The sequence below is a fragment of the Haliotis rufescens genome, unplaced genomic scaffold (genome assembly GCF_023055435.1).
Source record: "Haliotis rufescens isolate VD_foot unplaced genomic scaffold, xgHalRufe1.0.p SCAF_10, whole genome shotgun sequence".
Classification (NCBI taxonomy): Eukaryota; Metazoa; Mollusca; class Gastropoda; order Lepetellida; family Haliotidae; genus Haliotis; species Haliotis rufescens.
The window spans coordinates 4,990,274-5,062,362 of record NW_025963780.1 but is presented as its reverse complement, the minus strand read 5'-3'; the positions used below and the strand labels follow the sequence as shown (position 1 = coordinate 5,062,362).

The following is a 72,089-nucleotide window of genomic DNA, read 5'->3' as shown; positions in this document are numbered from 1 at the left end:
AATGTACCTTCTGAGTGAGCTTAAAGTATTAACTTGAGCCATCAATACATTGTTGAATGCATTTTAAAGGAACAATGCTTTGATACCAAACATGTATACAAAATATCAAAGAAGATTACTTAATCTTGATCGTACTTATGGCCACCTGTAGGAGGATAAGTTACCCCATGTTTGATGTGAGTGTACACTGTCGACGCATTGTTGATATCACTTTATACCAACAATGTAATGATTACAAACACACATGTATCATAATTATCACCTGGATGTCACAGGTGCAGATTGATCGTTTTCTAAAATCGTCAACTCTGGCCATTGTCGAGGGAAGATGAAAAATGCTTGGTTGTAGATATTCTCATATAGATTTATGTCAAGAAGTAGAAAGTCAATCGAGGACGTTGACGCAAAATCAGCCAAGTGGCACTTTGTAATCACCCGATGGCCATTAGTCGGCGCATGACACAACCACGAAGTGACTGTTCTCACTGGAATACCCAAGAGGGTCCTCACTAATGTCTACTTGTCTTTACAACTTCTCCTCTGAAACCATTCCAATAATGAAGTCTAACAATCGTGTCAAAAAATTACAATCGTTACGGAAGCCTTAGTCTTCCGACCGTTTTGTTTATTGATACTTTATATATGCTAGTCTATCATGCCCGACAGGAGACACGACTGTACAAACTGAACAGCATGTTTGTTTGAAGACACGTGTTCATTCAATCATGTGATCACATTCTTTATAATTTCTGTTCCTTTCACAGTTCGTTTTGCATTGATACGTAATGTAATTGCATACAGCTGAACTTTGTTTAATTTGGTGTCGTGAGAGTTCAACCAAACTTAGAAGTAATATAAGAGCACTGGGACACTTTAATCTTGTGATGATGTTCACATTGAGCTTTGATCGAAACCCCCCTGAAAGTAAAGTCAGCCATCTGTTTCAATGAGAAAGACTTGGTACATGTTAAAACAAGATTGTCAGTGCCAGGTGTGGAGTCACATGGACTCGACCACGAATGAGTGTTTCACAAAAGGCAATAACGGTCATGCGCATGAGGATATTACTCTGGTAGGAGATGTAAGCACACAAGATTTATTGAAAAAAATGACTGCGAAGATTATTTTCGTTGAAGATTAAGAGGATTTCCAATAATGTCTGACATTTTGAAAGCGATGTTCGTTGTTCTGGTCATGTTGACCGGTGTATTTATAAGTATTCATGGAAGCAGTATGTGTGTGGATGAGGTTTTTCACCTGATATTCAGAGACAAATCCGCCACAGATTACGTTGTAAGTGGGAAGACGGTGCCAAGTCGGGCGGAGTGTTCTGTCCTGTGTCATCAAGAGGAAGGGTGTGTGTCTATGGCGTATTCAGACTCAGGAGAGTGTGTCCTCCACGGCGAGTTGCCACAGACTCTGACAGTGGTCAGCAAACAGGACACTGACATCTACTACCGCCAAGGTAAGATATACCTGACACTGACATCTACTACCACCAAGGTAAGATATACCTGATACTGACATTTACTACCGCCAAAGTAAGATATACCTCACACTGACATCTACTACCGCCAAGGTAAGACATACCCCACTCTGACATCTACTACCACCAAGGTAAGATATACCTGACACTGACATCTACTACCACCAAGGTAAGATATACCTCACACTGACATCTACTACCGCCAAGGTAATATATACCTTACACTGACATCTACTACCACCAAGGTAAGATATACCCCACACTGACATCTACTACCACCAAGGTAAGATATACCTCACACTGTCATCTACTACCGCCAAGGTAATATATACCTTACACTGATATCTACTACCGCCAAGGTAAGATATACCTGACACGGTCATCTACTACCACCAAGGTAAGATATACCTTACACTGATATCTACTACCGCCAAGGTAAGATATACCCCACACTGACATCTACTACCGCCAAGGTAAGATATACCCCACACTGACATCTACTACCACCAAGGTAAGATATACCTGACACTGTCATCTACTACCGCCAAGGTAATATATACCTTACACTGACATCTACTACCACCAAGGTAAGATATACCCCACACTGACATCTACTACCACCAAGGTAAGATATACCTCACACTGTCATCTACTACCGCCAAGGTAATATATACCTTACACTGACATCTACTACCACAAAGGTAAGATATACCCCACACTGACATCTACTACCACCAAGGTAAGATATACCCCACACTGACATCTACTACCACCAAGGTAAGATATACTCCACACTGACATCTACTACCACCAAGGTAAGATATACCTCACACTGTCATCTACTACCGCCAAGGTAATATATACCTTACACTGACATCTACTACCACCAAGGTAAGATATACCTGACACTGACATCTACTACCACCAAGGTAAGATATACCTCACACTGTCATCTACTACCGCCAAGGTAACATATACCTGATACTGACATCTACTACCGCCAAGGTAAGATATACCCCACACTGACATCTACTACCGCGAAGGTAAGATATACCCCACACTGTCATCTACTACCGCCAATGTAATATATACCTTACACTGACATCTACTACCACCAAGGTAAGATATACCTCACACTGTCATCTACTACCACCAAGGTAAGATATACCTCACACTGGCATCTATTACCGCCAAGGTAAGATATATCTCACACTGACATCTACTACCACCAAGGTAAGATATACCTGATACTGACATCTACTACCGCCAATGTAAGATATACCTCACACTGACATCTACTACCGCCAAGGTAAGATATATCTCACACTGACATCTTCTTCGGCCTAGGTAAGATATACCTCACACTGACGTCTACTACCACCAAGGTAAGATAGATATATCTCACACTACCATCTACTACCACCAAGGTAAGATATATCTCACACTGACATCTACTACCGCCATGGTAAGATATACCTGCCACTGACATCTACTACCACCAAGGTAAGATATACCTTACACTGACATCTACTACCACCAAGGTAAGATATACCCCACACTGACATCTACTACCGCCAAGGTAAGATATACCTGACACTGACATCTACTACCACCAAGGTAAGATATACCTCACACTGACATCTACTACCACCAAGGTAAGATATACCCCACACTGACATCTACTACCGCCAAGGTAAGATATACCCCACACTGACATCTACTACCACCAAGGTAAGATATACCCCACACTGACATCTACTACCACCAAGGTAAGATATACCCCACACTGACATCTACTACCACCAAGGTAAGATATATTTCACCCTGACATCTACTACGGCCTACGTAAGATATATATCACATTGACATCTACTACCGCAGTGTAATATATCGTAAGTATAATCTTCAAATTGTTTCAGATTATTTTGATATGTAGTGTTGCTTCTGTTGTTTGAACAAATCGGGATGTAGTTGCAGACTAACTACAAGTAGGATATATTTTTTTATCAAAACAGGTGCAGTGCCCTTCTCGACAACAACAATGGCACAGACAACGACACCTACTGCAACTTTAACGCTCCTGACAACGACTGAAGGTAATAACAACCTTTGTGACTGATGTACATGTAAATTCTGAAGCGATGTTTTTACGTTTACAAGTTACAAATACCAAAAGTTCTTGTAAATTCTGACATATTGACTTCTACGCCCTAGAACCTGGAACTTTGGGTAGAAGTGTTATTGGCAAAGAGGCGCTTTCATTATTAGTGAGTTTCTCCCGAATTGGGTCGTATATGTAATGTTTTCTGAACGAAAAATAGTAGGAAACATTTAATGATTAGTGACATTAGTGACGAGAACGAAAATTGAAATGGGTAAATTATTGATCTCCCAATGGTGACCAGACCGAAAATATTGATTGGACCAATTTATATAGCTCAATTTTAAAGAATAACAATCGGTATTTCATACTAACATAGATCCAAAGATTAGTTTTGTGTCCTGTGTTCCAAATGTCAATTCCAATTGGTCGGTCATCGTTTCTTTGAACCACATTCAGCATGCCAAGGAAACAATTCTTTGTTTTGTAAAATCTGAGGCAAGATTATTTTGTCAAGTCTTCTCTGGAAGGAACAATTTAAATTTATGAAATATTAACAATCGAAAATATCGCCTTCCACATTATAACCTAAAACACTAAACTAAATTCCGTCACAAATAATAACAATGATAACAATGAAATGCTTGTGAAACGCATAGATGTTTCGTCTACATCAACCGTCAATGCTGCAACTCCACTGACTGCATCAACTGCGACAACGCCAACAACGATGACAACTGCATCATCTGTGACACCTCCAACACCAATGACAACTGCATCAACTGTACCGACTACAACAACCCCGGCAACCGCCAGTACAACAACGGAAACCATGACGACCGCCATCACAACCGCCACCGCCGCCACTGCTCCTACGAGTGTTTCTTCCACTACTACTGCAACTGCTTCACCTACGACGACTACTACTACTACTACCCAATCTCCTACTTCTGCCACTATCACTTCTCTATCTCCATCTCTATCTAGTACAGCTGCTACTTCTACTACATCTACTACTACCACTACTACTACCACCAGTCCATCTACAACTACATCCACTACCACGACAACACCAACAACGACCACTTCGTTAACGACTACTATTACTGTTTCTTCTACTGTTTCTTCTACTACTACTACTACTACTACTACTACTACTACTACTACTACAACTACTACTACTACTACCACTCCATCTACAACTACAAGTACATCCACTACCACGACAACATCAATAACGACGACTACGGAGGCTACATCACAAGGTATGAAACCTGTCTGTCCTGATGAATCCTCCAAATCTGAAGCAACTGAGATCGCATAAGATATTGATAACTGGAAACGAAACAGGGTGGTGACGATATGAAATATATCTCGGGATTGATCAGTCGTGTATCTGTGATCATAATCAGTCACTCGCCGAGTGAGTGAGTGAGTATCCTTTTACGCCTCTTTGAGTAATATTCCAGCACTATCACGGCAGGGGACACCAAAAATAGGCTTCACACATTATACCCATGTGGGGAATCGAACCCGGGCCTTCGGCGTGACGAGCGAACGCTTTAATCACGAGGCCCGTCACTCGTCGAGACAGACCAGGTAGCTTTTTTAATATAGAAAGTCACACATCCAAATTATCTTTTTCTCTCAAACCGTTGTACATTGCACTGTCCAGTGCAAAAGAATCTTCCCAAGGCGAGAGAATTAACTGACTTTAAAAGTCCAGTTTCCACCCTTGCCGAACTAGGCTTGAATTCCTGGGTTCGATCGTAGCGCCACCAGTGGTTATTATGAGTTATGTCCCTTCTGAGCCTCTCCTATGGACCAATCCGATTCAATCGCTTGCATTTGTTTCAAACAAAATGGCGGCGCCCAGTCAAGACGATCTGATCGATAATCAAGATCTATATTGTGATAAAACGGGTGTTACATCGCGAAATGCATCAAATCACGTGAGCATCTTGATTAAAAACATGAAATGATTTGGAAAATATCTGCTGACGCCAAGTTGGTAGTTCACAAGCTTTTGAATTCCTGCTGTCGACCGAAATCTGCATGCCGATTACGTTACACAGTGTTGATTGGACTATGCATAGACTTGTTAGTCCAGCCAAAGTATAACTCAATAATACCAGCCTAGTTCAGTAAGGGTTGACACTGGACTTTTTAAGTCAGTAAACTACCTTTCCTCGGCAAGACGGCCATACACGTGAGCATCTTGATTAAAAACATGGAATGATTTGGAAAATATCTGCTGACAACGAGTTAGCGGTGCACATGCTTTGCAAATCCTGCAATCGATTGAAATCTGCACGACAGTTTATGAACCGGATTTCGATTTCGGTGCGCGATTTTGATTGGACTATGCATAGACTCGTTAGTCCAGCCAAAATGTAACTCCGTAATGCCAGCCTAGAGTGGAAACTGGACTTTTAAAGTCAGTTCACTCTCTTGCCTCGGGAAGATGGTGCAAAAGGGGAGGGAGGGAGGGAGATAGCGAGGGAGGGAGTTTTAACCATTGGTTAATTAAACAATATTCCAGCAATATCATAGGAGATATAGGGGACACCCCAAAGGGGCTTTACATCTTACATGGGGGAAAAGGCACCCGGGCCTTCGGCGCGAAGAGCGAACACATTACCACCCCTGTTTACAATGACTAATATTCATATTTGGTACTAACGATAACATGTTGTAGTGGATGTAGTTGTAGTTGATGTAGTTGTAGTTCCCCGCACATGATTCATCTGACCTCGTCCTTATTGTAGAGGTGGAACTGTGGGCGACAGCTGTGCTGGACTACTCGTCACAGGACAACTCCGGAGACAAGTAACTACCGTATTCGACGCAATAAGCGCCCAGGGCGCTCTCAAAATTAGAAATAGGGGGCTCTTATTAGAATATAATTTTGATGAGAAAAGTTGAAAGATTGTTAATTTCGTAGTTTATGCTGTCAGCCTGAAAGGACACAAAAGAAAAGTATGTGCGTATCATACACGACAGATATATTTTCCAGAATTTAATTGCCCATATTTAAGGGTGCATGTAACACACGAGTGTGTATTGTACACGAATAAGTCTTGTGTACATTGATCAATCGGAAGGGGTGCTAACTGGGATTGTTCATTAGCCAATATATTAGAAACTATCGCCGTGGGCGCTTATTAGAGTTGTGCGCTTATTACGTCGAATACGGTACTTTTTATCTTCGTCGATTTCAATAACAAACAATACATTTATTTTCGGGTTACGGAGTCGTCCGACTAAAGACACATGGCAACATCAAGACATTATTTGGATTTGCTCTATTGCTGATTATTACCACACAAAAAAACAAATCCAGCTGCAAAAATGATGAAATATTAAAGTAACCCTTCGATTTCTCGTCAGATTATATATGTTTTCGGACATCATACGTTTTCGGAAGGCCATGTTTATCGCGAGTACTCCCGTTTATACGAGGGTTGTGGCGTCACAACGACATTGTAAATACTCAGATGATGGCTTGATTTTAAGAATGTTCTGTCTTTCATAGTGAGTTAGTGAGTATGGTTTTACGCCGCTTGTAACAATATTCCAGCAATATCACGGCGGGGGACACCAGAAATGGGCTTCACACATTGTACCCATGTCGGGGCTGTCTTCTATAAGTGAGTGAGATGTACGGTTCTTGTGATTAGCGAATGTTTCTTAAGCCACTCAATATATATATATAGTAAACGTACCACAAGTAAGCATTGTGATCATGAATTTTAACAATATTAACAAATAAGTTCCCGAAGAAAAATTATCGGTCCAATCAAATTCATGCAAATTAATTACATAAAGACCGAGTTCGACTTATATTGAATAATATTGTTGCGGGTCCAGCCACAGCAATACACTGATGCAGTGACACGACACGTGCACTTTGACCCCTCAAGGGAGTAATAGGTCCGCATTGTTCCATGCGTGGCACGTGTCTATTGGTTGAATGCGTTTATTGGTGATGGAAGAACACAATGTTTGTTTCTTTGTGTGTTTATTTATTTATTTGTTTGTTTGTTTGTTTAACGCATCTTCCCTAGGCAAGAGAGTTAACTGACTTTAAAAGTCCAGTTTCCACCCTTGCCGAACTGTAAGGTTCGAGGGGGTCGCGGGTGGCCCAGTCGTCTAAGGCGCCGCGATTCGCGGTACAGAGTTGCGTCCCTTGGACACGCCAGAAACATATGATTGTGAGTTCGAATCCCGGTTCGCCACGATTATGTTTCTAGGTTTGTCAGCACTGTACCCGTGCTCGTGGGTTTCACCGAAGTGGTGAACGTCCGAGACCTGCATCACTTCGGGCTTTCCTCCCACATCAAGCTGACACGCCGTGATATAACTGGAATACTGTTAAAAGCGGCGTTAAACACAACTCACTCACTCACTTTATGGTTTGAGGTAGCCTGACGCCCCCTGGTACACGGGATCATGAACGGGGTACATCACACCACGTGCCCCTAGATCTATTGACAACTTATATTGTACATATGTGACCAAAAGAAAATCGTTCACAGCAAGACGAAATTCAGAAATTGGATTAATTGCGATAGAAGAACTTCACGACACAGGTGAGCTTCAGTACCGTCTACCCACAAATCTCTTACCATTTCGTCCTGTTCAATATACATGTGGAATTTAGATAACGGTTATGTTTGTCAGCAACGCCGCTAGCCAAGTGATTGGACAACCCGATGTCTACCCCGTCTACGGTCACGACGTCAAAGCATGGGGACAGTCCGATATAAACTATTATAGACACAACCAATATGTGAAGGTGAGTGGCCCAACAACAAAGATGAGTGGATGGGTGGGTGAATGAGTGAGTGGATGGGTGAGTGAGTGAGTAGATGGGTGAGTGAGTGAGTGAGTATTTCACTTAAATCATGGTGTGTCACCTTCAAGTGGCAGGACAAGATCTTTGAGTAAATGCAGTGAAGCATGACAAGATCGTTTATTAGCAGGGTCCTGTGAAACAACAGGGCCAAAACAAACGATTTTGCTTTGTCTAGATATGTGAAATGTCTACGATATCTAAGAATTGTGCTTTGAAGGGTGTTAATGGAAAGCTATGCCATATTGATGAGTGAGTGAGTGAGTTTGGTTTAACGCCGCTTTTTAACACTGTCAGTATTCCAGTTATATCGCGGCGTGTCAGCTTAATATGGGAGGAAAGCCCGAGGTGATGCAGGTCTCAGATGTTTACCACTTTGATGAAACCTACGAGCACGCCTTAGACGACTGGGCCACCCGTGCCCCCCCCCCCCCCCCCCCCCCCCCCCCCCCCCCCCCCCTCCCATATTGATGAAGTTGTAGAGAGTCATCATTCAGGTCGCACTTGTTTCCAGTTGCAGTACGCCATGAAACTCTTCATCTCGGAAGTGCACGTGTACGAGACGTACCGCGCTGGCGCAACGTTTAGGGTGGAGCTCCTGGCGCCTTCTGGGGTATATGTTGATATGTATAGGGCGACCTATTTATCCCGTCTCTCTTCAGTTCGAATCTTCAAAGTCATTCTAACAAATGTAAGAACTCATTCGCACTCTTTCTCCGAGTCTTTATTATCATCATTTTCTCTCGATATTGTAACATGCTAAAGTGAAAATATTTATAGAAGTTAAATTTTATATAAATATATATGTAATGATATAACGTTTGTAACGTCTTAAAGTGATTGAGGGAGTGAACGAGTATGGTTTTAAGCCTCTTTTAGTAATATTGTACCCATGTGAGGAATCGAAGCAAACGCTTTAACCATTAGGTCATAACGATAAATACAACCCCTTAATGAAACGTTAATAGATACACCTGGGGGAAACATAGAAAAACGCAATTGCCGATCGCACCCAAAAAGTGGAGAAAAGGTACAGATAATCGACGTGGCAATTGTGAGAATATCTAGGAAATACTTGTTTGACATTGCCGAGGTCGGATTGTATTCTATCGTCATTGGTCCCTGATTAGTCTTTGATTTATTTTTTGTTTTTATTTGTTATATTTTCACATAATCAATACCTGGTCTTTCAGCCTGCAAGCTTCACGTCTGACGTCATCCGAATATGGGTGGATCCGTATTTCGCCTATGGGGCTACAGAAATAGACGCTGTCAAAGTTGTAGGAATGACCGATCCCAGTTCGCGATAAACAAACTTTCCCGACATGCAATACAAGACTTGTCTGGATGGTAATTGTGAACAAACTAGAGTATAGGCCACAGTCTTTTTTTGTCTTTTTTCTTTTTTCTTTTTTTTTTATATTATTTATTCATGTTAATTGTCCACGATTTTACATGGCCCTGTACATTGCCACGTGGACTGGCACACCAGGGTTTATATTTTTATATTTGGGTTTGAGTTGCTTAAAGCAATAATACTCATCTAATTATTCAGTACACATTTAATTTTTTCTGCAAGATTAACATTGTTATACTGTAGCACTTTGTATTGTATTTCTAGTTCTCTTTTAAATATTCTAAAAAGGCAGTCGGCTTCAGTTACTTTACATCTGTACACAATATACTTTGCTAGCAGTAGTAAATAATTCATCAAAGTACACTCCTCTGTGCCTCCTTCTATACCATACAATACAGTATCTCTGTAATTATCATGAATCTGATTATGTACATTAACCTTCGCCCACTTAAATAATTCTATCCAAAAGGGAAATACATTTGAACAGTAAAACATGTAATGTCTAACAGTATCTATACTACCACAATGTTCACATACATTACTTTCTTTAATGTTAATTCTGTTTAAATACTGATTACAAGGAATGATTGAGTGTAGAATTTTGAATTGCAGATGCTTATACTTGTTTCCAATTCTCATGTCCTAAAAACATCTTCATAAGCAGCTTGGAAAACATTATAGATTGTATTATACCAAAATTTACTTTTACAAGGTGTGTCAGCATGTCTGAATCCTTGAACTTCAGGATGTGGTTTAAGTTCTATAGGACCCGCGTTTTGGAAACTAAACATGTTCTACCATATTGCCTTCCTAACAGCATTGCATGGGCGGATACAGCTTTTTTTAAAAGGGGGGGTGGGGGAGGGGGTGGCGGGTGCACAATTGAGAAGCTAAGAAACCATTTAAAACAGTTAGGACTGAGAAACCGTGTACTCTCTTGTTATAGTTTATGATTATGATCTTATGATCTGTTTAACCAATGCTGCATCACGAAATCCCTGTGCAACACACACACACACACACACACACACACACACACACACACACACACACACACACACACACACACACACACACACACACACACACACACACACACACACACACACACACACACACACACACACTGTTCTGTGCATCGTGAGCCTGATTCCACCCGACTCATCTAAGGTACGTCACTCGTTAAATTTAAACTTAAGCTTCGTAACCACCACCTCACCCCCACCATTCTGTATCTTGACACTGTATCTAGCAAATTTATTTATTGAATAGTTTTCTAAAACAAATATTTCTGCTTATGTCATCATTTTTCATAAACCTGTTTATCACGAGTCAAACTGACGTACTATTCCTGTCAGTACATGTGCACATCGGGTGACTGAACGACTTGGAGAGCCGTGTTAGTAGAGAAATGTGTAATTGATAGATTTAGCAGCATCTCTTATTGATTTAACTATAGATTAATAGCCTTTAATGTTTTCTTCAAGTTTGTTTTGTCGTTTTGATAACTTGAATATAATGTATTGTGTGTATGTAATTTAGTATTTATCATTAATAATCACGGACAAACATTTAAATATTTTCCTTGTACAGTTGCATGTATTTGTAAGTGAAGGTGAGATCAGGTGGGATGGAGTTTTACATCGCGTTCAAGATTATTGCACTTATATTTATGTAGAGGCTTGCATGCACGTGAGTTACTGCTTGTACTAGTCCGGACTAATTTATAGTGCAGGACAAACGATGAACCATGTCTCAGTTTAACATGGATACTCCACTCGGACACATGAAACTGACTCTGAACCGACCAGTCCTTGTTTTAGCCCCTAAATTTCAGTAATTGTATTCCTGTAATGTTATGTTCTATGGGCCTGTGGCCTCTAACTTGAAATAAAGGTGTTGCTGATGATCCTCGCAATGCCGAGTGCAAGGCAGGGTATTTACAACAAGAGCTATCTTTTAACGTCGTTTGTATGAGGGTCATGATCCGAGGATCGAACACCGAGCCACGCTATCAGGACAGACGTTCTGTCAACAAAAATACGATTCTGCAAATGAAGGGGTAGAGGCAGATATTCTTTGTATTTTTGTAGTATCACAAAACATGTAATCTATTTGATGTATAGACATTACGCCAAGTTCATTTTATCAATAAAACTTGATTCGTTGACTCCACTCTTTTAATCATATTCATTGTTTGGAAAACTATGTAATTTCTGACATGCAAAAAATTAAAATGCACCTCCGCAAGTAAACAAGTTCTGATGCATGAGAAGAAATACGTGTTGCTGCAGATGCAGGCGGTGGTGCGGATGACCAATTTCGCTGGTGTAGCATCACAGAACGTTTTTCAAGTATATAGTCATTACGTCAAGTATATTTCTTTCATCACAAAACATTATTGATTCTACAAGTTCTCTCTTTTCATCACTGTTTGGAAACAACCTATGTGAAATAGCCTATGACAAATAGTGCGAGCTGCAGATGTCCCATGTATTGTAAGGAGTAACCCTATTGTGTAGTGCTGGATCATGTTGAGAAGCACCTGGTCTCTGCACTACTGGGGTTAGCCTTCACTTTCGTCTACGCCATGCAAGACGAGGAAATGAAGTATTGACAAATGAAGGTACGGGTAGTCAAGTGCAGCAGAAGGTTCAACAGACCATGGGTTCGAATCCCAGATTCCCCGTTGATGACCCGACAGGTTAAGTCCATGTCGTAGGCTTTTTGAATGTCGTGAACATATACTAAAGTACTCACGGAAATGAAAAAAACCTGTTTTTTCGACCTCAGATCTTAAATAAATGCAGTTAATATACAACATATGTAAATATTCGAACAACACAATAAGTACTAATTGGGCCTTGGCACAAATACAGCGTATCAAAGGTTTTTATGCCTTTTTACAAGTAAAAGAGTGTAAAAATGTGAATAAAACAGAGTATTGTGAAACAGCGCATAACCAGGTGTAAGTAGATCAAGTTGAATGTCCATGACCTATGACACCTTGACGACAGGTGAGAACAGGTGCATAATGCATATAGCATGTTTCTGCTGTGTCAATTTGGACTTAGTTTTATTTTTGAATGTTGAAAGTGCCGACAAATTACCTCCTGTAAAGTAAATTTTGTATTGTTCACTGAGATCAAACTAGCAAATCCAGACTAGTACTTTTCGAGTTGGTTTGTTATTTCGTATTTACAGCGACGTAACACTTTGTGTCGAGTTTTAAATTGAGTTTTAAATTTTAGTATGTTATATATTTCCCTCCCTTTTCGTTGAAACGCCGTGAAATACTTTTGAATATACAGTTCAAAGTGGCGTCAAACCAATCTCGCTTTTCATATTGATTAGGGGCGGCGGGTAGCCTATTGGTTAAGCGTTTGCTCGTCACGCCGAAGACCGGGTTCGATTCCCCACATGGCTACAATGTTTAAAGCCCATTTCCAATGACCCCGTGACATTGCTGGAATATTGCTTAAAGCGGCGAAAAAACATACTCATTCACTCACTGACTCATATCGATTTGGCTATTGGTAAACGCTCTTGATACCACAGTGCAAGTGTAGTCATTTTTAAATTTTTCGTCATTGAAGTGTGTCTGTTTCCATATCATGTTGACAAACCGTTGACCTCTGAATTAGAGGTGGACACAGGTAGCCCAGTCGTTTAAGAAATGAATCCAACTCGAACTCGGGATGATAGGGCAAGATCGCCTCAGTTCTAAGAATTAGAGACCCATGACGACACGTGATATAATAGGTCTTCAGCAACCCATGCTTGCCGTAAAAGGCGATTATGCTTGTTGTAAGAGCCGACTAACGGGATCGGTTGGTCAGGCTCGCTGACTTGATTGATGCATGTCATCGGATCCAAATTGCGTGGATCGATGCTCATGATGTCAATCACTAGATTGTCTGGTCCAGACGGGATTGTTAACAGACCGCCGTCATATAATCTGGAATATTGTGAATGCAGCGTTAAACAACCCACAAACAAACAAGTATTAGGAATTAAGTGTTTTTCGAGGATCCATTCATATTTTTATATTTTATAGACGTAGTTTTTTAAATAAGATAACTTTATTTCTTGGGCTAAATGTCAGGCTAGCCTTGAACTTGAATGGGAGTGGAAGCGAAGCAAACCCCTTCGCTTTTTTGTGTACAGATACTCCGTTCTGAACTTAACATGATAACAGATAAAGCTCGACCAGCTGATTTTGCAATCTATTTTGTAATTACATTCTATTCTAAAACCAATTAACCGACAAAGCTAGGTGTTTGTCCATTGGAGAATAAAGTATATTGGTGCAAGACCATTTAAAAACAAAATCAGAAACGTCATGTTTATCAATTACAAGGACAATTTTCGTCTTTCTACAATGTTTAGCTAGTTTCCATTTTGTAAATCAATTTGTAAACATTTTCTGCGGTGAGTGGTCGCCAGGTGCAATGTACATTTTGTTTTCCACTCGGATACCACATAAAAAATTGAATCTCATTCCTTGATGAAACAGAGCATAAAGTGTTGGTTATAATACTCATCCTTGTTTTTCACCAGTGCTCACACTAAACCATTCAGTGAAGCAATAATCATAATGTATAGCAATGAGAAAATATGTAAGATATCCTAAATATAATGTTCGCTTGTTGTGTGACGCCGCACCCAGCAATACATGACGATAGTCTACATATAATCAAGTCTGGACCACACAATCCAGTGATCGATATCATGAGCATCGTTTCACGCAATTGGGATTAGACAAGCATAGCATGTGCTACTGATGACTAATACACACCCGGATCTTCTTGGCTCTTTTGCCTTGTAAACTTCCTCATAAATAGAAATTCTCACAATGTGCCAAAGAATATTTCAGCTCTCTAATGATCTGGAATGAGTGATAGGTTGTGCTTTAAATTCTTTTCATAAAAATACTCAAGCAATATGTCCTGGTAATGATTGGAGGATTTATACCTGTTTCCTGTTATATGCCTGTCAAACTGAAAGTCTGCTGTTTTTGAAATAAACTTATTCCCCACTGAGAAACACCTGCTATTTCTTTGTTCTTTTGAAGAAGTAGGAATTTAATGGATGAAGGATGACACAAAGTCAGCCAAGTGACACATTGTAATCACCCGATAGCTATTAGCAGGCACAGAAGACTAGTCTAGTTCCCCAAAGGTGTGTGTGTGCGTGTTGTGTACGTTTTGTGTGTGTGTTGTGTGTTGTGTGTGTGAGTGTGTGTGCGTGTGAGTGCATGTTGTGTGTGTGTTGTGTGTGTGTGCGTGCGTGCGTGTGTGTGTGTGTGTGTGTGTGAGAAAGTGTGTGTGTGTGTGTGTTTGAAAGTGTCTGTGTGTGTTAGTGTTAGTGTTAGTGTTAGTGTTAGTGTGTTAGTGTTAGTGTGTTAGTGTTAGTGTGTGTGTGTGTGTGTTAGTGTGTTAGTGTGTGTGTGTGTGTGTGTGTGTGTGTGTGTGTGTGTGTGTGTGTGTGTGTGTGTGTGTGTGTGTGTGTGTGTGTGTGTGTGTGTGTGTGTGAAAGTGTGTGTGTGTGTGTGAAAGTGTGTGTGTGTGAAAGTGTGTGAAAGTGTGTGAAAGTGTGTGTCGGGGGAGGGGGGTCATACATCTTTACATGTTTTTGTATCATCTCATCTTCATCGTGCTGAAGAATTCCAATCATCACGGAAGCTTTATTGTGATAATTATAAGCAACACAAGAATCACTTTATTTCATTGATACTATATGTATTCTACTCCATCATCGGAGTTAAAACCTGATGCAAGGTGGTAGGCTGGAGCCACGGCTGTACAAGCTGAACTGCTTGTTCTCAGGAAACAAACGATTATTATTTTGCAGGTGTTTTTACTTTGCCCATTATCTTCATTGAAGAGGCGTGTTCATTGAGTCATATAGTCACATTCTGTACACCTTCGTTCGTCAGAGTAAAGATCAGCTTGGACTTGGTTGATGTCTATCATCGTATCCCCATTGCGTCGGTCTATGGTCACGATATGTGTCAGTCCAGTGAATTGACTGGTTCCATTTACGATAATTTACAGACTTCCCTTCTGTAACTAGAGTGAGTGAGTGAGTTGGGTTTAACGCCGTCTTAACAGTCTATAACTAGAATGTTGCTAAGAGCGGCGTTAAAAAACAAACAACAAACAAGCAAACCTTTCTGAGGAGGTTTTTATGCCCTGCCTCGAAGTGGGGCGGGGGATATAGGAACGGTGTTCGCCCGTCCTCCCGTCCGTCCACCTGGTTATTAATGGGGACAAGTTTTAAAAGTTGAAAAATTGAGAGAGTATGGGTTTACGCCGCTTTTAGCAATATTCCAGCAATATCACGGCGGGGGACACCAGAAATGGTCATCACATATTGTACCTGTGTGGGGAATCGAACGCGGGTTTCCGACATGAAAGGCAAACGCTTTAACCACTAGGCCACCCGACCGCCCTTCTACATCAGAGTCCTACATATCCTAAAGGAGAGACAGGCACAGAGGTGGCTTCAAGTCATGAGAAAATCTGATTTTGAACTCAGTCTATTAGACTATTACAAGTAATCACACACGCACGTGCATGCACGTCACTATATAAGTGGAATAATCTTGTACGCGACATTGAACCCAAAATGCTGTGGAATAGTCCTGGAACCGAAGGATATTAGCTCACGTCACGAGAGTTTTATCGAAGACAAACATCAAATGACAAAATCATGACGTCACTGGAGTTTTATAGTGAGTGAGTATGGTTTTACGCCGCTTTTAGCAATTTCCAGCAATATCACGGCGGGGGACACCAGAAATGGGCTTCACTCATTGTACCCATGTCGGGAATCGAACCCGGGTCTTCGGCGTGACGAGCGAATGCTTTAACCGGTTCACTCCCAAAACTTCTACATGCCAAAACGTCTACATGCCAAAACAGCTACAGAGAGTTGTCATGGCTGATTGAGTTTACCTATTGTTATAATGGTATAGTCTTCCTGTAATTAAGAAGACTCATTAGCTTCTTTACGATGTTGTTTTAGAAAGGCATGGAAGGGTACTTTGGGAAGATTAAATAGTTACAGATGTACCTAATGAAAACAACTTATTTGGAGATAAAGAAGATTATCTAGGCTAGGCTACCCGACCGCCCCGGAGGTTTATAAGCAAGTTGCTAAGAATGACATAACATTTTAATAACGTCAAGTCCAATAGGGACTGTGGATGTATACTCAGATTTATATAAAACGTACCTCATTAGATTCCATTTCCTCTTGTACCAACCGCGATTTGAAAGTTCTAGGAAACTGTAAGTACATGTACGTATGTCTGTGAGACTGGTTATGACGTCATCGGCCAATCAAGTATGACTTTTTATATCCGCTTGCGTTATAGGAGAGCCCTGAGGCAAATGAGGAAAGGGATGTCGACAAACAATATGTATTTGATGGAAGATCCGGGTCACTGCTCGTTCCAGGTCAAGGGTATAATTTTGCCTTAGGAAAAAGCTATTTTGTTTATTTAACAATTGCGAAATCTTCCAAATATTTTATTTGTTCATTTATCGTCTGATCCAAATGTATGGTTATATAGCACTAAAATGGACTATTACGTTTGGCCTAGGTGTATTTGTTTATTTAAGGATTGCCACAGTCAATGCTTATATTTTAATTCGACAACGAAATCATGAAACCAGAAGCCTGCATCTGTAACCTGGCACATGTAGCCCCTCACCTGAAGCCTGTACCTGTAACCGGGCAGATGTAGCCCCGCACCTGTAGCCTGCATCTATAACCTGGCACATGTAGCCCCGCACCTGAAGCCTGCATCTGTAACCTGGCACATGTAACCCCGCACCTGAAGCCTGCATCTGTAACCTGGCACATGTAGCCCCGTCTTGAAGCCTGCATCTGTAACCTGGCACATGTAACCCCGCACCTGAAGCCTGCATCTGTAACCTGGCACATGTAACCCCGCACCTGAAGCCTGCATCTGTAACCTGGCACATGTAGCCCCGTCTTGAAGCCTGCATCTGTAACCTGGCACATGTAACCCCGCACCTGAAGCCTGCATCTGTAACCTGGCACATGTAACCCCGCACCTGAAGCCTGCATCTGTAACCTGGCACATGTAGCCCCGTCTTGAAGCCTGCATCTGTAACCGGGCAGATGTAGCCCCGCACCTGTAGCCTGCATCTATAACCTGGCACATGTAGCCCCGCACCTGAAGCCTGCATCTGTAACCGGGCAGATGTAGCCCCGCACCTGTAGCCTGCATCTATAACCTGGCACATGTAGCCCCGCACCTGAAGCCTGCATCTGTAACCTGGCACATGTAGCCCCGTCTTGAAGTCTGCATCTGTAACCTGGCACATGTAACCCCGCACCTGAAGCCTGCATCTGTAACCGGGCAGATGTAGCCCCGCACCTGTAGCCTGCATCTATAACCTGGCACATGTAACCCCGCACCTGAAGCCTGCATCTGTAACCGGGCACATGTAACCCCGCACCTGAAGCCTGCATCTGTAACCTGGCACATGTAGCCCCGTCTTGAAGCCTGCATCTGTAACCTTGCACATGTAACCCCGCACCTGAAGCCTGCATCTGTAACCTGGCACATGTAGCCCCGTCTTCAAGCCTGCATCTGTAACCTGGCAAGTGTAACCCGCACCTTAAGCCTGCATCTGTAACCTGGCACATGTAACCCCGCACCTGTAGCCTGCATCTATAACCTGGCACATGTAGCCCCGCACCTGAAGCCTGCATCTGCAACCTGGCACATGTAGCCCCGCACCTGTAGCCTGCATCTATAACCTGGCACATGTAGCCCCGCACCTGAAGCCTGCATCTGTAACCGGGCAGATGTAACCCCGCACCTGAAGCCTGCATCTGTAACCTGGCACATGTAGCCCCGTCTTGAAGCCTGCATCTGTAACCTTGCACATGTAACCCCGCACCTGAAGCCTGCATCTGTAACCTGGCACATGTAGCCCCGTCTTGAAGCCTGCATCTGTAACCTGGCAAGTGTAACCCGCACCTTAAGCCTGCATCTGTAACCTGGCACATGTAACCCCGCACCTGTAGCCTGCATCTATAACCTGGCACATGTAGCCCCGCACCTGAAGCCTGCATCTGTAACCTGGCACATGTCACCCCGCACCTGAAGCCTGCATCTGTAACCTGGCACATGTAGCCCCGTCTTGAAGCCTGCATCTGTAACCTGGCACATGTAACCCCGCACCTGAAGCCTGCATCTGTAACCTGGCACATGTAACCCCGCACCTGAAGCCTGCATCTGTAACCTGGCACATGTAGCCCCGCACCTGAAGCCTACATCTGTAACCTGGCACATGTAGCCCCGCACCTGAAGCCTGCATCTGTAACCTGGCACATGTAACCCCGCACCTGTAGCCTGCATCTGCAACCTGGCACATGTAGCCCCGCACCTGAAGCCTGCATCTGTAACCTGGCACATGTAGCCCCGCACCTGTAGCCTGCATCTGTAACCGGGCAGATGTAACCCCGCACCTGTAGCCTGCATCTGCAACCTGGCACATGTAGCCCCGCACCTGAAGCCTGCATCTGTAACCTGGCACATGTAGCCCCGCACCTGTAGCCTGCATCTGTAACCGGGCAGATGTAGCCCCGCACTTAAAGCCTGCATCTGTAACCGGGCAGATGTGACCCCGCACCTGAAGCCTGCATCTGTAACCTGGCACATGTAACCCGCACCTGTAGCCTGCATCTGTAACCTGGCACATGTAGCCCCGCACCTGTAGCCTGCATCTGTAACCTGGCACATGTAGCCCCGCACCTGTAGCCTGCATCTGTAACCTGGCACATGTAGCCCCGCACCTGTAGACTGTATCTGTAATCTGACACCTTTAACCCCGCACCTGTAGCCTGCATCTGTAACTTGGCATATGTTGGCCCACACCTGAAGCCTGCATCTGTAGCTAGGCACATGTAATCCCGCATCTGAAGCCTGCATCTGTAACTAGGCACATGTAAATAATAGCGTCTGGACCAGACAGACCTGGGCCACGCCCATCCGTTAAGAGAAGACGGACCACCAAAGTCACAGAGTCTGACCAAATACCCATTAAGTCTTCATTTACTGCCAGCATTGGCCACACTGTATCTCCTCTCACCCAGATGGTATTCTATATAGCCTCAATAAGTCATGTTTCAACATATTTTGAGGGTAATTAAACTTTATTAAAAATAATAAGTATTTATTATGAAGGGACTAACTATTGTCGCACACATTAGAACAAGTTGCTATTTGGGTTTATGTCAAAAGTCATAATGTTCAAGGTGCATGTCTACATGTAATTGGTGACCGACGTGTTTGGTTACAAACACAAGGTTACAGGTGCGGGGCTACATATGCCTAGTTACAGATGCAGGCTTCAGATGCGGGATTACATGTGCAGGCAGCAGGTGCGGGGCTACATGTGCCTTGTAACAGATGCAGACTAGAGTTTCGGAGCTACATGTGCCAAGTTACAGGTGCGGGGTTACATGTGCCTAGTTACAAATGCAGTCTACAGGTGCGGGGTTACATGTGCCTAGTTACAAATGCAGTCTACATGTGCGGGGTTACATGTGCCTAGTTACAAATGCAGTCTACAGGGGCGGGATTATATGTGCCTAGTTACAAATGCAGTCTACAGGTGCGGGGTTACATGTGCCTAGTTACAAATGCAGTCTACAGGTGCGGGGTTACATGTGCCTAGTTACAAATGCAGTCTACAGGTGCGGGGTTACATGTGCCTAGTTACAGATGCAATCTACAGGTGCGAGGTTACATGTGCTTAGTTACAGATGCAGTTTACAGGTGCGGGGAAACATGTGCCAAGGTATAGGTACAGGCTACAGGTGCGGGGTTACATGTGCCAAGGTACAGGTGCGGGGATACATGTGCGTGGTTACAGATGCACGCTACCGGTGCGGGGCTATAAGTGCAGGGTTACAGGTAAAGGCTATAGGTGCGGGGCAAATCAGGTGCCAAGTTACAGTTGCAGCCTACATGTGCGGGGCTACACGTCAAAGGTCACAGGTACAGGCCACAGGTGCGGACTACACGTCCAATGTTACATATACAGGCTACAGGTGCGGGACTACATGTGCCAGGTTACAGATGCAGGCTACAGGTGCGGGACTTATCGGGTGCCAGGTTACAGATGCAGGCTTCAGGTACGGGGCTGCATGTGTCTGGTCACAGGTACAGGCTACAGGTGCGGGGCAACATGTGCCTAGTTACAGGTACAGGCTACAGGTGCGGGACTTATCGGGTGCCAGGTTACAGATGCAGGCTTCAGGTACGGGGCTGCATGTGTCTGGTTACAGGTACAGGCTACAGGTGCGGGGCTACATGTGCCTAGTTACAGGTACAGGCTACAGGTGCGGGACTTATCGGGTGCCAGGTTACAGATGCAGGCTTCAGGTACGGGGCTGCATGTGTCTGATCACAGGTACAGGCTACAGGTGCGGGGCAACATGTGCCTAGTTACAGGTACAGGCTACAGGTGCGGGACTTATCGGGTGCCAGGTTACAGATGCAGGCTTCAGGTACGGGGCTGCATGTGTCTGGTTACAGGTAAAGGCTACAGGTGCGGGGCAACATGTGCCTAGTTACAGGTACAGGCTACAGGTGCTGGGCTAATCAGGTGCCAGGTTACAGATGCAGGCTACAGGTGCGGGGCTACATGTGCCAGGTTACAGATGCAGGCTACGGGTGCGGGGCAACAAGTGCAGGGTTTAAGATACAGGGATGTTGGTGTAAGGCTGCAGATAAGGAACTCAAGATTGAGAGGTGAAATGCTTGGTACGGGCGCGGCAGTCAGGATGATGGTTACAGGTGAGACCATGGATCACAACAGGCCAGGCTGTTTGTTTAACGTCGCAGTTCTAGGTAATGTTTGACTGAGGTATACATCACTTGATTGGCCGATACGACCTCTTCTGTGTCAGATCCGGGAGTGAGTGTATAAAGCAGCAGGATGCGCCTAAGTGGCAAGCTGTTGTCGGCGACAGTCATAGCGCTCGTGTCAACAATGAAAAGTCTGATCTGTCTACTGGCAGCCATCGTAAGTGTTTCAGTTGATTTACAAAACGCCAGTGTGTGTGTATGTATTATAATAAGTTAAAGACATGTGTTGTAGTGATTTTATTATTTTTAGTAGAAGTGGATATATTATTTTCATTTTCAGTGGTAGTAGTTATATCAAGATGTATGGTGGAGGTTGTAATTCTATCAGGCAGTATGGTGGAGGTTGTAATTCTTTCAAGCAGTATGGGAGGGGGATGTAATTCTATCAAGCAGTATGGGCGTTGGTTGTAATTCTATCAGGCAGTATGGTGGAGGTTGTAATTCTATCAAGCAATATTGGAGGGGGTGTATTTCTATCAAGCAGTATGGGCGGTGGTTGTAATTCTATCAAGCAGTATGGGCGGTGGTTGTAATTCTATCAAGCCGTATGGGTGGTGGTTGTAATTATATCAAGCAGTATGGGTGGTGGTTGTAATTCTATCAGGCAGTATGGTGGAGGTTGTAATTCTATCAAGCAATATTGGAGGGGGTGTATTTCTATCAAGCAGTATGGGCGGTGGTTGTAATTCTATCAAGCAGTATGGGCGGTGGTTGTAATTCTATCAAGCCGTATGGGTGGTGGTTGTAATTATATCAAGCAGTATGGGTGGTGGTTGTAATTATATCAAGCAGTATGGGTGGTGGTTGTAATTATATCAATCAGTATGGGTGGAAGTTGTAATTCTATCAAGCAGTATGGGTGGTGGTTGTAATTCTATCAAGCAGTATGGTGGAGGTTGTAATTCTATCAGGCAGTATGGTGGAGGTTGTAATTCTATCAAGCAGTATGGGAGGGGGGTGTAATTCTATCAAGCAGTATGGGCGTTGGTTGTAATTCTATCAAGCAGTATGGGCGGTGGTTGATATTCTATCAAGCAGTATGGGTGGTGGTTGTAATTCTATCAAGCAGTATGGGTGGTGGTTGTAATTCTATCAAGCAGTATGGGTGGTGGTTGTAATTCTATCAAGCAGTATGGGTGGTGGTTGTAATTATATCAAGCAGTATGGGTGGTGGTTGTAATTATATCAAGCAGTATGGGTGGTGGTTGTAATTCTATCAAGCAGTATGGGTGGAGGTTGTTATTCTATCAAGCAGTATGGGTGGTGGTTGTAATTCTATCAAGCAGTATGGTTGAGGTTGTAATTCTATCAAGCAGTATGGGAGGGGGGTGTAATTCTATCAAGCAGTATGGGCGTTGGTTGTAATTCTATCAAGCAGTATGGGCGGTGGTTGATATTCTATCAAGCAGTATGGGTGGTGGTTGTAATTCTATCAAGCAGTATGGGTGGTGGTTGTAATTCTATCAAGCAGTATGGGTGGTGGTTGTAATTCTATCAAGCAGTATGGGTGGTGGTTGTAATTCTATCAAGCAGTATGGGTGGTGGTTGTAATTCTACCAAGCAGTATGGGTGGTGGTTGTAATTCTATCAAGCAGTATGGGTGGTGGTTGTAATTCTATCAAGCAGTATGGGTGGTGGTTGTAATTCTATCAAGCAGCATAGGAGGTGGATGTAATTCTATCAAGCAGTATGGTGGTGGTTGTAATTCGATCAAGCAGTATGGGTGGTGTTTGTCTTTGGGGTGGCAATAGTAGTAGTAGTCGTAGAAGTAGTAGTGGTAGTATAAATAGTAGTTGTAGTACTAGTAGTAGTAGTAGTATTAGTTGTTGTTGTTGTAGTAGTAGTGGTAGTATAAATAATAATAGTAGTAGTAGTAGTAGTAGTAGTAGTAGTAGTAGTAGTAGTAGTAGTAGTAGTAGTAGTAGTAGTGGTGGTAGTATAAATAGTAGCAGTAGTAGTGGTAGATTAAATAGTAGTAGTAGTGGTAGTATAAATGGTAGTTGTAGTACGTAGTAGTTTTTGTATTAGTGGTAGTTTAAATAGTAGTAGTAGTAGTAGTAGTAGTAGTAGTAGTAGTATAAATAGTAGTAGTAGTGTTAGTAGTAACAGGACATTAAATTATGATTATCCATCGTGCCATCGGTCCTGTTAGATATAAATAGGGGTCTCAATATAAACAACACGTAGGTAGGGCACAGCCATAGGCTGATGTTCCTGTCGACTCCATGCAGTTCAGCATTACCGATGTACATGCGTCAACTCTATGTGAATCAGGTAGTTAAATTACATAGATTACTCACTGGTTTACACACTAAACTGGTAATGTAGCCGAGGAGGTGTGCGAGTTACGTGACCCGCGTCAGCTGCCACCTATTGTTGTTTGTGCCTTGGCTGTATAGCATTGACGGGAAAGAAGGACATATATTTACTCGCGTGAGCAAAGTAAAGGTTCAAGGCCGACAATGAGGTCATGGTGGGAATTGTAAAACCTGAGGGGGGATATGTCATACGTAAGTATTACGGAGGGCCGATTGCATTCGTGACCAACTCGTGTCATTCCGGGGCAGGTCAAATGCAGTTTACGGAAAGGGGCGAGTGGTGACGAATGAAGCCGAATGGCGACTGACGCCTCTCCTGAAAGATTCCATATCGGCGTATGAACAGAACTACATATATTTCAATCACGAACGATAACTCGCTTTCTGTTTGCGTTCAATGGTATTGCGTATGCGAAACAGTGAGACTCGCTTATTGCAGTTGTAAAATTAATCCTCTTTGCAAAATAAAACGGATATTAAAATTATTCTGTTTGTAATATAACCTGACTTATTATTTTCAGTTGTTGGTCGTTTGTTTCCAAATTTATATTTCCAAAATATGATTCAGTTAGATGTAAAAAAAGGTTGGTTGGTTGGTTGTTTAACGCTGCTCTCAGCAATATTCCTGATATATGACGGCTGTCTGTATATAATCGAGTATGGACCAGACCATCCATTGATAAATATCATGAGCATCGATCCACGAAATTGGGATCGATGACATGCATCAACAAAAGGAGCAAGTTATGTGTATATCCTCCTATTAACTATACATGTATGGTTTAAGAATTGTAGTCGTGATCTTGATGCTCAGCTGTTCGAAAGGAAAACAGTATTTGTTTATTTCAACTGCAATAAGCCCGAATAAAGCCATATCTATTTGTCAATACACATGATATTTGATATATGGTATCGAGTTTTGATATTTCAATCTCTTGAATTGGTTACATTCAGTTTTAATTAAATAAAATGCATGCCAGTGTTCATTGCTTATTTTAATAGCATAGCTACTTTAAACAGTAAATACGTTTTGAATTTTCAAACTTCGGAATAATTGGGCTTTTGTGTCGTGTTTTTGCAAAAATGACTTAAAGTTTAACACTTTTAATTTTGAGTGTTTAACAGTTATTTACCAGAAACACATACAGATTTCCAAAATAGTCTCTTACTAGTGTACCATTACAGTGCATGGGCGAATACGGGGGTGCGCACCCCCCCCCCCCCCCCCCCCCCCCCCCCTTTTTTTTTTATTTCGAAAAAATCTGTATTTCTGTATGAATTACCAACAAAGACAATAAATAGATCTTAATTGTGCACCCCCCTTTTAAAAAAAGCTGTATCCGCCCATGCAGTGAGTGAGTGAGTTGGGTTTAACGCCGCTTTTAACACTATTCCAGTTATATCACGGCGTGTCAGCTTAATGTGGGAGGAAAGCCCGAAGTGATGCAGGTCTCAGACGTTTACCACTTCGGTGAAACCCACGAGCACGGGTATGGTGCTGACATACCTAGAAACATAATCGGGGCGAACCGGTACCGTTACTGTAAACACAAACACTTCAGAGGGACGGTTGGGTAGCCTGGTGGTAAATGTGTTCGCTCGCCTCGCCGAAGACCCGGGTTCGAATTGCTGCATGAATACAATATTTCCAGCCCATGCTCGTTATGTCCAATCCTGATATTCCTAGAATATTGATGCTGATTTTATATATTTTGACAATATCATTTTTAATCACCAGGTGGCTGCCGAGAGTGTAAGCCTATACCTACGTGAAACTACATGCAGTACGTCACTTGACTGTAGTTCCGGCACGTGCTGCAGAGATGCTAACAACATACTCCTGAACCCTGCATGGAGCTTCCAAAGTACGTGTTACTGGTATTCCTTGAGGTGATACTTCTCTGAAAATAAACACGAGTATATTGTTTCTTCTAAGTAAATCCTATTGTGTCTACGTGGTATTCATCTCGTTGAATATGTTCTAAGCAGGGACGTTCTACAAAATATCCCTCTGTACATGTCCCTGGGATGTACTGTATAACGTTGCCCTGTCCCGGGGATATTCTATAGAAAGTCCCTCTGTCCCTGTGTTGTAGGCCTTAAACTCTCGTGAGTGAGTGAGTGAGGGAGGGTGTGGGGTTTAACGCCGCTTTTAACAGTATTCCAGTTATATCACGACGTGTCAGCTTAATGTGGGAGGAAAGCCGAAGTGATGCAGGTCTCAGACGTTTATCATTTCGGTGAAACCCACGAGCACGGGTATGGTGCTGACAAGCCAAGAAACGTAATCGGGGCGAACCGGGATTCGAACCCGCAATCACAGGTTTCTGGCTTGCCCAAGGGACGCAACTGTGCACAGCGAATCGCGGCGCCTTAGACGACTGGGCCACCCGTGCTCCCGACTCTGGAGTCATATGACTCCCCAAGACATGCTCATAACACCCCCTCTAGGCACAGCTTACTGCCCGACTATAAATTCCCCTTTATTGAATAGAATGTCTCTCGCAAGGAATGTATTTTACTCTTGAACAAAATCTACATAACACACATTGCAAAGAAAATGTAGAAAATGTAAAATCGAACGGCAAATGTAACTTGTATTTAAATGAGATCAAACCTAAGTATTTGTTGCCAAGTGAGTGAGTCACCACAGGCGCTGATAAACGAGAACACTTTTAAGAATCTCTTTTTGAAGTTCATGTTTACCAGCGAGAGATATTTTACGTCCGTTTTGTAAGGTTTATAGAACGCGGGTTTCAGATCCCGGTTTATGAGACAGGTCAACCACTATCCCTCGGGATAAGTGAGTGAGTGAGTTAAAGTTTAACGTCACATCGGCAATATTTCAGCCATATCCTGACGAAACAAAATTTGACATTTACATTATATATTACACTGTATAAAATTCTGCCGACGAAGTGCAGTATAATAACTAGAATATCACATATTTTCGTAAAAATAGTTTGAGAACATGTAAAAATAGATAACTAACTAATTATTCAACAACACATTATAAAAACGGGCTATAGATCGCCACCAACTGAAGGTTGATCACCATGCTAGGGTCCATGGGGACTTACAGTACTTTTGCTACCTGCATGGACCCCAGCCGGATTTACATCATCTCCTCAGCTGTTGGCGATTATTTAAACATTTAGTCAAAGTTTAACGAACATATATACTACGAATAAAAACGTGGCAGAAATATATATACTTTGAAAGACGTGGTCTTACATACCCTCTCAGGGGGACATCGGGATAGGTTAACAATGAAGTCAAGACAAACCCACGGCATCATGACCCTCGGGGTTGTCCCTCTCCCTCATGTTTGGATTGTCAACCAAATCCTCAGGAGCGTTTTTTTATCCTTGACTTTGCATCTTCTGTTTTGTCTGGAACGGCGCTGAAGTCTAATGTTTCAAAAGACGTGTAACGTGGAGATGCGAAGTGAGATGTATTTGTCTGCCCTCCTCACTGACTTCTCTACAGTACAAACTTAAGACCAACCTCGAGTGGCGTGTTTGGGTGTGTGATTAGATAATTTTCGTATGTGATGGAACTTTGTGTATGAGATGAAAGCTTAACTGTTCTTGCAGATGATCTCCTCCTTCGTCCACAAGGCAATGGCAATGGTATGTGTAAGCCAGGCCCAGCCCAGCTGAAGGAGGTGTGCAGCGGAGGCTGCCCGTGTGCTAAAGGTGAGTCAGTGTGAGTCGATGTGAGTGAATTATGGCGACCAGTCACAGCTGTACCACGGCGACCTGTAGTCAGCAATATCACAGCTGTACCACGGCGACCTGTAGTCAGCAATATCACAGCTGTACCACGGCGACCTGTACTCAGCAATATTACAGCTGTACCACGGCGACCTGTAGTCAGCGATATCACAGCTGTACCTCGGCGACCAGTAGTCAGCAATATCACAGCTGTACCACGGCGACCTGTACTCAGCAATATCACAGCTGTACCACGGCGACCTGTAGTCAGCGATATCACAGCTGTACCACGGCGACCTGTAGTCAGCGATATCACAGCTGTACCACGGCGACCTGTAGTCAGCAATATCACAGCTGTACCACGGTGACCTGTAGTCAGCGATATCACAGCTGTACCCCGCGACCTGTAGTCAGCGATATCACAGCTGTACCCCGCGACCTGTAGTCAGCGATATCACAGCTGTACCACGGCGACCTGTAGTCAGCAATATCACAGCTGTACCACGGCGACCTGTAGTCAGCGATATCACAGCTGTACCACGCGACCTGTAGTCAGCGATATCACAGCTGTACCACGGCGACCTGTAGTCAGCGATATCACAGCTGTACCACGGCGACCTGTAGTCAGCAATATCACAGCTGTGTCACGGCGACCTGTACTCAGCAATATCACAGCTGTACCACGGCGACCTGTAGTCAGCAGTACCACAGCTGTACCACGGCGACCTGTACTCAGCAATATCACAGCTGTACCACGGCGACCTGTACTCAACAATATTACAGCTGTACCACGGCGACCTGTACTCAGCGATACCACAGCTGTACCACGGCGACCTGTACTCAGCGATAATACAGCTGTACCACGGCGACCTGTACTCAGCAATATTACAGCTGTACCACGGCGACCTGTACTCAGCAATATTACAGCTGTACCACGGCGACCTGTACTCAGCAATATTACAGCTGTACCACGGCGACCTGTACTCAGCAATATTACAGCTGTACCACGGCGATCTGTACTCAGCGATATCACAGCTGTACCACGGCGACCTGTACCTAGCGCTACCACAGCTGTACCGGGGCGGCCTGCAATGAGCAATATTCCAGAAGTATCATGCCGACTTGTATTTGGCAATACTACCAGCTGTACCACTTCGAAAAAAAAATTCCGGAGTGACATGTCATAGGAAAGATTATCAATGTTCAATGAGTTTCGAAGGTTTTTGTGATTTTGCTCAAAAACAATGTTTGGTCCTTTGGAAAACCCGTGATGAAACATTGGCCATCAAAGCGGTTGTTTCCTGAGACGTTATAACAAATTGAGTTAGTGAGTGAGTGGGTTGGGTTAAACGCCGCTTTTAACAGTGTTCCAGTCACCCACGGCGTGTCAGCTTAATGTGGGAGGAAAGCCCGAAATGATGCAGGTCTCAGACGTTTACCACTTCGGTGGAACCCATGAGCACGGGTATGGTGCTGACAAACCTAGAAACATAATCGGGGCGAACCGGGATTCGAACCCACAATCATAGGTTTCTGGCGTGTCCAAGGGACGCATCTGTGCACCGCGAATCGCGGCGCCTTAGACGACTGGGCCACCCGTGCCCCCTATAACAGATTGAAACTATATATATATGATGCTGGGATATTGTGTTCACGCCTCTATTCTGTGTTTGCAGGGTTAGCCTGTTACACGCCACTCACCGGCGCCTGTTGTCCCGCCAGCCGCTGTGAGACACAGGAATATGTCAACCAGATGAACGAGTACTGGAACAACTGCCACCCACCCAAGTGTTTTTATCCAGTTCGGAAATAAATTAAAAAATAAGGTGTTCTGCATTTATTTGCTTTTACATACGTGTATTTTATCGTTGTTTATAGTTTGGTGGTGGCGACATGACAAGGCATGGAGGGTAAAGAAGATGTTTCACACCATCAGTAAGAGAGCATGAATACGACCTTGACCTAAAAGGATGCTTCATGGCAACTTCCGGTAGTACAGAGCAACAGGAAGTGATTACTAGTGTCTTGTCGTAAAGGGCAATAGGAAACAAATTAACTGTTATTAATTTTCGGTTGTGCTCAGCTATTCTAGTTTCCGGTGGTGTTGGTCAACCGGAAATGATCACGCATTTTCATAGTGCATGACAATATAATGATTATTATTATAATACATTCATTGCTTCTTTCCTAACTTGTGTGACAAAAGAAAATGATCGCAGAGCGTGAAATGACCTTGACCTTGAAGAATGTTTCCTGGGCATTTTCGTCGTGCACGACAACAGGATGTAACTACCACTTTCCGGTAGTGCAGGACAACAGGACATGATCCCTAGTTACTGGCCGTGCAGGACCAGAGTTAATGGTCATTAGTTTCCAGTCGTGGGGGGCAAAATGAACACCAGTTTCCGGTTGTTCAGGGCAACAGGAAATTATAATATATTCTTGTGGCCGTGCAATTCAAAAGGAAATGATCACTAGTTTCCGGTAGTCCAGGGGTAATATGACTACTAGTTTCTGATCATGCAGGTCAACAGGAAAATATCATTGAGTCTAGGTTCCGGATCGTGCAAGTCACGAGGGAATAAAAGCTAGTTTCCGGTCGCGTAGGCCAACAAGTAAAGATCACCCCCCATAATTAAGCCCCCATTCCACTACACCACGAATATCACGAATCACACCGAATCGGAAATTTGTCATGTTCTTAGATAAATCTCAATCATTTCTTGAAGTTCTTAAATGAATCTTTTTCTTCATTCCCAAACATTCGTACAGTTTGCGGGAGTTCGGCGAGAAAGGTTTTGTTTGTGGAAGGGTCCCCGAATTGCAATTTCGTGGCTGTATTGTAATCCATTCGTAATTATTCTTATGCATTCTTGGCTATTATATATAGTGAGATAATCAACCAACAGGATCACTGATGAGGAGGGTTGTGGAAACAGAAATAGGTGTGTATGATTGTTCTTATTCAAAATAATATTTTGATTCTCATTTTATTCCTTACCAAATGAACTTTCAATCAAATGTTCTGATGAGGTTGTACAGGGCTGTCCCGGGACAGTCGGTGTTGCCCATGTCGCTGTGGCCTCTGAGGATGTAGCTGCACCGAATCTTGCCCATGTTGACGCCGCAAGCAATGAGGTCCTTGAGGGTGTTGACGGCTGCACTTTTGGGGACGTGCGTCGTGAAGTTACCAATCATGCAGAAACCTGGAGAAAAATATAAGGAATATCCTGTTTCAGACTCGGGAATCATACCACTATTTCATCAGCAGATGTTGAAGGCTGCGGCCATATATGTTCATAATAAGCTACATCTAATCCACCTGGACACATGCAAGATGGCTCCAACTTGGTTCATAAAACGGTGACATGAATCAACCAAGTCAGCGAGCCTGACCACCCGATCCCGTTAGTCGCCTCTTACAACAAGCATAGTCACATTTTACGGCAAGCATGGGTTGCTGAAGAGCTATTCTACCCAGGATCTTCACGGGTAGAAAAACAGTGAATGGGTTGATATGTACTGGTAGTTTATACACGTAAGTTGTATGTCATCTTAATATATCACTTGTGTTATCCCTATTTTTGGGGTGTACTACAAACATAAATCAAAGTTTCTTTTGAGCTATCATGAATATCATAAAATACTTAGCAAGTCTATGCTTATCATTCCCTCTACTCCTACCAAAGGCTCTAATTGTGGCTAATTGTTACATATTCTTCACGAATACTGTAAATCATGAAACGTGTAACCAAATTAATGCATGTTTAGACCGCTGGCTAGCTAGACTAACATCTAGTTTCTGAAATGAACATATGTTACAAAAATAAAAACAATTGTTTGATTATATTGATAAAATAGTGAGTGAGTGAGTATGGTTTTACGCCGCTTTTAGCAATATTCCAGCAATATCACGGCGGGGGACACCAGAAATGGGCTTCACACATTGTGCCCATGTCGGGAATCGAACCCGGATCTTCGGCGTGACGAGCGAACGCTTTAACCACTAGGCTACCCGACCGCCCCTATTGATAAAATATATAACTGCAGTAATCTAGTCTTGCCAAATATGATTGACTTGCATCGGCTGTATTGGATATATTTGTTTCAGGAACTGTATGACAGGCCTAAAATGCGTCACGAAAGTAATGCGATTAACTCTGCTTTTGACCTGTAAAAGCTAACCAGCAAACGAAAACACGGCGTTGTTTACAATGAAGGCATGTCTAAACAAACATCCTTTTTTATATACTTAAGTAGAAATATCACGATGGACAGTGCATACAACTGTTTGGCAAACAATATCAAGCAATATTTTAGATTCAGAATCAACATACCATGACATAACAGAAACATATAGATTAAATTGTATATATTCATATTTGCCGCTATTCACGATAAATTTATTTTACCGTCACTGTTTAAAACTACTCTGAACTACTTGTATGTATAGATCATCATATTTGTAAACAGTAGGCGGACGTATTTTAAATCTAACAGTTACAAAAGTCTGCTGAAATCTTCTATTTCTTTTTTATGTAATTAAAATGCTGTCAACATGAATAAATGCCAATTATTTCATAACACTCCAAATATAGTTGTCATAATGAACATATATAGTTTTAAAGTATATTTGTCACATGCAATAATAATGTCCGGTATTATTAGTAATATTTTCAATATTAACCACATATTGTGAGAATCCAGTAAAAAGGAACTGAGTAAAGCAGTGGTAAAATCTATCCATATATACAAAATTGTATATTTTTGGATATACCATATATACAAATTGTATATTTTGTATATATTGGAATTTTCCCTTGTGATACTTTCACTGGCCACTGATAAAGATTAGCAGTATTAGAATAAGAAACTAAATTAAACTAGTATGACGTGATGATGTGTAAGCATACAGAAAACTAAGAGAGCCCAACTTACTTCAGTTTCTGTACCGTACTTGCGCTTACCTCCTTTTGCATCCTGCGTATCATTCAACCTGTCGGATCGACTTGTCCCGGTTTGTTAATAATCTTAAACATCACGACTGTAAAACAAAGTTGCTTACTTACTTACTAACTTACTTTGGAGATTTAACGTGCGCTTTCCGACTGATGCGTATTTCGCACACGGGCCCGGCCAGGCCATTTAATTTGTTTCCGAAAGGTGCGAAAGTGGTGTGTGCAACCCAAGAGGGGGCTTTAGGGGTTGCTTATATAAACTTACTTACTTACTTTGGAGATTTAACGTGCGCTTTCCGACTGATGCGTATTTCGCACATGGGCCCGGCCGGGCCATTTAATGTGTTTCCGAAAGGGGCGAAGTTGTCTGTGCAACCCAAGAGGGGGGTTTAGGGGTTGCTTATATAGAATTTGGGAATTTTGAGATTTGGAATAGATGCCGATGGAGTTGGGGAGGAGAACTGAGAGAGCTGGGTATGGTGGATGTTTGTTTGTTTATGTGATTTTGATTTGGTAGGTTATTGTGTTTTTAGATGCGTTTTATTAGTTCCGTTTTGATTAAGAATACGCCTAAGGCCTTGAAGTTTTCTAGTTTATTTTGTGGGTTAAGTATTGCTTCTAGAGTGAGAGACTTGTATAGATTGAGGGTGGTTTGTAATGCGGTTCGATGTGTTAGGTAGTGTGTGCAGTGGATGAGTGCGTGTTCTGGGGTTTCTGGTTGTTTGCAGTGTGGGCAGTTACCTGTAGTGTGTTTTTTTATTTTTTTTAGGTTGGTGTGTCCTGTTTGGAGTTTAGTGATTACTCTGTCGATTTTTTTTGATGGATGGAGAATTTTTGGTTTGGTTAGTGGTTTGCTGAGCACTTTTTTGATTTGGCTATTTGAGTTTAGATATAGGCTATGCCATTTTTTGTGATTTTTTGCTTGTTTACACTTTGAATTTCTGATTTTGAGATGGGTAAGTTTAAGCACAGGAGTCCGTATCTAAAAATAGACGCCCTCATGCATATTCATGACCATCTCCACACGCGAGCTCGCGTGTGGAGATGGTCATGAATATGCATGAGGGCGTCTATTTTTAGATACGGACTCCTGTGGTTTAAGCTTATTTCTGGGATTTTGAGGGATAGTTTAGCTGCTTTATCGGCGTTTTCATTACCGTATATTCCTACGTGGGCGGGTATCCACAAGAAGGTTATTTGTTTGCCTGCCTTAGTTAGGTCGTTGGAGCTTTTAAGTATTTGATTTATTAATTTAGGTCGGTTTTTGGTATTTTTGTTTTGGAGGGCTTGCAGTCCACTTAGGGAGTCGGTAAGTATTAGGATTTTTTTGTGGTTTTTGGATTCTTGATTATGGAGGGCTGAGGCCATGCCCATTAGTTCTGCCGTGAACATTGATTGGTTGTTTGGGAGTCGGAAGGATTGTGTGGTTTTAGTTGGTTGTGTGGTATGGACTCCGAAACCTGTGTGTTTGGATGTCGGATCTGAGGATCCGTCCGTGTAAATGTGACACCAATTTGGCCAATTTTCGTATATGTATGCTAGTGTGGTAGTTTTAGCTATGTTTGGGTCGGTTTGTTTATTTATTTGGCTAGCTAGTGTTGTGTCTATTTTGGGTATTTTAATTTACAGAAATTTAAGCTTAGCTGTTCCCTGCGTAGACTTAGTGGCATTTCTCCTGTTAAGGCCTGAAGTGAGGTGTAGGAGGTGCCATGTTGGGTGCGTGTAATTAGTTTGAGAGCCTGATATTGTATTGAGTCAAGTTTTTTAGATAGAGAGTTGTTTAGGGTGTTGTATATGGCGCAGCCGTAGTCTAGTTTTGATCTAATTAGTGATATGTAGAGAGAGAGGAGGTTATCTTTGGAGGCTCCCCAGTTAGAGCCAGTTAGGCATCTAAGGGTGTTTAGGTCTTTACTGCATTTAGTTGTTAGGTTTTGGATGTGAGCATCCCAGGTGAGATGTTCATCGAAAATAAGTCCTAAGAATTTGGTTTGTTTTTGAAATTTGATTGTTTGATTGTTTAGCTGGAGGATTGGGGAGGTGGGTTTCATGCTTTTATGTTTGAATATTATTCCTGTTGTTTTTTCTGAGCCCAATTTGTCAGCCCATTGTTGTATTTTATTAAGAGATTTTTGGAGTAAATTTTGGACCATTTTCATGCTTTTAGTGCGAGGTTATCTAGGGTTGAGCGGCCAGGAGTGAAACCGCTTTGATCTGGGTTTATGATGTTATTTTGGGTTAAGTAATGTTGTAATCTATTTTTAGCCATTGATTCCATTACTTTACATAAGTTTGAAGTTAGGGATATTGGTCTATATGAGTTAGCTTGATTAGTTGGTTTATTAGGTTTAGGGATTGGTATGACAATTGACCATTGTGTAGGGTTGATTTATTTCTAGATTCTTATTGTTTGGTTCTTTTGTGGGTTTGTTTTCTGTTTTAAGTTTATCTTGGAATTTTTGACTGAAGTTAGTGTTACTGCTAACGGCCGAAAAGTGGTTGGCGAGATTATTTGCTTTTTGGGCGGGGTTGGTTGAGTTGTCAATGTTAGGGGGTTTTGTATATCGTTTTAAGCCTCTGATGGCGTGGAATTTTTCGCCAGACCTTTCTGGCATCTCTACGGTTATTTATACCCTCGCAGAATTTTTTTCAGTCTCTACTTTTGGCTATTTGGACTAGTTTTTTAACCTGATGGTTTAGTTCGTGGGCTATGTTTAAATATTTGTAGTCGCGTTTTGCTTTATTGAAGGCTGATTTACGTTTTCGTCTAGTCTGTTCTATTGCTTATATAAAAAAAAAGTTGCTAGATATATAGAGAACTTTAATTTATGGCGTCTTTTAACCATCACGACAATAATACTGAGTGGTCCAAGTCAGGTTCAGGAGAAGTGTGTTTTCACAGAACGAGCTGCTCGGAGATGCAGCACGTATTCTCGCGGTATGGCAGATTACAATCCTGTTTTCCTAAACACACTCATAGATAATAGAAGCATTAAGCAGGGTTGAGGGAGAGGTTTATCCTGAAATGCAAAGTGTCTCACCTTACCTTCTCTAAGTGTTACCCTGTGAGTATGATCCTTGAAAAAACCCACGACGGATTAGGTAAAAGCAAGGGATTTTCCGACCAGACACATACCATGAAAAAAGGGCTTCACTTTAAAGAGTATACTTCTCTCCAAAACATTTGGTGAAATTTTCTTGAGAAGATACAGTGAAAGTGTTCGAGTTTTCTTTGAGTTATCGTGCAACATTATTAAGTGTTATATAGGTAGATATAATACTAGTCATGTTGAGAATGTAGAGGGAAAAGGGCTTCACTTTGAACTCATGGTTTTCTTTAAATGCGATAAACTGTGACATTATAAAGTGGTACATAGGTAGATATAACACTAATCTATAGATATAAACACATTTGAAGATAGATCTGTGTGTTTAAAGTTGATTTTGACAGCCCGGGCCAAGTAGGACCCAACACTTCTGACAGAAATTTTCTTAAGAAAATACAGTAAAAATGCTTCACTTTCAGCCCCTTGTTTTCTTTGAATACGATGTACCGTGACATAACAGAGTGGTATATAGGTAGATATAACACTAATCCAAAGATGTAAACACATTTGAAGATACATCTTGTGTGTTTAAAGTTGATTTTGACTGCCCGGGCCAAGTCGGACCCAACACAAGCCAAACACTTCTGACAGAGACTATGTTGAGAATGTAGAGGGAAAAGGGCTTCACTTTTGAGCCCCTTCTTTTCTTTAAATACGATGTACCGTGACATTATAAAGTGGTATATAGGTAGATATAACACTAATCTATAGATGTAAACACATTTGAAGATACGTCTGTGTGTTTAAAGTTGATTTTGACTGCCCGGGCCAAGTCGGACCCAACACAAGCCAAACACTTCTGATAGAGACTATGTTGAGAATGTAGAGGGAAAAGGGCTTCACTTTGAGCACCTTCTTTTCTATAAATACGATGTACCGTGACATTATAAAGTAGTAAATAGGTACATATAACACTAATCTATAGATGTAAACACATTTGAAGATACGTCTGTGTGTTTAAAGTTGATTTTGATCGCCCGGGCCAAGTCGGACCAAACACAAGCCAAACACTTCTGATAGAGACTATGTTGAGAATGTAAAGGGAAAAAGGCTTCACTTTGAGCCCCTTCTTTTCTTTAAATACGATGTACCGTGACATTATAAAGTGGTATTTAGGTAGATATAATACTAATCTAAAGATGTGAATCCATTTGATGATACATCTGTGAGGTTTAAGTTGATTTTGACCGCGTGGGCCAAGTCGGACCGAACACTTCTGACATAGATTTTCTTAAGAACATACAGTAAAAATGCTTCACTTTCAGCCCCTCGTTTTCTTTAAATACGATGTACCGTTACATTACAAAGTGGTATATAGGTAGATATAACACTAATCTATAGATGTAAACACATTTGAAGATACGTCTGTGTGTTTAAAGTTGATTTTGACAGCCCGGGCCAAGTCGGACCCAACACAAGCCAAACACTTCTGATAGAGAGAATGTAGAGGGAAAAGGGCTTCACTTTTGAGCCCCTTCTTTTCTTTAAATACGATGTACCGTGACATTATAAAGTGGTATATAGGTAGATATAACACTAATCTATAGATGTAAACACATTTGAAGATACGTCTGTGTGTTTAAAGTTGATTTTGACAGCCCGGGCCAAGTCGGACCCAACACAAGCCAAACACTTCTGATAGAGACTATGTTGAGAATGTAGAGGGAAAAGGGCTTCACTTTGAGCACCTTGTTTTCTTTAAATACGATGTACCGTGACATAATAATGTGGTATTTAGGTAGATATAATACTAATCTAAAGATGTGAATCCATTTGATGATACATCTGTGAGGTTTAAGTTGATTTTGACCGCCCGGGCCAAGTCGGACCGAACACTTCTGACATAGATTTTCTTAAGAAAATACAGTGGAAATGCTTCACTTTGAAACCCTTGTTTTCTTTGAATACGATGTACCGTGTCATTATAAAGTGATATAAAGGTAGATATAACACTAATCTATAGATGTAAATACATTTGAAGATACATATGTGTGTTTAAAGTTGATTTTGACCGCCCGGGCCAAGTCGGACCCAACACAAGCAAAACACTTCTGATAGAGACTATGTTGAGAATGTAGAGGGAAAAGGGCTTCACTTTGAGCACCTTCTTTTCTTTAATTACAGCGATCTGAGACACTATAAAGTGGTATATAGTTGGATATAATACTAATCTAAAGATGTGAATCCATTTCATGATACATCTGTGAGGTTTAAGATGATTTTGACAGCCCGGGCCTAGTCGGACCAAACACTTCTGACATAGATTTTCTTACGAAAATACAGTAAAAATGCTTCACTTTGAGCACCTTGTTTTCTTTAAATACGATGTACCGTGACATAATAAAGTGGTATTTAGGTAGATATAATACTAATCTAAAGATGTGAATCCATTTGATGATACATCTGTGAGGTTTAAGTTGATTTTGACAGCCCGGGCCAAGTCGGACCGAACACTTCTGACATAGATTTTCTTAAGAACATACAGTAAAAATGCTTCACTTTCAGCCCCTCGTTTTCTTTAAATACGATGTACCGTTACATTACAAAGTGGTATATAGGTAGATATAACACGAATCTATAGATGTAAACACATTTGAAGATACGTCTGTGTGTTTAAAGTTGATTTTGACAGCCCGGGCCAAGTCGGACCCAACACAAGCCAAACACTTCTGATAGAGAGAATGTAGAGGGAAAAGGGCTTCACTTTTGAGCACCGTGTTTGCTACTGCAATATGAGACACTTAAGTGTTATATAGGTAGATATGATATTATAATTAGTCTATAGATGTAAAGTATGTGTTGTAATTTTTGAAGCGCTTTGACAGTTATTAACACGTGGTGTGTCAGTCCTATGACATTCGCGAATATCCACTTTCAGAAAAGATCCTGTGTTAGTTTAATATGAACTAGTAAAGGTTAATTAGGTATGCCAAACACGTTAATTAATGAAAGAAGAGTAGTCAAAACACTGTCATATCAAATTCCTGTCCAGGACATCACACCCCTCCACGCTAAGGTCGGTGAGAAACCTTCTCATCAAAGTAAAGACACAGTCAAGACACTGACTTTTCGGTATGAAATCTCGGTATGTAACTATAATTATCAGTTTATTACATTGCTGAAGATACATTTTGATTCAAACTCAATTAAATGAGCAAAACTATCCGTTTCTGGACATTTGAGATCTGCCTAGATATGCACGTTTCGTTTTATTATTCTGCAATCCATTTTTAGTATTACCCGCTGGCCCGGCCCGGCCCGACTTTTCTTGGCCCGACTTTTAGGCAATCCCATCAACAACAGCAGCAGCAGCAACAACAACAACGGCAGCAGCAGCAGCAGCAACAACAACATAACCACCACCAGTATCAGGCAGACCTGTGTGACTGTTACGATTGTTGTAGGTGGCTTTCGCTTTCGCATTGATTCGTATGATCCTATGTGTCTCGGTTGAGGTTGTTTTTGTTCATCATTATACAGTGTTGGATTGAACTGACTCTTTGTCTCTTGATTTATCTCAACTCCAATAGGGTGCCAAGCCGAGGGTAGAGGCTGAGTTGAGATGTAAACGCTGTCTGTCATGTCTACGCATGCAAGCTGTAAAAGTGAAGAAAAAAATAACAGAGAAAGGCCAATGATTGTCAACTTTGAGGTGCAAGGCCCCGTTCCACAAGGCGATCGTTTTGTAGCGCAACAACATACGTTAGTCCAAGTTAAAGTATGTGAGTGGCGATCACTTTAGCGCTACGATAATTTTGTGAAACGGACGTCTGAATTCTAAAGGTGGACATACATGAACATACATCTCAGCTCGACAGTGCCACACATACCTGCGGTAAGCTAAACAACGCAGGTATGTGTGGCACTGTCGAGATGAACACTACGTTTACGCAGCCACACACAGATATGCGGAGCACTGTCGAGATGAATACTAACTCACAGGTATGTGGGAGAACTGTTGAGAAGAACACTTCTTTTACACATGTACACAACATATGTACAAGTGCTGCAAGTTACATGTGTACGACACAGACACATAAAGTAGTGATATGAAAACATATCAGAATTGACATTCACTTTGTATGAGTTCATTCAAGATCCGACGTTCATGCAGTTTCGTAAAGTGATAGTCAATTCTTATGTAACACTACAATACTATGTGTAACAGTACAATGGAATGTGTACTGTGTTGGTAACAGTGAAATGGTATGTATAACAGTACAGTGATATTTATCACAGTATAACGGTATTTATCGGAATGCCACAGTATAAAGGCGTGCATGCTATTCATTTCATATGGAGCGGCAGGTAACCTTGCGGTGAAACAACTCCTCACGCTATGGTGAAATCACTCTTCAAATTAGTGTGTGAAGCTTATGGTGGACTCCCCACATTGGTAAATGTTTGCTTGTTTGTTGTTTAACGCCGCACTCGGCAATATTCCAGCTATTTGACGGCGGTCTGTAAATATTTGAATCTGGACCAGGCATTCCAGTGATTGATATCATGAGCATCAATGACATGCATCAACCAAGTCACCGAACCTGACCACCCGACCCCGTAGGTCGCCTCCTACGACAAGCATAGTTGCTGAAGACCTATTCTACCCCGGATCTTGTAAATATGTGAAGCCTATGGTTGACTCCCCACATTGGTAAATGTGTGAAGCCTATGGTTGACTCCCACCATTGGTAAATATGTGAAGCCTATGGTGGACTCCCCACATTGGTAAATGTGTCAAGCCTATGGTGGACTCCCTACATTGGTAAATGTGTGAAACCTATGGGGGACTCCCTACATTGGTAAATATGTGAAGCCAATGGTGGACTCCCTACATTGGTAAATGTGTCAAGCCTATGGTGGACTCCCTTCATTGGTAAATGTGTGAAGCCTACGGTGGACTCCCTACATTGGTAAATGTGTGAAACCTATGGTGGACTCCCCACATTGGTAAATGTGTCAAGCCTATGGTGGACTCCCTTCATTGGTAAATGTGTGAAGCCTACGGTGGACTCCCCACATTGGTAAATGTGTGAAACCTATGGGGGACTCCCTACATTGGTAAATATGTGAAGCCTTTGGTGGACTCCCCACATTGGTAAATGTGTCAAGCCTATGCTGGACTCCCTTCATTGGTAAATGTGTGAAGCCTATGATGGACTCCCTACGTTGGTAAATGTGTGAAGCCTATGGTGGACTCCCCACATTGGTAAATGTGTCAAGCCTATGGTGGACTCCCCACATTGGTAAATGTGTGAAGCCTATGGTGGACTCCCTACATTCGCAAATGTGTGAAGCCTTTAGTGGACTCCCCACATTGGTAAATGTGTGAAGCCTATGGTGGACTCCCTACATTGGTAAATGTTTGAAGCCTTTAGTGGACTCCCCACATTGGTAAATGTGTGAAGCATATGGTGGACTCCCTACATTGGTAAATGTGTGAAGCCTATGGTTGACTCCCCACATTGGTAAATGTATGAAGCCTATGGTTGACTCCCTACATTGGTAAATGTGTGAAGCCTATGGTTGACTCCCTACATTGGTAAATGTGTGAAGCCTATGGTTGACTCCCTACATTGGTAAATGTATGAAGCCTATGGTTGACTCCCCACATTGGTAAATGTGTGAAGCCTATGGTGGACTCCCCATATTGGTAAATGTGTCAAGCCTATGGTGGACTCCCCACATTGGTAAATGTGTGAAGCCTATGGTGGACTCCCTACATTGGTAAATGTATGAAGCCTATGGTTGACTCCCCACATTGGTAAATGTTTGAAGCCTATGGTTGACTCCCTACATTGGTAACTGTGTGAAGCCTATAGTGGACTCCCCACATTGGTAAATGTATGAAGCCTATGGTTGACTCCCCACATTGGTAAATGTGTGAAGCCTATAGTGGACTCCCCACATTGGTAAATGTATGAAGCCTATGGTTGACTCCCCACATTGGTAAATGTTTGAAGCCTATGGTTGAGTCCCTACATTGGTAAATGTGTGAAGCCTATGGTTGACTCCCCACATTGGTAAATGTTTGAAGCCTATGGTTGACTCCCTACATTGGTAAATGTGTGAAGCCTATAGTGGACTCCCCACATTGGTAAATGTATGAAGCCTATGGTTGACTCCCCACATTGGTAAATGTTTGAAGCCTATGGTTGAGTCCCTACATTGGTAAATGTGTGAAGCCTATGGTTGACTCCCCACATTGGTAAATGTTTGAAGCCTATGGTTGACTCCCTACATTGGTAAATGTGTGAAGCCTATGGTTGACTCCCCACATTGGTAAATGTGTGAAGCCTATAGTGGACTCCCTTCATTGGTAAATGTGTGAAGCCTATGGTGGACTCCCTACATTGGCAAATGTGTGAAGCCTTTAGTGGACTCCGCACATTGGTAAATGTGTGAAGCCTATGGTGGACTCCCCACATTGGTAAATACGTGAAGCCTATGGTAGACTCCCCCCATTGGTAAATGTGTGAAGCCTGTCGTTCTAAGAAGAAGATATTTTATTAAGATTGTATTACTTTGCGTCATTATTCCATCTCGTGAGTGTGTACATATTTATTCATATAATGTTGTTTATAGGATGTTTGAAGTAAGTATAATTCCGGATAAATATACTAGCCACATAAAGAAACTGTGCACGGAGAAAATATAGATATAAGGGCACACCGTCCATATATGAAATATAGGTTTGAACACAGCAATTATTGGAGACATTCAAACGCTCATGCACGTGCCATGCGATATGACGTCATTGATGGAGGCCTATGGACGTGCAATGTGTTACTGCACGTGCATCCTATGCAGCTGTACACAGCATGTGCAACTCAAAATTCGCTGTCACTTTGGAAAGCATGATCTGTGGTCATTCAAAAATTCAAAACTTCTCAGGCGCAGACACAAGCATATCACAAGCAAATCATGCCAAGATTGACAGCTGCACAGCGTCATGAAGCCATTGGAATGATCCGAGCGGGAATGAGGCAACAACAGGTGGCAACACATTTCCAATGCCATCGTAACACGATATCGGCATTGGTGAGGCGTTATCAGAACACAAATGACGTTGCCGACCACCCACGTTCAGGACGTCCCCGAGTAACGACGCCAAGACAGGACAGATGGATTCGAGTTACACATCTCCGACACAGGTTCCAAACGGCAGTAACGACGTCCCAGACAATTCCTGGACTGCGCCGTATCCATCCCAACAATGTCAGGAATCGTTTACGTCAGTACGGGATTCGACCACGACGCCCTGCCATACGTCCCATCCTGACACACCGTCATCAAGTCAACCGTCTAAGATGGTGTTGAAATCATGTTCGCCAACCTCGAATATGGTGGAGAAATGTTGTCTTTACAGATGAATCGAGGTTCAACATTTCCTACAGTGACGGGCGCCAACGTGTTTGGGAGAAAGTTATGCACGCAACTGTATTGTGGAGAGGAATCGTTTTGGAGGTGGCTCTGTGATGATTTGGGGTGGAATAACAGCACGGCACCGAACCCCTTTGGTGGTTGTTCAGGGCAATGGATTTCCTTCACCATAACAATGTCATGTTACTGCCATGGCCTGCAAATTCTCCAGATCTCTCCCCAATAGAGCATGTGTGAGATGAAATGGAGCGCCGTCTGCGTCGTCTTCCACATCCTCCAGATAACGTCCGTGACTTGCGGAGGATATGGCAGGCCATTCCCCAGGCCTTCCATGCCCATTTGGTGGACTCCATGCGTCGCCGATGCACTGCTATGATTCACGCACAGGGTGGTCATACCCGTTATTGACTTTGTGACTTTGTCGTTTGACCCCCTACTCCATTTTGATCTTCTGACGTCATCGTAACAGATGTTGTTCAGGTCCCGTTGACATTTTCTTATGGTCCGATCATTCAGCTGCTACAGCGTCTGCATCATTTTGTTCTTGCTGTGTTGTATTTCAATCCAGAATATATTTTCTCCGTGCACAGTTTCTTTATGTGGCTAGTATAGATACTTTAAGCTCGGTCCCCGTGGTGTATCCGTGTTAGAACAGGTCCCCAGCGACTAAATGAATCTTGTCAGCCTCGGTGACTTGGTTGATTGTGTCATAAGCTTCGGAAATAAAAGCAAATATGATCCTGCGCTGTGAATAGCTGCATTGAAATGGATCGGTAGTCACAACAAACCTAACACCCTATGTCACTGTGCTCAGCCCTGTGCCCTGGCGAATGTTCAGATCGATTCTCCACCAACACTTTTGTCCAGGTTCTTCTATAAAAGAAGGCCCATTTAAGGTTGCGGTAAATAACTATCAATGGAAACAAGATCAAATCCTTTACAAGCATGTTGTAATCAGTAGAGTGCTGCACCCAGACCCTGTAAAATACACAACCGTATGTTAATTGAGTTGAGTTTAGAACAATTCACAACAACCCTGGTTGGTGGTCACGTGAGGGATATGAATTACATCAGGTGATCAGTCTGTACCATGATCTCATAGCCCAGCCAGACACGACAGTAAGGGGAAGGTAAGACTTTTCTTGCATTGTTGAATGTTTTAGTATGTCATTAGTTTATGTTCAATTTATCTCATCATGAGTAGAAAATCTTCTGTTTGAGAAAATCTGCAAGCATTTTTTTAAAACTGGTTGTGCTGCTCCAAATTGTACGATTATCGGGGACTGTGGCAGATGCCGTATCTGGGTGAAGTCATATCTCTTGTGTTCGTACTGATTAAACACATCAGATGTATGAGAAATGCCTGAAGAGAAAAGAACAAAATAGTTTGTTAGCTTAGACATTCATGGATATACCAGGGTGCCAGTCATAACGGATCAGTGTAGTTAGTATCAGTAGATATATTTGTGGATACAGAACACCTCCCACCACCTCCCATGAGGTGTCTATGACGTCATTGACCTATGACCTCCATATGACCTGGCCTTGACCTCTGACCTCATTTGATATCTGTGAGGTCACACTATTGTCCTAGGTCAACAGTGAGTTGAATAGATATTGTCCTTAGGTCAACAGGGAGTTGAATAGGTATTGTAGTCCATCGCACCTGTGTCAATAAGGTACTGAGACTGAATTGAATAGCTATTGTAGGGGAGTTGACAGAATAACTCATTAATATGCAAATGTATGCATGACGTCACAGGTCAATAAGGTTATTAAAGGGTCAACTGACCAGATGCAATCATGCAATTAATAACTTGACCATTCGTTAACCGTAGAACACGGGATAGTAATGAATGTCCCCATATGGAAATGTTACTACGACCGGGGTTGGTTTGGGTCTTGACTCACGCAGAATTGAATGTCATTGTGAGTACGTTTTGGCTCGAGAACATTTGGTGAACCTTTTGCATTGAAGACATTTCTCTATGCCCATTCGTTGGGGTGATATGTGTGGTAGGATTTAAAAGCCCAGGAACAGTTTAATGTAGAAAGATCTCCCCGATATTCTAGTATAAAATTGTATACTTCAGCACCTCCAGCACCTCCCACCACCTCTCATGACGTCATTGTGACGTCATCACTGTACCTATTGACCTTATGTCAATAATGTCTGGAATTGGTAGTGTCATTATGTCAACAACGGGTTGAATGGGTACTGTCCTTATGTCACCATCATTTGATGACGTCACAAGTGCTAGATGAATACAGGGTCAACTGACCAAATGCAATCATGCAACTAATTACTGGACCATTCATTAACAAAGAACAATGGATAGAAATGAATATCCTTATATGGCAACTTGACATCGCGCGCAAAATGGAATGTTATTGCGACTGCATTTTGGCGCCTTTTTGAACCTTTCCTCCATGCGCAGTCGGGGCTGCGTCTGCTAAGATTATCAGCCCGGGAATAAGTGTTGGGGTTTGGTTACACAACTGAAAGGCGAATGAGTTAACGCCCTAATCTCACATATAAGGAAGTCTCGTGCTATTAATACAACTTTGAAAAAACAGTGAGGTTATTGTTCAAAATGAAAGGGGGTTTGTTTTGTTTTTTTTTTGTGTGTGTGTGTGTGTGTGTGTGTGTGTGTGTGTGTGTGTGTGTGTGTGTGTGTGTGAGTGTGAGTGTGTGTGTGTGTGTGTGTGTCTTTTTCTAATTTCATTACATATTTGTAACACGAGGACTGATATTTCAAACATTAACCTTGTCAACAACAAAATCTAACAATGTAATAATGAAAGGAAAGGAAGTATGGAAAATTGTTTACTACGTCTGTGTTAGGCCTCTACTCGCTTGGAACGGAATGGTTGAGAAACGTTTAACACTTTTCAGATTACAAGACTTTAGAGTGTTTTTTTGTGTATTCTAAATTTCTTTATATACTTGAAACAAATTCAATAACTAACTTATAAATTTAAACCCACTTGTCGTAACTCAACATCAAATTGATTTTCTTTTAAGTGAAACAGTTTTCTAATACAGACTATACCATGATTGCGAAGCGAGATTCCAACTTGTACCAGAAAACAAAATAAATCTCCACCTCAACGAAAATCAGTACTTATGAAACATCAGCCAGATTTTCCTGCCAAATGTATGTAAAAAACATTTACATCAAAAGTACCTGACCATGCATACGACCATACATATTTATTTATATGAAGAATATCGTTCAGTAATGACTGGGAATGTATGACACATGCACGTACACGAATTTTAAGATCTGACAGATGTGTAAGAATACGTTCTCAAAGATTTCTTCATTATAAAATTCTTAACCTGACTCTACCTGCAAGTAGAGTGCAGCGAGCGTTGCATTAATCTGATCCACTCGGGGTGGTTTCACAAGCCAGAATTCCCAACACGTAATTAACTGTGATTCTGTTAATAATTCACTGAGACACTGAGCCCTGTATCAATTCCGACACTGCGATCGTTGATTTGGAAATGTATTCATTTATTTGCAAATGGTACAATAGACAATGACATGCAGGCAATGTGTTTATTGCCATGTCCGAACCTCTTTGTTTCGCTAGACATCAAGTCTAGACATCGTTGACATACTTATGTCCCAAGAAAGGACACTGCAAACACGAAAACGTCGTTTTTTCCGTATATGGTCACTGGACGGAAAAACGACTGAAAATTCATTAAAATTGGTGAGCGTCTGGAAAGTGTGCAGAGAAGGGCCGAGTTTTTCAAGCGTAAAATGGACGGAAAAACGATGCTTTTTGCTCCGCCTTGTACAACTGTTAACGGCCAATCAGATGGCGCTGGTCCCCCGACGCACGTGATTCCTAAGGCTTCCTTTCGAAAGCTTTAGGTTTCGTATTTCTGGCATGCCTTGCTCTAGTATCTGTCGCGCGCAGTGCAGCGAGATTTGCTGATAAGCCAGTTTTAGGATATGTAACATGTTAATTGAATTCAGGCACGCGCCAAGAAGTCAAACCAAACAATGTTACCAAGTTTATTGTGGTAACATATCCCTCGGCTATGAACAGTTACCCCTATCGGATAATGGGTTGTGTTTCATTTGGTTATAATAACTAATTTTTTAATGTGAAGTTTACAAGATATACGGCTAGGACGAGAGGTCGGTCACATGACGTTCTTCGCGTGACTGTATTCTTGAAATGGCGTAAACACTGACTACTTCCACATTCCTGGGGAAAACCCTTGGAATTCCCTGGTACGAATTCATACAGAAGCGTGGTTGCATGCCCGTTTAATATACCCTCGCTACAACCCATCCCAGAGAAAAAACAAACGAAAAAAACATCAAACTATCGTAGTGACAATCTACAGCAATCTATGAATTTACCTTAGTATCTATTTGACACATCTTTACAATCTACTTTCAACGATCGGCCAATTGATCAGTGATGACAAAGGCTTGAAATAGCCACAGGTTAATTAACAACTTCGGAAATATCTCCCGTCACGTTTATCGTGTCGGCCATTTTGACGTATTGTACTTGATGTAAATGTATTACGACGCTCTGTCATTGTAATTGACTTACTGACGTAATTCTAAAAAACATCTTCTCATCTAATGAGGATATTGTTTGAAATATATTTCTTGTAAACATACTAAAACATGGGGGGGGGACTATTTTATTCCGGGATGGCCTATCAAAGTTAGCAGTAAGTCAAGGCACCATGCGTACATATGATCTGTTATTATATGTTTTTAAATTACGGTTTGGGGCGTTAATAAAATACACTGAGGCAAGTATATTCTATTCAGATCAATTAGATAATTGAATATGCTTTCTTTTACATATTACATAACAGCACTGCACGACATTTGAACAGTTGCAGTAACACACTACGGTATTCGCATTAAACACCATTTTCAACTGTACAGTATTTCAGTATTTCGGTTATATCACGGTGTACAGACTGATGTGGGATTAAAATCCGAATTGGTTCAGGCCATCCAACGGGTGTTCGGGAAAAGGTGAGCGTATCCTGCCACACAAGTGGCACCCGTCACAAACACATGCAAGGACAAGTCAACTGTTCACCTGAACAAAGCACGAAAACACACAATGATTCCCGTCCTCACTTTTACCCAGCATGTAAATTATATTGTCGGTCAAAAACATGGACGTGTATAAACAATATGTTCATTCACGTAATACATGTCATACATTTTGACAAAAAGTATTGACTCGGAGCATTATTGTTAATCACAGCGTATAGACTCGGCATGCAGTTGAACTCATCACCCATCCCATTATTGATAATCCTTCTTGAAGATCTATGAAATCAGAAGCTGCAACACTTTATCTTTTAATTGGCATGTCAGACTAATTTTCATAACTCAGTTTTATTTGCACGGATCACTACGGAAGGGACATTGTCGCGTTGTCGCATTGTGGCATTGACGCCCTTACAAAAACAAGCAAAACGTGTCAAAATTAACAAAAGCGCGACAATCGCGTGATTGCATTGTCGCTCTTTGAATAATCCTTTTCTTTATTTTACATAAGGGCGACGATGCCGTAACGCGACATTTTCAAGGTCAAAATATGTCTCGTTGTCGCATTGTCGCCCCATCACAAATGTGTACAAGAAAACATTGATGCAAAGCATCAAAGTTCTCCGCCATATGTGATGCCTCAAAAACGCATAATTATGATATTACTGAAAGGCATGAAGGAGCATAATTATATTAACAACAAAAAACACAATGCTGTTGTGGAAAAAAATAAATATTTATTTTGAGTATTGGGCAATACAGTTGATACATTTGCATAGGGTAGATCTATTTAAAAATAGTTTCTTGTTTAACGCCGCACTCGGCAGTATTGCAGCCATATGACGGCGCCTGTAAATAATCCAGTCTGGACCAGATCATCCAGTGATTGACACCAAGAGCATCGAACTATGCAACTGGAATATGAAGTTATGCATCGACCAAAATCGGCGAGCCTGACTACCCAATCCTGTTCGTCGCCTCTTACGGCAAGCATGGGTTGCTGAAGACCAATTCTAACCTGGGTCTTTATTTAAAAAGTAGATCGAAGGAAATGGAAGCAATTTCTGGCACAAATGTAAACATGTGGAAATGGTATCAAAACTGCCAACAACATTGGCAGATGCACATACTCAAATAATAGATCACATTCTTTGCACACTTGGCATCTGGTTATAATAATGTAAACGAAAATACTAATATAAGGGCTCCATATGACAAAAAGTCAAACTAGATAAGGTCTTTTTGTCACAACCACAGATGCACATACTCAAAATATTATCACGTAGTTGGAGAACATTTCAATACCGGGACTAATCAATAACGGAGATTCCTCGTCTCTTGTATTACGTTTTTTGGTCAGTTTCTTTTTTGTATTTCTTTCTTTCAAAGAATAGTAATTGTGATCATGATGAGTTGAGTTACTTGGGTTTTTTCTATGTGCTGGTTTTTTTTATCCAGTGTCAGTAACTGTTGTGAAATGTGGTTTACTTGTAACAATGACTGGTTTGAGTTCATATGATGATGATTGATTGGTTTGTCGTTTAACGCCGCACTCACAGCAATATTCCAACTATATGACGGCGGTCTGTAAATAATCGAGTCTGGACCAGACAATCCAGTGTCATGCATCAACCAAAGCCTGACTACCCGATCCCGTTTGTCGCCTCTTACGACAAGCATAGTCGCCTGATATACTGTTAAGATGTAGCATAACAATTCATCCATACTACTAAACAGAAGTAAACCCGCTCCATTCAGATCAGTCTGACCCAAACCATTCCGCTGATGAGAGTCAAATAATGCATACGAATCAAAATCCGTAAAAATGGAGACATCATTAAAAGTTACCAAAAGTGACGGGGATATCAATATTGATTGTTGAAATGATCCTATGAAATTTGTTTTCCTTGCTTCATGCTTGGAACACCTGTGACGGAGCCATAAAACTGATCTGTTATGTAGACAATATCGCTTGAGGCAGTGGCTGCTGGGAGCTGATTATCGGTGTTAACTATGTGACTGTAGAGAGCTGTGCCTTCATCCAACAGATTATCCAACAATCAAAAGTGTGGTATGTAGAATGTTGAATTCAGCCATATTACATTTAAATTGAGATGTCGTCGATGTTCATGAATAAGCATATTCAGAACATATTTTATATTATGCTGTTATTTACGATCTTCTTACAGTTCTTCTTTTGTATACAACGTAAAAATCAGAAAATTAGTTCTTGAGGAAAAAAGGACATCGGATTAAACATGAATGGTTTAATAATGTCAGCTAATGACCAGGAACGGTCGGATCTATCAAGTAACTACATAAAGACGATTTTGAAGTATTTCTTATTGCTGGAAAAGAATAGCATCAACATTCCACGCACATGATTTGTATGTTTTGTTTCCGTAAATGCGTGGCTTGAAATTTCAAATAAACCAACATGTCGACATACATGCTACAAAATTAACGTTTCCCGAATAAAAGGCGTAAAGTTTAGTTAATGTTACAGTTAGGAAGCGGTAACCAAGTTACATCTGTCGTAGAATTTCAACCTGATACATTTAAGTCTTGAAATGAAAACACAAGTCCGTCCGCGAGTCCATAACGTTTTATTGTGAGTTCTTCTCTAAAAGTGCTTAGTCTTCGACTCCCAGTTCCAAACACGTAGTACCTCATCAACAATCCATGCCACATACCTCCAGTGCAGTGGTCTTCCGGAAGATCTTACTCTTGACCGCATTAGACAACTGACGAGTGCACGCCTTACCTGTGACCTCGTTGCAACCCTCATGAGGTGTTTGCCGAAGGGAGAGGGGTAAGAAACGTGTGCTCCAGCCCAGCGCAGAGCTCTCGACACACTGTATACTGAATGTTGTATACAGTATATTGCAGTTGATATACTGTATACTGCATGTGATACTTATTAGCGGAAATGTTACAACTTTCAAGATTCAAGATTCAATTTGCATTTATTTCATATACAACAGACCGCCGTCATATATCACTGGAATACTGCTGAGAGTGGCGTTAAAACAATTTGTTTTCATAATGGAGCGCTACAGTCATTTAAAATAGAACCGTAAACATATGTAGTACCAACTCACTCACTCTGTTTCGAATATTCAGCAGAAAATATATTTTAACCAGGTCTTAAGGAAGAGATATCAGATTTTTATAAGCAGTCACATAGGGATGATATGATCACATATTACCACTGATCCAGTTAAATTAATCACACAATAATATATTAGTATTTGACATTACGGCATTTGATTTTTAGGGCATGATCATGTACATGTTCACTGTAGTAATGAACATACCAGTCAACTTGATTATAATTTTTATTATAGTGTAGCGCGCCATCAACGATTACTTTATGATATCCTCACTTGTCATCGATGTATTGACATCGAACAATGGACGACAATTCGAAATTCTTATAAATAGCTTCAATAGGGACAGCGCCGGTGTCAGTACAATTTCCTAGTACAATTTCCTAGTTAAAAATATGTCTCTACAAAATATAATCTGAAGCAGACAAGAACAATATTTTTTTATTAATACTTACTTTCATGGATAGAAATGAGGCAATCTAGGCTTGCCAAATCGTTCTAGACTTGAGCTGGATTCCTTTTAAATGTATTCTCTATGGTCTGGGAGACGAACGGGCGTCAGTATCGCATGGAGATCTGGGACAGCCTGAATCAGTGTAATCGGATATGTTGTGGAGTTTCGGTTTGGGGCTGTTTGCTGAATAGAACAAGGGCTCACAAACAAGGGCACAATGTAGAAATTAAATCATTACCACCTCTCTTTATATCAGATATGTTATTGTGATTTGAAATCTCTTTTGGAGAATTGCGAGTTATGTATACTCTGTATTCTTTCGTCATGGTAGCATATATACTTTCTATGTTGCTTTTTGAATTATCCACAAATAATGATAACTACAAAGTAAAACTCTCTTTGGAGATATACAATAATACTACTGAAGGGCATATCTGAAAAATGGGACTTATCGACACATATTTCTTTCTTAAATACTACCCGTTACAGGCATTCTGATCATTATATTATACCTTGTAGAGTTTAAAAGTCAAATAATGGCAAATTGTGTATCTTTCTACATTTTGAATTAATTATAATTTATGCAATAAAACCTTAGCATCAGATAGTGATATAAACAAATATGATCTATACTGTGATAAATGAATTATCAATTTCGTATTATGAATTAGATAAACAGAAATATGATAGTAAAACAAATTAATTTAATCTGTTCGTGTGAGTAGGTAACGAGAGATCTAGGCAACTCATTAACGTAGCCATTTGTGAAAAATGAAATATTAAAAGTTTAGGGGGTTGAACATGTACATTGAAAGACAGGGAAGAAAGCAACGCAATAATTGAATTATGAATCAAATTTTGTTATACATATAACAGAATATATAGAAATATAAGTTTAATTTCTCATTGTTGGAAGGTGTTTAATAATAGATTTTGTTTGTTTGTTGTTTAACGCCGCACTCAGCAATATACCAGCTATATGACGGTGGTTCGTAAATAATCCAGTCTGGACCAAACAATCCAGTTATTATCACCAAGAGCACCGATCTACGCAATTGGGATACGATGACATGCATCAACCAAGTCAGCGAGCCTAACCACCCGATCATGTCAGTCGCTTTCGAACAAGCATGGGTTGTTAAAGGCCTATTCTAACCCGGATCTTCACGGGTATTTTTTTAATAATAAGGTACAATGAAATTCTGAATATGTCCATAATAAGTGTGTATACGTAAATGGATAATATATCCATACACGCCAATTAAATGGCTGCATATGGTTCTTTGATGAACTCTTTTACAAGTCTATATTTCAAGACATGTATTTGATATTCATAATAAATCCACAAAACTACACAATGGCGACAAAACGGTACCAGCATCACAGATACCAATAATACATGAGATCCATATAATTACTTTAAAGTTAAAACATGTATCTAAATAGAAATTTGGAAGGATACACTTCCGACAGGTGTTCCCTTCCGCCCAGGCCTTACGGCAATGCTATAGCCCCAAATGAAACAAGCCTAGATGTTCAACAGGTTCAGGCTGAAATTTCCATACCACTTGGGCTCCTTTTAAATTTGGATATAGTTTCTCGTGTCGTTATGTGTCAAAAGAAATGAATTAAAAATTACAGCACTGGTGAATAGGTTGTATGCGCATGTCAGCGTCGGTCCTACAATATCCTTTTATGCAAAATACATATATGCTGATGAATTAACGTAGTAGTACTACGCAAATATATGTCAAGATGTATACATCAGTAACATCTCGTGATCTTTATTCGTGCTTTAAGCTCTTTTTCTACCGGAGATTATGGGGTGTAACATCACACCAGAAAGCCAGGTCCAAATTCAAGTCATAATTTCATTGTCCGCCTGTATGTTGGAAACCAATATCGCAATATGGCTGAATATTGCTAAACGTGGTATTAACCCGATTACTCACATAATAATTCCATTTTCTACAGTCATCTACGAACACTATCTTTCAGGAGGTATATCTATATCATCCGAATGTACATACATTTATGTACACATATATATGTATAAAGCAAGTCGTCCTGCACTCTTCCTTAATAGTAGTTTTTGTTTGATTGTTGTTAAACGCCGCACTCAACAATATACCAGCTATATGACGGCGGTTTGTAAATAATCCAGTCTGGGAAAGACAATCCAGTTATTGACACCAAGAGCACCGATCTACGCAATTGGATACGATGACATGCATCAACCAAGTCAGCGAGCCTGACCACCCGATTACGTTAGAATATTTGATATTCATAATAACTCCACAATAACTACACAATGGCGACAAAACGGTACCAGCATCACATATATCTATATAAGTACTTTTAAGTTAAATCATGTATCTAAATAGTAAATTAGAAGGATTAAAAATATACACTTCCGACATTTTTCGGGTTTTTTCATTTGGAGAGAGGAGCAGTGACAGTAGTGACTGGTATCTGATGGGTGCAAACAGGTGTCGAGTGGCTGTCTCAGATGGCTCTAATTTCGTAGCTCTAAAGATCACGACGGCGATAGAGACTGTGATGTAGTTTATCTCACAGTCCCTGAACCATATTATTTTCCCTTCCCTCCGTCCAGGCCTTACTGCAATGCTATAGCCCCAAATGAAACAAGCCTAGATGTTCAACGGGTTCAGGCTGAAATTTCCATCTCACTTGGGCTCCTTTTAAATTTAAATATAGTTTCTCGTTTTAACCAAAATAATGTATTTTCAGAGACTAAGCGTTTGTCAAACCGTGAAGTACAACTATCCAAAAGATCCCATGCATGTCTATATTTCTTCAGACAGACTCTCCATGTTCCTATCTATATGTATCAAAAGACAAATGAATTAAATAGTACAGCATTGGTGAATAGGTTATATGCGCATGTAAGCGCCGATCTACAATATCCTTTGCGCAAAATACATATATACTGATGAATTAACGAAGTAATACTACGCAAATATATGTCCAGTTTCATCTCGTGATCTTTATTCGTGCTTTTAGCTCTTTTTCTACATTAGATTATGGGTTGTTACATCACACCAGAAAGCCAGGTCCAAATTCAAGTCATAATTTCATGGTCCGTCTTGTATGTTAGAAACCAATATCGCAACATGGCTGAATATTGCTAAACGTGGTATTTACCCGATTACTCACATTAATAATTCCATTTTCTTCATGCACGTTCTACAATCATCTACGATCACTATCTATAAGGAGGTTTATCCATATTCATCCAAATGTACATACATATATGTCCACATACATATGTATTAAGCAAGTCCCACATTCTTCCTTAAAAGATAAATGCTAAGCATTTCCTCTGTATGTATTTATAGATGTAAAAATCGTTTTAATGTCAACGCTGATGCAGTGAACGTACCACAGACCTGATGCTAGAATAACATCTAATCTCTGAAATGAACATATTTTACAGAAAAAAACAGTTGTTAAACAATAGTTATAAAATATAACAAAAAGGAGCCAAGAGACTTTCTTCATTTTGCCAAATTTTGGGCTGTATTGGACATATTTGTTTCGGGGTCTGTATGACAGACACACCTAATTCTTTAAAGTATAAAGATAAGTACATGTAAGTATAGATGTGGTATATATTCAAATATGTTTGTGATTAACCCGACCTTGAAAAATATTGAAGGGCGAGTGGTAACAATTTATGTCATTATTTCGAATGAGAATGATAGCACATCAGAAAAGCATGGCACTTTAATATGCGTATCTTGTTAGCCCAATAGTGTTTTAAGTAAGAGCAACATGTATATCGAGAGTATAGGTTTGGTGCGTGACTTACCCCACATTACTGTCGGAAAATGTGCATATTCTGTTTATCGGGAATAAATGACATAAGGCGATTCATGCGGGTAAATACGATTTACTTCAGAACTAGTATAGATTACTTTAGATTAGGAGTAAATGTATGCAAGCTTCGTGCTAAGGGGGTAGTTTGGGTGGGTTTAAAGGATTCGGGTCCTGGCTTGGGCTTTGTGTTGGACGTGAAGACAGCATTTCCAGGTTTGACGTATCAATGACCAAAATGATGTCTGATGCAATTCTCTATTTTGACTTGTACCGTGTGTTTCCGTGCCTTTTCGGGTGAACAATTGGCTTGCCTTTGCATGTGTTTGTAGCGGGTGCCACTAGTGGATCGGGATGAGCTCGCCTTTTTGCGAGCACCCAGTGTCATCCACATGCATGCTCCTGGTGTTGTCGGAATCGTGCAGTTGGCGCTACTTTTGGCAAGGGTTTCTTGTGATGATGGAACGGCTTATGTCGTTTTTGTCAACTGATATAATCAACTGTGATATAATGTCAAGGTATATGGTCATGTAATTAAGAAACAAACCGCGAGTGGGAGTTGTTTATTGTAGATAAACAACGACCACGACTCGTTTATTTCTTATATGAGATATCAACATTACTTCGACCGCGGCAATGCCAGATAAATCCATTTTATGAACAGGAGGGTTTGAATTTGGTCTTTCCCGCATATTCTCACAATTTTCTCGTCTGTACCTTTTCTCCCAATACCGATTAACATTTCGCTCTCACTTTCTGATGCGATTGTTCGGGCATTGCATTTATCTACCTTCCCCTGCTACATCTATTTGGAACAACTCACTGGACACTTCCCTCTCACAAATAACATCAAAGTTACGACGTCCTCAAGTTGCGAGTGCATGTTCGAATCTCCATAAATGACGTCATGATAGAACAAGGTTTTATCGTGAAATAATCGCTTCCTTCTTCTTTGTTCTTTGCGATTTATCGCGTAGCTGTCTTATATCAAATGTCAATTTCTCATTGCTTTATCATGACGTATCCGAGTCATAACCAATCATGTAGCAATAGCAAACAAAAATATAGTTGACTTCGACATAGAAGGGTGTCATGATATATAATTATCCTTTGGTGTGCAATATTTCCGGTTGATAAATCTAACATATGCTTACTTTTAAGAAAAGCGACTTTACATTTTTATATTACTTTATCAGGTCTCTGTAACATTTGCAAAATAAAACAAATTTAATACAACTGAACCTAAATGTATGTATGTTTCAATATCCTTAAGTTGCTGAGTGCGGCATTAGACCATAAACAAAACATAATATCTATAAGAATTATGTTAATAATGTCGATGCTAAAAAATAATCTCCACAATATCCATACCTCTTTCTCTATGTTTAATGTGAAACATAATAACTCTTTTTAATGATCTGAAGGAATAATAATGACAATAATATCAAAATAATATCATCATTATTTATGTTACTTATCCTCAGCTGAAGTAGTCCTCAACACTATACGTTCAGAGAAGAAACCAATGAACATATTATCAATGTAACATACATTAATGGAAATTAGATGAACAGCTGATTGAACAAATGATATTATTCGGTCGAACATCTATCAGCCAATACTACATTATTAAATTGTGAGACTACAGTGATTTTTGCAAGGCTACGCTCATATATTGTCGATGAAGAACATTTCACGTGGGACCAACAGAGGGAAATATGACTATCGACTATTTTTTATATTTAGCTAGCTCAAACGATCCATTGGTTTGATTTATTGTTATGGTATCCACAAAATAAGTAGGATCCGTTTTTTCCGTTTTTGTTGTTCTTTGTGTAACGCCGCACGTAGCAATATTCCAGTTATATGACGGTTCTCTGTACATAATCGAGTCTGGACCTAACAATCCAGAGATTGATATAACGACCACCGATTCACGCAATTGAGATACAATGACATGCATCAACAAAGTCAGCGAGCCTGAACACCCGATCCCTTTAGTCGCATCTTACGACAAGCGTAGTCGCCTATAACTGAAAGCATGGGTTGCTGTAAATCTATTCTTAACCGGATCTTCAAAGGTCATTTTGATTCAACTGATATGTTATGATGAAATAAAACTGAATTAGATGTGCTGTTTACAAAGTTTGCCAAATTGTTACAAAATGTTTGGCCACAGCAAGGCTACGTATTCACAACTTATTGTGGTAGGCACAGTATAACTCATGAGTCTGGACTGAGGGAGGGCCGTATTCCTCCTTGTGGGGCACCTGCTTGGCAATATGGGACGGGGAAACTGCAGGGGGTGAGGGCAGTTAAGTTGATGGTACAGACAGATAACAGAGATCATTTTACAAATGTGAAACCTCATTCCACAAAGGAAGAGGCGAAAGCTGAAACTTGGTGAGATTTACTGAACAAAGGCAGTTATTTCTAGTTTCTTACTGACTCTAGAGGATACATTTAATAAAAATTCGTGCGTGCGACACGGCCACCAGTCACTAAATTTGGGTCACAATCTTTCTGTCTTCTTTCATTTGTCATCTGAAATACCATCCCTTCGTGCACTTGTGCTTCCTACTCAAGTTACAAAACACATCCTGTTTACGTACACCTGCAAGATATAGATTACGCCGAGGAGAATTTACGATTATACTTTGATACGTCTCACTGCTGGCCTGGTACGCAATGTCTTATTTCTTATCGCCAGGGATCACAGGTGTGATACCAGTCTCCCTCAAGGAGACGTCTGATTAAACGCTTTGCTTCGTCAATGCTTCGTCTAGCCCAGACCGGTAACTGGTACCACTAGCAACGATACAATGGCGTACAAAGACTTACAATGAGTCAAGCATCCGTCACTCGATTTCCATTTTGATTGATTGTTTGATTGATAGATTGATAGATCGATACATTGTGAGTGAGTGAGTGAGTGCCTGTTTCACTGGTATGTCCGGATCTGGGTACGGGTCACCGGCTTAGCGTCACCGATCTAGATATATCTATGCAGGAATAGGTCATCCATGCGGATAGCGTAATGTCGTAACTGCTTTCGGGCGTCCAAAGCGACCCTGATACAGTTACTAAATGTATTGCCGTTCCTGGTCCTTGTGGTCAATTACGCCCTGGCATTGCCACTCGTCTTGTCCGCCGCGGCTCGGCTCCGCCCAGGAGTGATAGGGCGAACGACGCTTACTCAAAGTTGTCTCTATCCGCATTCACACACGCATAATAAAGAAACGCAACACCAGTTTATACTCACATAGTTTTACTTACTCTCAGCCCATCTATCAATACAAGACAGGATCAGACTGGCCAGACTCGTCACTAGCTGGGGGAAACTTAGAACGATCGGGATTCGACTCGATCGATTGCAAACCGCGCTCTCTTCTTTTAATGTTGAAGGTATCATTTTATAGTGTTCGAGTCTGGCCTGTCCTTGTCACATGTCATAATACCTCATTTTGATTCGTTAAAAGTTAGATCTGACCATGAACTCATGTGTGTCGTAATCGGAAAAATACAGAAGCCGACGTGCCATATTGCTCATCTCTCTATTGATTTTGTGACACGCATCCGGAAGCTCCAAATGAAATATACCTTGAAACTCTCTATTTGTTTCATTAACTAATGGACGATAGCCAGGAACCAATCCAATGATAATGATGAAATGTCCAGAATACACTTGTGATAAATGTGAAATGTCTTTTATCTATTGATTCCTTTCAAACTAAAAGTTCTGTCACAAACTATATCTAATGCAACTCCTCATTGCAGCTATAATGGTTTTATTTGTTATCATGTTCTAATGTTTTTGAGATGCATTTTTAACCTGATAACAGTAATCTCGATTAATGTATTGAGGAACCTTTCGTGAACAACATTTATTGAAAATGCTACCGAAGAATGAAACAACTTTAAGATTTGGCTTCTGTGGTGGAATCATTCTAATATTTCACATAACCGTTAACGTACTTCTTGAATGTTGTCACGCCATTCATTCAGACAGATCTCGAAGATATGTTAATATCTATGCGAGGACAGCGGATTAGATATCGCGAGGCCGGTTCACAATCCGTAAAAGCCTGTGATATGCCATGAATAGCCCATTGCATCTCCTGTACAAAGACTTTCTTTTGTACGTGTTGTCACAGAGCCACAAACTTAGGTCAATGGATCAGATAAAATCAGGACTGCTGGAATCGGTTGAGGTGAACTTCCCATGACATAAACTCCTACTTGACAAGCGCTTTAAGAAAGTGCCGCCATTCTAGTGAGGCCAGTATCGCCACCTAGTGAGATATAATGGAAGAAGACCAACCGAGAGTTGAATCTTGATATAGTCCGGTGCCATCTGCAGAACCTTGGTTAGCAATGGCACAGTAATTTATAGGGAGTTTATGTGAGTCGGATTTTACGCCGCCTTAGCAATATTACAGCAATATGACGGTGGGGAATTCCCACATTGTGCCTATGATATGCAGAGAATCGAACCTGGACTTTCGAACCTGAACAGGGGGATAGATGATGGATTTAACAAGTAAGGTCATCTTGAGCGGGACGGTTTTCATAGGCAATAGATGGATTAGCATATGAACTATGATTCTCTTTAGGTAGAAAAAGATCCACGATGTTCGACCTGGTAGAAGTGTGTAATAAAGCCGCACAGCATTGGTCTTTGATTGGCGGTGGCGTCAAAACAAACTCATTCATGTACTTGATCTGAATGTTCATCTTAATTGTTATGGATAGTCACGGAGCCGTGATCCAGAGAACAGGGTGTCATTAGATAAAAATGAAGTAATAGTAGGATTACCAGAAAAACGGGGTATAACACCCAAGCCAATAACATCCCCTCAGGAACACCAGTGTAAGTCAGTACAGGATTGAAAACTGCCCCATAAGTATGTATTACAGGCTAGTCGGGTATTGCTACTTGTATATATGAAAACAAAGTTATTAAAATTAATAGCAAAACTGATGAAAGTCACCAATAAACGTGTATAAGTGTTATATCGTCACTGCAAAAATAATGAGTGTTGTCTTTAGTATTAACATTCAAATACGTGATATCTGTATTAGCGATATTGTCTACGTTCCACCGGTGAGTAAGCGTTAGCCCTACTATCTCGTAGTATACATGTTTCAAGAAATTGTATTTCTGAAGATATCACGATACAGTTTTTTTACGAAGCATCACGTCTGCACCAGCGCGTGATAACAACCTTGTGTTTGGGTGTTTCAGTAGTTTAAATTGCTGTTCTTGAGGTTGTTGAATAAACTTTGATACTATGAACAATATAAGGTTATATGAGAGTATGACTTCAGAATGGTAACATGCGTTAATATATATATATATATATAATATGATGTCATAAATAGAACAATGAGTAGTACGTCCAGATTAGAACACAATCGTCCGGAATACAATGTATAATTCTAGTGCACTTCCATGTGACTATATAGCATACAATAAGCTTTCGGGTCCCGTTTGGGTCGGTTTGGGTGGCAGCTTAGATATCCATAGAGTAGGTTCATCTCGGAATCTCCTCTTCAATTGAAATGGAGGTACTTGTTTCTTTCAAAACTATACAGTTTTAGAGACTAAGCATTAGTCTGAATAGATATCACCAGTTTGGAATTTGAAACTAATCTGTTTACAGTAACAGAACACTGTTTAAGCGTCATGTACAAATGAGAAAGTGGAATCGCGTCAATTAGGCGGACGAACCTTAAAACTATTAATAAACATTAAATTAAGCAATATCGGGAAAATGTATATACATATACTATCTGGCAATAAACACCAATATCACCTTCTACAAAAATAAGTTTTAAAAAAGCCGGTTGATATTCTTTTGCGTATTTGACGATTATATAACTTTCGAAAGTATAAATCATTTTCCTATACTCAGACGTTCCTGAGCCTTGCGCCTTCCTAATTATTTTGACTAAAATTATTACCGTTATCATTGTATTTGTTAATGGGAAATACGCGCCGATCAAGTACGTGCCATAAATTAAAGTGACATTGTACGATTCCGAACTCATCACGAGACTGTGTTTATGAATCATTGTCAAATAGTGGTGACATATAGTGGAAACAATACGCGATATCGCGCATGCACAGAACGGAAAATATGGACAAGGCATGTGCAGAACGATTGATTTCAGTACTACCGCTAAGCGCTTCGAGTACAGCGTCAAACTCGGGCCTCTAATCTAACACGCGAGAACTGACCAATGAAATCTGAGAAGTAGGAATACCGAGGAATACCGGTAGACGGTGTTGCTTGATTGACAATGCCAATCAAGAAAGGGAGGAGCTTGATAATATCGTTCTCTCCCAGTAAATTCCGATGTCAAATAACGACGTTATTTGGACGGAAAAACGATGGTTTGAAAGCTTCCAAATAACGTCGTTTTCCCGTCCAATGACCATATACGGAAAAAAACGACGTTTTCGTGTTTGCAGTGGGATACTGATATTTTTCTAACCTTGGAAAGCAACACAACCCATGAAATCAGTCACAATGTTTATGACAATACCAGGTGTTTGTGAAACCTGGTTTATCATCCAAAACAAGAGATATCGCTTGGGTGAAATTACATCACAATGCTTTACAGACCATTGTGACGTCAATAATGGCAGTACTTTGTACACTTAAGACACTGCTAATTTACTGTCTACAAACTGAAAAAGTTGGAAGAATAATGTTGGATGATAAATAAAATCTCACCCTCGTGCCTTACAATTGTCCTCGTTGATATATTTGATATGAAAAGACACTCGTGTGAGATTCTCTATATATTGCATGATATCAATAGTGCATGAATATCATGAGTTTTCATGAGGTTACAAGTTTAGGTCGAAAACTTGTGCACACGTAAATATGTGAATAAAACAATGGTCAAACACAAAGCTCTAGGTTTAAATCACGAAAGTCAATACGAAAGTCTTGAAAGAGGCATGTGGAAGGAATCAGGTGTTATCTGATAGGTATACCTCATGTATGTTTGTATGATTATTTAAAAATGTGAACCCATTAAGACTCATCTCACCTAGACAGGGGAGTTAAGTGTCTTTGAAAGTCACCAGTGGCTATTATGAACTATGTCCCTTCTGTATCCCTCTTATTGACCAATCAGGTTCCACCTCTCATGTAACTTGTATTTGCTTCTAACAAATCGTAATATAACGGGTCTTACCTCGCTAAATTGATCATATCACTTAAGCACTTTGATAAATAAAACATGAAAAGACTGGTAAAATATCCGTCCAAACCCAGTTGATGGTACACCTGCTCTGCAAATCCTGCAATTGACTGAAATCTGCACCATAGTCGCCAAGTTGTTTATAAACCGGATGTCGATTTCGTTACTCTATTTTGACTGTACTATGCATATATTCATTAGTCCAGCATAAATTAAACTCCATTATTTTTTTTTATTTTTATAGCCAGAGATGACACATCTTCAATATTTTAAAATCACACATAAAACATGTAGAATACCGCTGAAATTGTCTCTTAGTTTTCTATTGAATTTTAAATGACTGTTTTATTTCTGTCTCACAATAACCAAATCAGAATGAAACCGTTGAATGTAACGTAGAAGTCCATATATGACTGACATATAGCCAATGCGACATTAAATTTTGACTTTTCATTGGACAATCACTTTCTTTGATAACAAATAATTGAAAGAAAAAATAGGATTAACATGCTTAACATAACACATTGCTAGGAAACACATAGACACGAACGACTGTTTCGTAAATTTGTTAATGTAGTAAAATATCATTGCAGTTGAAGAATTGAGAGGCATCCACATCGAGGCACCTACCATTCTATGAGGACATAAAGAACTCGAGTAGAGGACCTTGGCAACCACGTGGACATGGCCAGTTCAGGTGTTGCCCATAAAGCCATCGGGAGTTCAGACGAGGAAGAGGAGGACCCTAGAGACAACATGGCCATTGCCAGATCGACAGAGCATGGACCTGACCCTGGAGACAACACGGCCATTGCCAGACCGACTGAGGGTGGACTTGACCCTGGAGACCATACGGCAAATGCTGTATCAGGGAGTCAATCTTTCGTCTCCAGGCCAAGGCGTGGTATGTGTTCAGAATCATTCTGCAGCCCCTGTCTGTGTTTATAGGACTTGCGCTTCGTGGGAGTGCTTTGTCTTGATTATTATGGCTGGTGTTCTCTCATCTTCCCGAGACAAGAGAGTTAACTGACTTTAAAACTCCAGTTTCCACCCTTGCCGAACTAGGCTGGAATTACTGGGCTCGATCGTAGCGCTCCCAGTGGCTATTACCAGTTATGTCCTTTCTAAGCCTATCCTATGGACCAATCAGATTCCAACTCTCGTATCACTTGCGTTTGCTTCACACAAAATGGTTGCGCCCGGTCAGGACGATCTGATCGATAATCAAGATCTATATTGTCTTACATCGCGAAATGCATCAAATCACGCGAGCACCTCAATTAAAAACATTAGAAGATTTGGAAAATATCTGCTGACAACGAGTTGGCGGTGCACATGCTTTGCAAATCCTGCAATCGACCGAAATCTGAACGACAGTTAACAAACCGGCTTTCGATTTCGGTGCGCGATTTTGATTGGACTATGCATACACATGTTAGTCCAGCCAAAATGTAACTCCATAATACCAGCCTAGTAGATCACTACATGTATTTGATAGTTGTGCCAAGGCCACTTGACATCCCGTGTATGTGTGACAAATGAGAGGCATGAATAAAATGGTGCCAATGTCTAAACTCTTTCTTTGAGCAAACTGTATGAGACTAATGCTGAGCTATTATTCCAAACATTCCAAATTTTATACAATTGCAAGGTTCCAGAATAATTAAGAAATGGGTCAATCTTTCATTTTACTGGCTTGGCATCAAACATTCAGTTCTCATGCTGATTAACAAATAGCACGGACATATGCATACCTCTTTGTTTAACATTAATTACCAATATAACATTAACACACTTTGCACATTGAATGAAAGATATAGCAGTGGATTCGCGTTACTGATTAAAAATGTCATAAAACAGAAGTTTTGAATTTCCTTGGATCAATACGCAAAAGTTACATGGACAGCATCTTACTAGTTTAGGTGCAATGGCATCGATTATCTAGCAAAAGATACACCTACTACCGTGGTCCCATTTGAGGTATCAAACTATGGAGTTGGTTATTGAACATCATCGTTGATTTGTTGCCAGGTGGTCCAGCCAGGGGCATTATTGTTGCCAACTCGAAGTACGTCAACATCTCCACTGGGCAGATGGTACCGGGGACTGTCGGAGAAGGTGAGTAAAAGTACAAGATCTAGTCCTAACATCATGACACCTACTGCTTCAAAACTTCAGGGGACAGTTCCTTAGTTCATATCCATGATCTAAATGTAAAACCTCCAAAGCCACAATGAGCACGTGGGAATCCAGGTAAAATATACCAGCCACATAAAGAAACTGTGCACGGAGAAAATATATTCTGGATTGAAATACAACACAGCAAGAACAAAATGATGCAGACGCTGTAGCAGCTGAATGATCGGACCATAATAAAATGTCAACGGGACCTGAACAACATCTGTTACGATGACGTCAGAAGATCAAAATGGAGTAGGGATCAAACGACAAAGTCACAAAGTCAATAACGGGTATGACCACCCTGTGCGTGAATCACAGCAGTGCATCGGCGGCGCATGGAGTCCACCAAATGGGCATGGAAGGCCTTGGGAATGGCCTGCCATATCCTCCTCAAATCCTGTGCCAAGTCACGGACGTTATCTGGAGGATGTGGAAGACGACGCAGACGGCGCTCCATTTCATCCCACACATGCTCTATTGGGGAGAGATCTGGAGAATTTGCAGGCCATGGCAGTAACATGACATTGTTATGGTGAAGGAAATCCATTGCGACCCTAGCCGTGTGAGGACGAGTGTTGTCCTGTTGAAATGTCAATCCCGGGCCATGACGTTGCAGGAAAGGAATGACCACAGGCCTCAGAATCTGATCTCTGTGATTGCCCTGAACAACCACCAAAGGGGTTCGGTGCCGTGCTGTTATCCCACCCCAAATCATCACAGAGCCACCTCCAAAACGATTCCTCTCCACAATACAGTTGCGTGCATAACGTTCTCCCAAACGCCGGTAGACATGTTGGCGCCCGTCACTGTGGGAAATGTTGAACCTCGATTCATCTGTAAAGACAACATTTCTCCACCATATTCGAGGTTGGCGAACATGATTTCGACACCATCTTAGACGGTTGACTCGATGACGGTGTGTCAGGATGGGACGTATGGCAGGGCGTCGTGGTCGAATCCCGTACTGGCGTAAACGATTCCTGACAGTGTTGGGATGGATACGGCGCAGTCCAAGAATTGTCTGGGACGTCGTTACTGCCGTTTGGAACCTGTGTCGGAGATGTGTAACTCGAATTCATCTGTCCTGTCTTGGCGTCGTTACTCGGGGACGTCCTGAACGTGAGTGGTCGGCAACGTCATTTGTGTTCTGATAACGCCTCACCAATGCCGATATCGTGTTACGATGGAATTGGAAATGTGTTGCCACCTGTTGTTGCCTCATTCCCGCTCGGATCATTCCAATGGCTTCATGACGCTGTGCAGCTGTTAATCTCGGCATGATTTGCTTGTGATATGCTTGTGTCTGCGCCTGAGAAGTTTTGAATTTTTGAATGACCACAGATCATGCTTTCCAAAGTGACAGCGAATTGTGAGTTGCACATGCTGTGTACAGCTGCACAGGATGCACGTGCAGTAACACATTGCACGTCCATAGGCCCCCATCAATGACGTCATATCGCATGGCACGTGCATGAGCGTTTGAATGTCTCCAATAATTGCTGTGTTCAAACCTATATTTCATATATGGACGGTGTGCCCTTATATCTATATTTTCTCCGTGCACAGTTTCTTTATGTGGCTAGTATATGTGGATCGTTGCTCATAATATGAATTACTGGATTGACTCGAACATTTACTGGCCAGGCATAATGTTGCTGGAATATTGCTGCGTTAAACAACAAACACACACGCAGATATTTGTTTAAGCATTTGTAGAGCTGTGATGCACAGGGTTTTTATTTATGTGATCAGAATATTAAAGAATTCTTAGTCAAGTCTTTCTCAAGTTACGGATGAAATATTTGATAAATTGTCCAGAATATGACTAATGATAAATTGTTCTACTTTATGTTTTGCCTTAACCATTTGGCCAATTACCAATCAATGTGATAAATCTCAGTATATACATCAACGTTCATTAGTTTATGTCCTATATATGCATATACAATATCTTGTTTGTCCATAGATACTCTCGAACTACGCCTTAGAGAAGCAAAGAAAATATTTGTTAAAACGGAAATCTACAGAAAGATGAACCGAAAAGTAAAGCAGTTTGGTCATGTGACCATCATCGGTGCCTCTGGAGAAGGGAAGACAACGATGGCTCTGATGTTGAGTTTACGTTATAGAAACCGAGGCTACCAGGTCGTGTTTGTGGACAGCATTGAGAAGTTTGACTTGGACAGCTGCCTCAGTTCTACACCAAGAGTATTTCTTATCATTGATGACTTGTTTGGCACTGTTGGTTTGTCCACCAATGTTCAACTGATTAAAACATTTCTAAACGATCTTATGCTCCAAATAGACCTCTGCAAACAGTCCCATGAACAAATGCTGTCAGTTTGGCAAGATGGAGGTAAATCGAGTCATGATGACAAAAGTAAAGGCCCAACAAAGGACATTCGTGTCATTTTCACATCAAAGTCATACAACTTTCATGATGGACTTGCACAACTGCACTCTGCGTCTATTTCACTGTTTGGGGAACAAACAATTATGAATATCACTTTACATGATGTAAACTGTCTTTCTCCAGCAGAGAAACAGGAAATATATGAGAGACATATGAGCATGCTAGATGAATGCTCCAAAGCTGACTTACCTGAATACAATGATTTGGAAACAGATTCAAACCTATTTGGATTTCCCCTTATATGTAAACTTGCTTCTTTTTCAAAAAATGTCAGAAAGCTTTTCAAGGAACCCTTGTCTTATTTGAGGGAGGAACTCAATGACATAATTACTTCTAAGAATGATAGATCTGGTGTGTTAGTCCTGATGTTATTGTGTGAAGACAGATTAAAATTGACAACGTTAGAAAGCGAGGATGAGGACCAGGACGTGGATACGAAAGTCAAACATGTGATAGGTCTCATGCCTACCGCTACACGCTCTGGGATGTGCCAAGCAGCAAGAAATTTCCGAGGTACATACTTCACAAGAGGAGACACTGTAGGCTTTGCTCATTCTTCAATCTATGATGCGTGTGCCTGTGTCTTATATAATGTCAATCCAAGTTTTGTTTTGAAGCATTGTAGTGAAGATTTTCTGTACGAGCGTGTACAACAAGGAACAGTACAAGAAACCAAAGTTGATGAACATCTTCACTTGATTTCCGTCTCTGAAGTGTATCATGATCTCCTTACCACACGGCTTGCACATTCTCTAAAGCAAGGACATTTTTCTAAGTCAGTTACACATCCAATTCTGAAGCAAGACAAACTAGCTAAACAACTTCTTGAAAGATTACACTTTGATGGGACGAGACATGATTCCACAGGCAATGCCTGGTTTCATCAAAGAGAAAAAGGAAAATGTGTTTTGTATTGGGCTGTTCTTGGACATAATCCATATTTGGTTACAAATGTTGAGAACCAAACTGGAGAAGTGTTTACACAAGACGAGATCAGAGAGGGTATGGAAGGTTGTGCCCAAACAAACAACGTGACATTACTAAAATGGCTACTCTCCAGGAGTGATGAGCATGACCGGATCAACAGACTGAACAGGCTCATGTTTTCAGCAGCAGAAAATGGAAGTACTGAAACACTGTTGTATCTGCTGAAGGAAGGAGCGAAACCCCATACTTGTGACTCGATGATGCAAAACATCTTCCATTTGGTATGTAGATCACGACATGAAAACACACTCCAGGCACTGCTAAATGTATCGGTAAACAAGCAAGTTATAGATAGTATTGATATTAATGGCCACACCCCTCTAATGGTTGCAGCCATGAAAGGATCAGAGGAGTGCTTCAAGCTGTTAACACCATTCTCAAATATTGGTGTTCAAGACATGTACGGAAATAGCCTAATTCACCTTGCTTGTCACGGAGGAAACATTTCCATTGTTAGACACCTGCTACCATCCTTTGACATCAACAAAGCTGGAGTGAAGGGATGGACACTGATAATGGTTGCAGCTGTCACTGGACAGAGAGATGTGTTTGATCTCCTGAAATCAAAGGAGGCGGACCTATCGCTGTTTGATACAACTGGTGCTAGTTTACTCCATCATGCCTGTCAGGGGGGCAACATGGCTATTGTACAACATCTCCTGTCAGATTCTGACATCAACAAATCAGGACTGCATGGATGGACACCGATAATGGTTGCAGCTCTCTTTGGACACAAACGAGTGTTTGACATTCTAGAATCAAAGGGAGCGGACTTATCGCTGTTTGATACAACTGGTGATAGTTTACTTCATCTTGCATGTCATGGAGGCAACATGGCTATCGTACAACATCTGCTGTCAGATTCTAACATCAACCAACTGGGAATGGTAGGATGGACACCAATAATGGTTGCAGCTATCAAAGGACACGAAAGAGTGTGTGACTTCCTGGAATCAAAGGGGGCGAACCTATCGCTGGTTGATACAACTGGTGATAGTTTACTTCATCTTGCATGTCATGGAGGCAACATGGCTATCGTACAACGTCTGCTGTCAGATTCTAACATCAACCAATTGGGAATGGAAGGATGGACACCAATAATGGTTGCAGCTGTCAAAGGACACCAAAGAGTGTTAGACCTCTTGGAATCAAAGGGGGCGGACCTCTCTCTTGTTTCTTCATCTGGTAGTAGTTTACTTCATCTTGCCTGTCAGGGAGGCAACAAGTCAATGGTACAATATCTTTTGTCAGATTCTAACATCAACAAAACACGAATGGATGGATGGACACCGATAATGGTTGCAGCTGTCAGTGGAAACAAAAGTGTGTTTGATCTCCTGGAATCAAAGGGGGCGGACCTATCGCTGGTTGATACATCTGGTGCTGGTTTACTTCATTTTGCCTGTCAGGGAGGCAACTTGGCTATTGTACAATATCTGCTGTCAGATTCTAACATCAACCAAAGAGGACTGCATGGATGGACACCGATAATGGTTGCAGCCTTCCTTGCTCACAAAAGAGTGTTTGACTACCTGGAATCAAAGCGCGCAGACCTCTCTCTTGTTTCTCCATCTGGTGCTAGTTTACTTCATCTTGCCTGTCAGGGAGGCAACAAGGCTATTGTACAACATCTCCTGTCAGATTCTAACATCAACAAAACAAAAATGGATGGATGGACACCGATAATGGTTGCAGCTGCCAGTGGACACAAAAATGTGTTTGATCTCCTGGAATTAAAAGGGGCGAACCAATCGCTGGTTGCAACATGTGGTGCTAGTTTACTTCATCTTGCCTGTCGGGGAGGCAACGTGGCTATTGTACAACATCTGCTGTCAGATTCTAACATCAACAAAAGAGGAATGAATGGATGGACACCGATAATGGTTGCAGCTCTCTATGGACACAAAAGCGTGTTTGACCTCCTGGTTTCTAAGGGGGCGAAGCTTTTGCTGGTTGGTACATATGGTGATAGTGTATTTCATCTTGCCTGTCAGGGAGGCAACAAAGGTATCATATTACATCTTTCCCGTCTATTATGTCACAGGAACGTCGATGAATACATGTGATGTAGTTCACCTCAACTCAAGGCCTCCACAATCTATATGATTCATCTGGAAACCGTTTATCTCCATCGCCCCAATTCCGTCTAAACTGGAGCCACAGTAATTCATCTTGCCTGTCAGGGAGACAACATGGCTGAAACATCTGCTGTCAGATAAACTGCAGAATTGTCCCTGAAAGGCGCGCATTGGTATCAACAAACATCAAAAGAAACAATGATGAGATAATGTTCATTCTGCTCAGTATGCTATCAAATGCTGACATCAATATAAAATATCGATTTGGAAAACTTTAGTTACGTTTTGTGACGTAAAGGGTGCTAGTTTCCTAGGGACAAATAAAGCATTCTGCATGAAAGTATCTGTTAAGCATGAAACTGAGGGACGTTTTTCATTCTCTATTGCAATTGCCATGGATTGTTGAGACAGCAGACCCGTCCCTCAAGGAAATTTGACACGGGTCAGTCAGTATCGACAGTGGAGCCCTTGGTTTGGTAGCAGACATTCAAACTTGAGAGACGTCAGGCCGACAGAGTGTGGTGGACACTGAGTACAGAAGTTGTGCCTGAGTGAATGATCAGTGAAGTGCATTTGCCAGACTGATGTTGCGTTTTAATGTTTCCAAAGTGTACTTATTTCACTGATGTTACGTACTGGTGAATGATTCCAAAGTGTATTTACTGAACTGATGTTGCGTTTAGATGAATGTTTCCAGAGGGTATTTACTGAACTGCGTTTTCATACTAGTGAATGCTTCCAAAGTGTGTTTACCGATTTGACGTTGCGTTTTGGTGAATGTTCCCAAAGCTTGGCCACTACGTTGATGCTGCGTGCTCATGAATGCTTCCAATGTGTTTTTTTCCATAGTGTATTTACTGAACTGCTGTTGCATACTAATGAATGTTTCCAAAATGTATTTACTAAATTGATGTTACGTTTCAGTGAATGTTTCGAAAGTGTATTTAATGGACTGATGTTGCAGTCATGCACTGTAGCGTACAAGTAGCGTGTATGTACTCAACTGCTGTTCCATTTCCGTGATTGTTTCCAAAGTATATTTAGTAACTGTTGATGTGTTTTGGTGAATCTTTGCGAAGCTGCTTGCTTCCAAAGTGTATTTAGGACACTGGCACGCCAGAAACCTAGGATCACGGGTTTGAATCCCGGTGCGCTTTGATTATGTTTCAAACTGATGAATGCCTCCAAAATGTATTTACTGAATTGATGTTGCATTTTCGTGAATGCTTCTAAAGTGTATTTACCAAAATTGATGTTGCGTTTTCTTGAATGCTTCTAATGTGTATTTACTGAATTGATGTTGCGTTTTCGTGGATCCTTCTGAAGTGTATTTACTGAATTGATGTTGCGTTTTCTTGGATCCTTCTGAAGTGTATTTACTGAATTGATGTTGCATTTTCTTGGATGCTTCTGAAGTGTATTTACTGAATTGATGTTGCGTTTTCTTGGATGCTTCTGAAGTGTATTCACTGAATTGATGTTGCGTTCTCGTGAATGCTTCTAAAGTGTATTTACCGAATTGATGTTGCATTTTCTTGAATGCTTCTAAAGTGTATTTACCGAATTGA

The 72,089-nt window shown here is 41.2% G+C and overlaps 3 protein-coding genes across 3 annotated transcripts; all 3 read left to right on the top strand.

The window, feature by feature from the left end:
- The first annotated feature begins 1,071 nt into the window (after window positions 1-1,071).
- LOC124148079 (uncharacterized threonine-rich GPI-anchored glycoprotein PJ4664.02-like) lies at window positions 1,072-10,628 on the top strand. The gene is made up of 7 exons (XM_048386669.1): window positions 1,072-1,465; window positions 3,502-3,582; window positions 4,247-4,852; window positions 6,356-6,416; window positions 8,271-8,385; window positions 8,957-9,133; window positions 9,636-10,628. Exons 1-7 carry the CDS (start codon window positions 1,156-1,158, stop codon window positions 9,750-9,752), a joined length of 1,467 nt encoding a protein of 488 aa, XP_048242626.1. The 5' UTR covers window positions 1,072-1,155; the 3' UTR covers window positions 9,753-10,628.
- An 11,092-nt stretch (window positions 10,629-21,720) lies between these two features.
- On the top strand, window positions 21,721-29,580 carry LOC125374912. Its single transcript, XM_048386690.1, has 4 exons — window positions 21,721-21,876; window positions 25,776-25,902; window positions 27,634-27,735; window positions 29,430-29,580. The coding sequence occupies exons 1-4, from the start codon at window positions 21,790-21,792 to the stop codon at window positions 29,564-29,566; spliced, it is 453 nt and encodes a 150-aa protein (XP_048242647.1). The 5' UTR covers window positions 21,721-21,789; the 3' UTR covers window positions 29,567-29,580.
- Window positions 29,581-44,237: 14,657 nt separating this feature from the next.
- On the top strand, window positions 44,238-71,724 carry LOC124148042 (ankyrin-3-like). The gene is made up of 4 exons (XM_048386655.1): window positions 44,238-44,328; window positions 63,456-63,766; window positions 64,894-64,980; window positions 67,010-71,724. The coding sequence occupies exons 2-4, from the start codon at window positions 63,547-63,549 to the stop codon at window positions 70,507-70,509; spliced, it is 3,807 nt and encodes a 1,268-aa protein (XP_048242612.1). The 5' UTR covers window positions 44,238-44,328; window positions 63,456-63,546; the 3' UTR covers window positions 70,510-71,724.
- Window positions 71,725-72,089: the final 365 nt, after the last annotated feature.

Coding starts and splice junctions, on each gene's coding strand:
- LOC124148042 (XM_048386655.1), top strand. CDS start 63,547: ATGGCCAGTTCAGGTGTTGCCCATAAAGCCATCGGGAGTTCAGACGAG. Junction 63,767..64,893: donor CGTCTCCAGGCCAAGGCGTG/GTATGTGTTCAG, acceptor ATTTGTTGCCAG/GTGGTCCAGCCAGGGGCATT. Junction 64,981..67,009: donor ACCGGGGACTGTCGGAGAAG/GTGAGTAAAAGT, acceptor GTTTGTCCATAG/ATACTCTCGAACTACGCCTT.
- LOC125374912 (XM_048386690.1), top strand. CDS start 21,790: ATGCGCCTAAGTGGCAAGCTGTTGTCGGCGACAGTCATAGCGCTCGTG. Junction 21,877..25,775: donor TCTGTCTACTGGCAGCCATC/GTAAGTGTTTCA, acceptor TTTAATCACCAG/GTGGCTGCCGAGAGTGTAAG. Junction 27,736..29,429: donor AGGCTGCCCGTGTGCTAAAG/GTGAGTCAGTGT, acceptor CTGTGTTTGCAG/GGTTAGCCTGTTACACGCCA.
- LOC124148079 (XM_048386669.1), top strand. CDS start 1,156: ATGTCTGACATTTTGAAAGCGATGTTCGTTGTTCTGGTCATGTTGACC. Junction 3,583..4,246: donor GCTCCTGACAACGACTGAAG/GTAATAACAACC, acceptor TGAAACGCATAG/ATGTTTCGTCTACATCAACC. Junction 4,853..6,355: donor TACGGAGGCTACATCACAAG/GTATGAAACCTG, acceptor TCCTTATTGTAG/AGGTGGAACTGTGGGCGACA.